Here is a 72,089-nt window from a genome sequence, read left to right on the forward strand (position 1 = left end):
AAAATGCAAAGGTAGAATGTGCAGTACAAGCTTGTCCTGAACTGTTACGAAAAGGTATATTTTCACTTTTATTGACAGCTAAGAAAATGTAACTTTTTAAAATACAACAATATGCAAGTAAATACAATGAGGTAATTGATGCCACAGAATGTGTAGTAGAAAAGGGTAATCCAGAGTTAGTATTTTTCTTTTTTAAAATACATACTCTGAAACGAAAACTGAAGCTTAGCTGTTGACAATACTTGGTATTTCATTTAAAATTCTGTGCCATTTAAATTCAAGATCAGCTGGGGTAGGGAGTAATTTTCAGCTGCTTGCTTAGTGTCACGTAGATTCTGGAGCTACTTCACTATCCAAAACCCAGGTTTTGACAAAATCAGATCTTTTGGCACGGTTTCTTAGTAGAATAGTGAATTCTGAAATTATGAAACTTCTGAAAGCATTGGGTTTGTATCTTTCTTTACTTTGTTCAAGAAGGAAATGATTGAAATTAAATTGGAGTTAAACCTTCTAATGTAAAAAGTGATGTACTGAAAGAGAAAAGAAGCTGAAATCTTGATCTAGATGCTGAAGAGGGCAGACTTTTCAGAAACTAAGAAAGAATGAACCTTTGGACTTCTAATTCTGGTGGCGAGTGCTTTCTTCCTTGCACACTGAAAACAAGGCTCTTTGAAGCCCAGTCATGACTTTGGTGCTTCACATGTATTCCTGTTTGTAGTACAACAGCTGATGTAGAGAGGGAAACATGATGTGCTTGGACCTTTTCTCCTCTAGAGGAAGAACTGTCACAACTCATGCCAGCAATATACTACTGGTATTGAGTCTGCTATCATGTCCTAGGAAGTAGGTCGGAGACATTTCTACTGAAAAAAATAATGTAAAAATTGGTGTACACTGTGATGTGACTTAGCCAGTGTGTGTGGAGAATCGTGGTGGTGTTCAGTTCAAAATACTTAAATATTATTATACTTGGTTTTACATCTTTTTAAAGACACTTGTTTGCACATTTTGATATGTGCAGATTAGTGGGGCTTCTATCTTACCATTAAATAGAAGGTCTTGAAATAGCAGACTCCCTAAATTGCTCTTAACAGGACCTTACCAAGGTATGTTAGTTCCCACAAAAGCAACGTCAGCATTGCAAACCAGTGTGCTGATTGCTGGATCTGACATGAAAAAACACATGCATATCTTGGATTTAAATGGAAGGAAGCCTTTCATGTAGGGTCAATAAAACTGAAAAAAATGTAACTAAAATGTAAGAGGAAGCCATAACGTGCTGGCTTCACTTTTTTAGACTTTGAGTCACTGTTTCCAGAAGTGAATGCCAACCGTTTAACGGTATTAACTGTCACCCAGAAGACTAAAAATGATATGACCGTATGGAGTCAAGAAGTGGAGGATGAGAGAGAAATGCTGTTAGAAAACGTAAGTAGCTGACACTACCATCAGCGTATTTTTGTTTGTAGATGTATCTTTTGTGCACTATGTGTGTATTTCAGTCCATTTCTGTCTTTGGTAGAACATTTGTGAACCAATCCTATGTTCTTTTACTGATAAAATGGAGGTAACTTTTTCCCAGTTTTGTAGCTTTTTGAGTACTCTACATAAAATGTCTCTTAGAACTATTACTTTGTTTATAGTTAGGTGAGTCAAAAGTATGCTTTAATGTTGTAAAACGCTACAGTAAATTAGTAAAGATAGCTGATTGTTGTCCTTTTTTCTTTTTCCATTCTGATAGTGGATACTGTTAATGCTTTCAGCCTGTGTATCGGTTATGTTTATTTAATCTTAACTATTCTCATGAAATTTGTGGTCTTGTTCTGTTGCCACTAGAGGTCTCCGAGTCGTTTTGTTCCACATTCTTCGTAAGGGTGTTTTTTGTGTGTACTCCAGCAGGTGTCGTCATTCACCACTGCTGGCAGTCTTTTCTTAGCATCTCAAAATACAAAGTTTCTCTATAGTATTTGTTACAATTTTTCTCAAACTGGTAAAAATTGTCCTGTAGGATTTTCATCTGAATGGTGAAGGTCATATTCATGTTTGAAAATAGTCTGGTAATGTCCTTTTCAATCCTGTAAATTGCAAATGTGGCTTCTATAAAGCAGTGTAAGGGTTACCACAGAAAAGGAAGAAGCAGTCTGAAGGATCAGCATAAAGATTACACACAAATTAGAATTCCCTTCATTTTAGTGTGTTCTTCTCTTTGAATTATTTATGGTCTGTTGGTCTTTGGCATTGTAATCTGGTCTAATTATATGTTAATTGGCATCTTTCTTCCTTGTGCACCTCCCTGTCAAGTCTAATATAGTCATTGCAGGGGTGTTAGGATGTTGGATGTAACCTCCCAGCCTAAAGGTTACTAACAGCAAATTCACAAGAAAATGGTCTGTTTGTTTGCTTCATAGATGGTTAGAAGTAACCTTAAAAATACTAATTTAATGTGAGAAGCTTGTGCTAAAGTAGTGAGGGTTTTGTACAACCAAATGTGTTTACAGTAGTAAATCTCAAGTGTTTGTTAACCTCACTCTGAGTGATACGGGGTTGTTACAACACTGGATCAAAATGTGTACTGTATCAGAAATCTAATGCCCAAAGTACTGTCTTCAGATGACTTCTATTGGTGACTTAATTTGATAGTTGAAACAGTTAATCGTAAGAGTTGTCAAACCTCAAAATACAGAACAGATTACTGTAAATGATAAATTTCCCTTATTTTGGACCATCAAGGGACTGAAGCTTAGTAACTATAATATTTCTATAAATTTAGAACCTTGAGCTGCTGACGGCACTAATTATAGAGAACAATCCCATTTGTATAACTGTCAGCGAATAAAGTATAATTATTCTGAGGTTAGAAATGTTTTTTTTTATGACATTAGGAAATTCCTTTCACATTTTGAGGAAGCTATGTGAATTCTACCTGTGCTTTACTCTAGCTCACTGTATTCATCTGTTTAGATTTTGCACGTAGATGTGTTTTTCTGAGTGCACAGAAGGTTTTTAGAACCATAACAAATCTCGACTTTTGTGGTTGCTTTTTCTTGCCCACCTTTGCAGGTTTCTTCAGAAGTTTTCTATGGGCCCCTGCTGGCCCTCATAACAGGCGTTGAAAACTGCTGGTCTAGGTGATTAAAAGCACATAACTTGAGGTCTGCTGTTGCTGATTTGTCTGGAAAAAATGTGCTGTGTAGCCTGTAGGTTGTGTAGTTATTTTGTGCCCTGTGTTTTGATGTCAGAATACAGAAGTACAGTTTTAAATCTGCCTGGTTGAATTCTGTTCTGTATCTGACAAAAGCATAACTGCAACACAACACCAAAGATCAAAAAAAAAAAAAAAAAAAGAAAAAGCTTAATTCATCAAATTAGCAGATGTGAAAAGTTTGCTACAAAAAAAAATATTATTTCAGCCGTCTCTTAAAAGAGCAGAGGTTTTTGATGACATGTTACAGAACAGGGAACTTCTTTGCCTGTTGCTTAATTGAAAATACTGTTCTCAGGAACATCAGCTTGTTGCCCTCAGTGTATCTGAAACATGACCCAAACTCTCAAATAGTGGGAGAGTTTGAAATCATTATTCATTCTGACCACCAGCAAATTACAACAAGAGAATTAGTTTAAAAGTACAAATGTTTATGGAACTATTTGCTATCATGACGCAAAACTAAATTGTTCTTTAAAATAATTTGCAGTTAAACATTTGTAGTGCAGGAAGAACTATGTAATACTGTAGTATTGGCTGAGGTAGGACCTTGCAGCAAAACTGTCTTTTGCATATACATTATAAATACATTTAATGCTACATTTAGTGTCAAAATTGTGGAGTTTAGGTGAGATCTGTAAACTGCTGGAAATAACACAGAATACCTGAAGTAATGGTTGACTTCTTAAAGAGGATAACAGGTATGATTGCAACCTGCATGAATAATCAAAGTAGTTAAGTTATTCCTTGTACAAGCTGTTAATCCATTACTGAGTGACACAAGGAACACTTTTAAATCTCATATGATCAGAGTAGTCTAATGTATGCCATTAATTCTAATCCATTTAATATTGTTAATATTTTCTATTTAAAGCATGCTGAATTTCTCATTAGTAGAGGGCAAAAGAAATCTGTGCTTGTTCATTTTCAGAATATCTTGTATGTGTTCTGATGTGTGTATATATATGTAACAAAAATCTCATTTGATATCCTTCTTTCCCTTTATTTTCTTTAAGTTCATTAATGGTGCCAAGGAAATTTGCTATGCAATTTGTTCTGAAGGCTATTGGGCTGACTTCATTGATCCATCCTCAGGACTGGCAGTAAGTTGCACTGTGTGGAATATGCAAGGGACACTGCTGTGTGCTAACTAGCAGTGGTATTTATATTCTGTATGGGTTAAATCCAGCTTTTTCACATGGTCAAAGAGCTGTTCTCATAGGATAATTTGTTTCACAAGTTAAGATAGGTTAGTAACCCTGAGCCAGTTCCCGTACTGTCAGCTGTCATTGCAGTCGGCACTTTGGAGAATGTTGTTCAGCAATGAAGTTGAACTTTAGATAACTGCAGAAGATTATGCCCAAAAGCTCTTAGTCACTGCAGAATAGGCTGGTTATGCCCTCCCAAGGTACGGTGGTAGTCCTGACTCCTGTTGGTGTAGATGGAGGGTTTTAAAAAGTCTTGTTACGCTATTGTCATCTTCATTACACAGAAACAATTAATAGCTTGTTCCTATTAAACAGCAGTGGCATTCACTGTCGGATTACACTAGATCTCTGGAGGAGCTGACAGTTTTTGCCCAAGACATCTATGAAACAAGAGAGGATTCAGAAAGTGGTCAGACAAAAATATTTAGGCACTCATGCTTTCATAGAAGCTAACTGTTAAAACCATATCATAGGTAAACATAATCACAGCAAAGCTTACTTTAGTGGGTTTTTACTTAAAAACATTATGAAAGGCAGTGATTTATTGTGTCAACAGAAGCAGATAGTTTTAACAGGGGATGTTTATTAGGTGAACAGGCAGTTGAAGGTGTGTATAGTGCTTAAAAGCTTCCCTGAAATTCCATGCATTTAAGGAATAGTTAAAGACTGATGAAAGTAGGGTTCTGCCTTTGGGCTCCAATTCAGTAGTAACATCCTTAGTGATAACCTGTTCATTTTTGTATGTGTGATTGATTAGATATTCAAACACACTGGTATGCTTTCAGTGCTCTGTCAGTGAAAGAAAATCTTTAAATATGGGGTACCAGTATAACCAGGGGTATTTTGCTTAGTTTCCTTTGTAGATCTCATTAATAAAACGGCACATAAAATTTCCTTCAACAGATGTAACTGGTACTTCTGGACTTGGGTTTTGTTTTAAAAAGGGGCAGTTCTGACATTTCAAATGCTCTTGGAAGTGCTCACGTGAAAAAATTATCTTTTTTTTTTTTTCCACCTAGTTTTTTGGACCTTACACAAACAACACTCTGTTTGAAACAGATGAACGCTACCGCCACTTGGGATTTTCCGTTGATGATCTTGGCTGCTGCAAAGTTATTCGTCATAACATCTGGGGTACTCATGTGGTTGTAGGAAGTATTTTCACTAATGCTGAACCTGACAGCCCTATCATGAGAAAACTAAGTGGAAAATAGCAGTCATCAGGGTTTCACAAGTTCTTATGACCTTTGCATTCTTTTACTTGATGATTCTCTCTAAGCATTGTCAGGAAATGCCACACTTTAAACTCTTCTTAGATAATAAAGTACCTCTTATTTATTTTAGTCTTTGAGTATGTGTTCACCACACGTGACTTGGAATATTAATTGACAGCATTCAGATACCTTTATGTGCCACATTAATTTTAAGCTGTGAGTTTCCTTCATCTTGAATGAGTTCAAACATACACGTACATAGCTATCTCTCTATTCTTTTTTAATATTATCTCACAAGCCGTGCTTCCTAACCATTTTATCTTTCAATGTCTGACAAATCTGTGCTCTTAGTATTAAAAATCCTGATGCCACTGCAGTTTCTAGTAATTTTGCCATTTGCTGAAATGAATAAGTGGCAAAAAAAGTGGAATAAGTAATAAAATTGTTCTCCCAGAATATAGAACTTAATAAAACCTTCAGAAGTTAATGTTGGACTAATTACTCATTTGCTGTTCTAAAAAGGGAATAATGAGATAAGCTTTCAGTGGTCTCTAACTACAAGTAATACTTCAGTAGGGAAGTGTGCACTTGACTGCTATGTCCAGGCACTCAGTAAAAAGTCTTAAATTGCTCTAGTATCAGTCATCTCAAAAGTTTGTCTTCACACTGCTTGGGACATTCTCTTCTCAGTGTTAGCTGAATATATTTGGTTGGTTTATATATGTAAATGTAATTCAAAGATGCTTTTGTAACTTTTCTAGGTCATTAAGTACATTGTGGGGGGAAAAAGCTAACAGGGCAGTGCTTGGATACCATCATTGTTTTCCTGTACTTGGATGCAATTTAGACTTGTCTCTGGAATTTTGAAATGCCTGCGCAAAGAGCAATTATGATCAATTATTGCAATTATTAGCAATTATAAAGATATTTCAACAGGAAGGCTTCAGTAAACTAGTCAGTCTGTTCAGGTATCATAAAAACAATCAGGTCAATTGAAGTTACTGGAGGAAGAATAGTGAAGAAAATGCAAAGCATGTGAAATACCAAAACAGCTGCCTCACTGCAGAGTCTGAGTAACAAACTAGATTTTAATCTCATCGCAGTCAGTTATTGAGGCCATTTCTTAATATACCACTGCAGTAGCTGTGCCGGTTCATGCAGCAATGGGAATCCTTCTGTCTTGACTCCATCAAAAGGTGGTGCAACTTTTGTCCGGATAATGGCTGCAAAAGTTGATGATCTGAGAGGTTTAGTGTCCTGTGAGATAGCTAGGGATTTTAATTGTTATGTCTTTTCAAACATTAACTAACAATTATGGATGTAAAGCTTGTTCTAGGTTTGTATACTACTTCTATTCCCTACTCGGGGTCTAAGCCAGTTATCACCAAAGGCTTTAATGGTTTAGAACCAGATCCTTTACCAAGTACCTGTATCTGTCCTTGTCAATGATTGCTGCAAACCCGTAACTTTGCTGGATCACAGAGGTGGAAGTGATGAAGTCTTTCCACTGGAAAAGTGAGTGCCATCTACTCTAAATTCACTCGTTAAGCCAGCAATTCAGAGGTTATCTTGCTCACCTACCATCGTTTTCATCGCTGTTGGCTCTAGCCTGTGCACATTCCCAGGTTGAAGCGTATGGTTGTTGAGACAGGATTTGTTTATCACTTTGTTGTGGAACTTGTGCTCTATTTCCAGAGCCCAAGTTCTTGACCCCCACTCTACTGTCCAAGAAAGCTGTATTACTTCAAAGTCTTTAATTCTTATTTTTTTTCTCATTCTCATCAAGAGAATTAAGGAAGCTTGAGAAGCTGCAACGTGTCCTGTCTGTTTGTAAAACGCAGTTATTTTGCAGAACACAGATTAGCTCATTTGATAAAAGAGGGTTAGAGTCTCACTGGACAGTAGACTACGCTTATGGAGAACTTTGGATGAATATTAGAAAAATTCTGTGGAATGGTTCACAGAATTTTAGCTGTCTTAAAGACTCTTGATGCCATCTTTCCTTCAGATGTCTTTGCTGTACGTGCCTTTCTATGTTTTAGAAAGGATGGGCTGCCAGGCAGCTAGTCAAATTAAGCTTGGGACTTTGGTTTTTGAGTTCATGCTTTAAAGTTTTGTCCTGTAAAGCGCTTGTACAGTGGCTTTTCAAATGGCTTCAAGCCGGAGTAGAAATCTCACTTAAAATACCGGGAGATTTGTCTTGGGTGCACTAATACTAATGTTTCATGTCAGAATTTGAGGGGAGGTATGATTTCCTAATTATTTCTCTAAATAAAATTTTCTTGTGTATATTGACTCTCAAAAGAGGCTAGAGCTGGTCTAGTTCTACGTCCCTCACATCAGAAGAGCTATATTGTGTGTTAATTAACTTGCTACTATGAAAGAAAAGTTCTTGAATACAGTGTAACTGTACTTCTGATAATAAAAAACAAAACAACTTTCAGTGTTATAAAATGAAGTCCTTTCTAAAGGAAAAGTAAAGAAACACATGAGAAGAACTATTATACTTGAGGTCACATCTGCCTCCTTAGCAAAGGTTATTGCTGTGGGAAATGCTGTTTTTCTTAATCCAGACAAACTTAATTTCTAGATGTTATTAATTAATTACCAAATATACCAGGATTTATTTTTTGCAGTAAATTCCATAAACACTTATTTAAGGTGATGATGCTGAGTGTCACAAGAGCAGTGCTATCTACAATTGCAAGCACGTTAGTATACATGGAGAATAAGCTTAAAATGATGCAAGTCTAGAGGTTATTTGTAGTAGTCAGAAGGCTAAACAAATGTTAGAGGTGAAATTTTTGTCACTGAGGTGTCCTAAGATATGAGGAAGAGTAGCCAAAACTGAGCTAAATGACTTGCCACAGAATTCCTAGTAAAGGTGAGGAGAAAAATGATGGGAGTTGTCTTAACTATAATCCTGCATGAGCTATTATCGTCGTAAAGCTCTATACCACCATAGTCTCCTAGATAGCTGGTGGTATCGCTGCTAACGACAGTAGTGACAGGATTTTAATTTGAAGTTACAAAACCAAATTTGAATCCAGGCTTAAAAGTTTAATAGGGGTAAATATCCAGAACAAGATACTGAGAGAAGCGGCCAGTTCACAGCTGGAAAGAGGTGTTTTCCCGTCCTGTGGAAGATGGAAGCCATCATTGCATGTTGGAACTCGGTGAAATAGGGGGGCATTGCTTTGCTGGCTGAATTCAGTACAGGGAAATAATTATCTTGAGGTCTTCAAGGTCGTGATTGGAATCTCCACCTGAAGACTGCTAAAGTTTAGACTTGGTGGTAGCTTTTACTTGGACCCCAGCAGAAATGTCATAAGTAGCAAATATCAAAAAAGTTTCTGTCTACAGTATGTGGAAAGCTTCCATGGTTTTCAGTGCCACAAATGTTCGTGTTTAAGCTGTGCTACAGCAAGAGTGCATTGTAAGAGTTGTGTTGTTCCCTACATAACACTAGATGACTGTGGTGGGTAGGACAGAAGTACAGTATTTCAACAGATTGAGGATTGTGTATGGAGGAGTCTACTCCAAATCTGGTACTCAGCCAGTTTGGTTCAGTTCAGTGAATTCATTGATTTATTTGTGACATCCTTGTGTAATAGTGCAGGCTTTAGAACTTGGCTTTATATTCAACTGTGCTTAGTTTGTGAGAGAGCAAATAAACTACTCTTTGATTCACTGAGTTAAAAATTAACACTATGCAGTCTGTCTTGTGGAGGGACTAAAAATAGTGATGTAGAGCTGAAATATAATAGCAAAATAATTGCATGACTCTCCTCATGTGCCCAGTCCTTTTAAAATCTCCTTATTATCAAGGGTTGCTTCTTTTCCTCCTTGGCATCCTCAAAATCGTTATTCAAACTAATGTTCCCTGGGCATATGTTTATACAGAACAAGAAAAATAAGCTAGGTAATTGAACAGTTGTCATTTATAAGAGCATAAACAGTGAAGAACTCTTACTCTCCTTCCACTAGCAGCCACCTGGCTGGAAAAAAGCTCTCAAAATAATCCAGAGGGTCAAAGGTATCTCCTGGGGGAGTGGGCCCCTTTTCTTTGACTGCATCTTGGCTGGAGGCTTGTTGCCCGCTCTTGCTAATTGAGGTGTCATTCAACAGGAGATACTCTGGTTCATAAACCCACAGGAAAGCGTGGCTGTAACTTTAGACAGCTCCAGGTAGCTGATCCAGAAAGGTGAAGGCACAGGACGTAATCTGCTTCGTCACAGTAACATATATAAAACTTGGTCTGTGAGCTTGTCTTACTCGAAAAGCTTCTGCCCAGTCAGGCTAAACTAATTGCAGAAATCCTGATATGTAGCGGAAAACCGCATGAATTTGGAAGAAGTGTAGAGAGCATGTGTTAGTGCTGCTGCTGAAATAGTTTGAAGTAAATATGGAGTAGTAATACAGTTTTTATACTCTGATGATTTGTATGATCCAAGGCATCAGAGCACACTTGCAGTGCTTTTTTTTTTTTTTTTTTTTTTCCCCCTCTGCTGCACCCTTAGGACAGCAGTAGAGCAGTTCTCCATGCGGTTTGTCTGCTGGACTGAAAGAATTGTGAAAGCTGCTGATTCAAAACACGCATGGAATTGATTTTCATGGATGCATGGCCTAAAATGTCTGGTAGATACTGACGAGGAGGTTATCATTGCATTGTGTTGCAAGGTGCACAGCATATATATTTCTGAAATCATGGACTTTAGAAACAAGGTGACTTACTAATCTACAGTGTTACTACTTAAAAGCTGCCCATGTAACCATGTATATTAAATTAATTCTCTTTTTCTTGAGCTAATACTTAGTGGACACCAATAACAACCTTTGCATTTGCTAGCAGATTAATGACAGCGATGCCTTGTTAGTGTCACAGTGGAGGTGTGGCAGGTAGGCTGATGAAGGAGAATAAACCGTTTCTATGTGAATTAACTGGTGAGGGCTGCAATGCCTCACTTAATCCAAAGTGAAACATCCCATGTGTGGATATTTGTACATGCTTATTCTTTTACTAAAATGGAGTGTTTTCACACAAAATTTTCAAATATTTCTGGGATTTTTTTCAGTTTTTCTTACACAAAGCCAAAACCTATACACAATTACTAGTGTTCTATCTGCATAGCTTTTTTTACCACATAACATGTTAATATTTGTTTTTTCACTCGAGCTATCCCTACGCACATAAAAGTCATGGTCAGCAAAACACTCTGGTTTAAGCTTTCCTTGTAAACAGCAGAATTTAATGCTGATATGTTAGAACCCACTAGGAAATCTATAGAGATAACCCAAAACTTGAAAAGTCACATTTTCATAGCATGTATCTCCATAGCACTCGTGGCTTCTGATGAAGTCTTGCTGAGTAGATCCAGAGTGCAAATTTTACCAGTATTGTTGAGTTTGCTAACTTCTGTTGAAACCAAGGCTGTTCTCCTGTTATCACAGAGCTTGGGTTAGTTAGTACCCCAGGCTAACACTAGGGCTGTAACTTGAAATAACATAGCAGTGAATTATTTCCTAAGGAAGACAAGGCAGAATGCATGAGTGCTGCTGCTTTGGGACTGGCCTGTGTGTGCTATCTAGGGGAGAAAAAACCCTCACTAGCATGTATTCACATGCTGGCTATATTGTTTTGCCTTTTAGTATCGATACTTCATTGTATGTCATTGTTCTAATTGGATCCAATTCAATGTATTTTTTTTAAGCTTGAAAAAGCATTGGGTGGGAAGGTGCTGCCTATAGCTAGGTGTGCTGTGAAAGGGGACATGATGCTTGGTCCAAAAAAAGTATCCTCTGTGCAATTGCTGTGTCAGGAGCGAGTGCTAAGGTTAGTCAGAATTTCCAGCAGAGGAAACTAATAACAGATAAGATACAAATCTAGAGTAAAATTCCTGTAGTTTATTTTAGAATCATTGAATGGTTTGGGTTGGAGGGGACCTTAAAGATCATCTAGTGCCATCTAGTTGTTTTAAGTGATTTACCTTTCCTCTTCAAGCATAACTTCAGCAGGTCTAACTAATTTTAGAGTGGTGAAGTACTGAAGGTCTGAGCCTACTGTAAAAACTGTTGGCTGAAGAGCTTCCATCAGCCATCAAGAGCTCAGCTACACCTGAGTGCTAATTGCTGTCACTGATATGACCTGGGCTTTTTTTTTTTTTTTTTCCCCTTAACTTTTTGGGCCAGTTGGCTTTAGCTGTTTTAAATTATTTCATTGAAGCCAGCAGACCACTCTAATTTCCACCAAATAAAGGTACAGCCTATGGTACTTTAATGCTTCAAGGAAGGTTAAACATTGCCATACGTGCGTGCTTCCTGCATGCTGTTCCAAGCAGGTCAGTTGGAGCCTTTTGTGCCCTGAAGTTTTCGTGCAGGCTGGCACTTGCGTAGGGGAACTTTTCCCTAAATCTGGAAGTTGCCCAGGACCTACATGCCCATATGCACACACGCACCCGAGGCTCGCAGCAGCTGCTCAATGACAACAGTAACAGCTTGTGTCAGCTGCAAGAATAAGTTACGTGTTGCCTTTTTCATAGGATCCTGCTCTATTATAATTCTCTTTGTTTCCAGGGAAATAACGGCATCTGACAGCCGCCTTTGTCAGGAGCAGATCTTTGCCAGGGGACGCATGCAGTGGTGGTGATACATACTGCTTAGGCCTGTTTTAGAGATGCAGAGTTTATTTTTGCTGTGTGAGGGCTTTCTGTGCCCTGTGAATAGGCAGGGTTTAACCCTCTAACCTGGTTAAGGCTAATGTGTCTTAACCAGATGACCGAGACGGAATCATTTGCTCATGATCACATCCTAAACATGACATTCAGACACATAAACTCTTAAACTAGCAAATTCTAGCAGCAGCTCAGCAAAGCTGGATTTGCTGCAAGACACCAGACAAACCCCCTCCCCTCACCCAGTTACCAGTGGAGGCAGGTTTTCAGCAGGTGGGTGATTGGGGCTCAGCACACCGCAGCTGGTTCCCCCCAGCCCTGCCCAGTTTGTCCTGCAGCAAACCCTGCAGTGGAGCCTCTTGCTGAGCTGCTGCACTACTTCTGCCTCTTCTGAGAGGATCTGATCGATGATGTATCACTTCGATGTGGGTGAGTTGTGTCTGTGAGATGCCCTTGGCCTTTCAACTCTGAATACTGTGAAAATAATTTAAATTGCTGTTATGAGTACTTGGGTCTCAAGGCAGTGAAGACCCTATAAATGTTCCACAGGTTTTGGAGGGGCTTTCTCTGGGCTTGTGCTGGGGGGACAGGGCTCAGGAGAGGGGCTGTCGGGTGGGTTTGCAGGTGGCTGCAAGCCTCCTGCTGTCCCTCTGAGCAGCAGTTTGAGGAGGGAGACCCAAATGTGACATCTGTTGCTGCAGTCTTTGCTGAGAAGCTGATGTGGTGACAGGAGAAGAAAACTCAAGATATTCAGTGAACTCAAGGGTTGCTAAAATCCTTGGGTGATTTATTACCAGGTGGGGTTTCCCTGAGGGCTGACTTTGCTGCAGAGGCCACACGGCTGCTGCTCAGCCCCAGAGCCTCCAGCTGATACACCACCGTGGTGTCTTGGCTCAAGAAGACCTGAAGCTGAAAAATCTTGTACTGAGTAATTTACTAATTTGAGTAAAACTTAAATGCTGGAGTGGAGCTGATGAGCTCGAGGTAATATTCAGTTAGTTTTGCAGGACTGCTTTATTTACTTGGAGGACTTAGATATATTTATCTTTTTATTTTGTCTGTTGATCTTTGCTCCCTCTAAGGAGTAGTGTTGTGTGGCAAGTGTATTTTAAATCCAGAAGTCCATAAAATTTCAACAATATTGAGGGTGATGAGTAGCAAGATGAGAAGACCCAGAGGTGCTGCAGCAAGGTATATCTGTGTATATGTGTATGTATATGTGTGGAAAAGGAAATTAGGGTGCTGAGGGAAGAGGATCACTGCTGACTTAGTACTTTGGAGTCTGAGAGAGAGACAGAAAAGTTCAGAATTTAGGAACAAATGCATAGACAATACCATTAGCAATTATCAGAGGCAGGAATCAGAGTAGGATTCAAAGGAAACCCAGGTATTTAACTCCATCCTGTTATTTATGAAAGTTGTCCAGAGCAACATGTGTCTTTCAGCTCAGGGTATTTCCCTACAAGCCAACATCCTCCTGGATGTGCCTGCAGAGTTTAGATGACTGGACCCCCCTGTTCCTGCCCCTTCTCCTGCTGCTGCTCCTCTAATCCCCACCATCAACACAAAACATGACCATGTCCTTCCTAAAACCACTTGCTGGAGTACTGCTTATGCAGGCGCGACACTTCCAGCATCTTGTCCCTTCCCAAGGGGATATGCCCTGTTTAATGACCTAAATATTCCACAGAAACGGAAACAAATGTGGGGCTGGCCCCCTGGTGCATGGGGTTTGATGTTTGCAGTCCTCTTAAGGCCACTGCTCTTTCAGCTGATCTCATTAAAGACACGAGAGCCACACGCTTTCTATTGGTTTTGCCAGTTTCCTTTTTTTCTTGTTTTTTTTTTTTTTTAATTTGTTATTATTACTTGTTTGCTTAACAATAACCCTCAATAACTAGTACCTATATAGTGAGTTGTTCTATTTGGAAAGCTATTAGGCACTTCAGTGCAGGGATCCTGGGCTGTGTGGACCATAGCCTTTCACTAAAGACTCTGCACGTTCAGCAAGGGTCTGTGACCAACTCCTTTTCCATACGCATGTGCTGTCCTCATTTTTCTGAAAAGATGTGTATATATATATAGATGTATGGCGTATACTTTATATAAATTTATACTGTACTTGTAGACAGATGGGTACTAGTGTGTATATCTGCCTGGCTCTTACACAAGTCAAGGTTTTATGTGTGCACAGAGTCAGAGGCTGAAAAATCTCTCTTTGAAGAGAAATATCTCTCTAGAAATCCTTTATAAAGTAGGATTTTCACAAACAAAGCTAATAGATTAGGGTCACTGGTATGCCACGTTGGCGATTCTATAATAATTCCTCTGTATGCTAGCTGTGTCTTACTGTTCAGGTTTTCTTCTGGGTCTGACGATAGAAAATTGCTGCAGACTTGCTGAATATTTGGTGTTGGAAGAGGCCTCGGGAGGCTGTCAGGTCCAACCTCTGCTCCTTGTGAGGCGAGCTAAAAAAACTGGGGGTTTGAAAAGACACTGAAATGTCAAGGAGCAAAATGTCAATAAAATTAACTTCTTCCATCTCTGCTCCTGCCTACCCACTGAAAAAAATCAGTTCTGAAAACCTGTTGAAAGAATCTCAATGAAAATTTAACTGAAAAAGCATCTATTATTCCAAAAATTCTAGTATAATGAATGAGAGTTTCTGCTACACACCAATGCCTACCGTCAGGATAAGAAATAGCTGGGTTTCTTTTCCTCTTGCCGAGCATATCGCCATCATCTATTAAGGAAAGAAACCATGGTCTCACCTGGAGGAAAGCCAAGGGCTGGTGGTGGAGCTTTGGGCCTGACACCCAAACCTGCAATCCACATAAAACCTAAGATTAAATAATAGTCGCAAACTGATTGTGGCTTTTATTTTCCATGGGCTGCTGCGGTGTCTTTAAAATAGTAGCCCTTCACCTTGGCAATGGCAATTCTTGCTTTTAACTTTTTTTTTTTTCAGTAAGGCTCAGGCTGCTATTTCAGGAGCTGCACAAACACAAAAGTCCCATCGGCATGGAGTCTGACAGGGGAACATAACAGGATTATCAGACTGAAATTTCATGCAGCTGGGTGTTATGCTTCACTGAGAAAGTAATCTCTGCCGCTGAAACTGCAGTGTCTGGCAGATTGGGAAGGCTTTAAGACAAGCAAATGTAGTCTGAGAGCTGGACTTCGGGGAAGGTTTTGTGGCTAAAAGAGACGCAGCAATATCTTGTAGAGACTGTGATGACTGGTAGAAGATGTTGGGAAATTGACTCCTTGTAATATATTTCCCCTGGAGGAAACTCAAATCTTTGGTTAGGGGGATGTTTTTAGGTGACAACCCATTATTTTGGTTGTGAAAAATCCATGGGTGCACGTGTTGCACCTTACCTGTGCTTAGGTTGGTAAGACATTAGTTGAGTGTGAACAGTAAGCGATACCCATTCCTGGTGGTCAGCTATGGGGTCAGTAAAATCAACCCTGAATTCTTCTGTTCCCTGTGCCACCTGTCATGGACCTCAGGTGCAGCTCTTTTTGGCTGTCCAGAAACAGCACTGCATGGCACACAACCTCACAGCAGGAGGATAATTTACATTTTTTACAGGAAAAACCTGAGCAACTTGTCCCTTTAAAATAGTTACCTGCTTAAAATATTCTCCTTCCAGCACTCGGCAGCAGAAAGGACTTGGCTGGTAGCCCCTTACCACAGTCCCAAATCAACACTTTTTGGGTAGGAGGTTGGGGTTAGCCATTTCTAACACATGTGGAGTGACAAGTTCAGGTTTAGCCTGTCTTCAGTAGAGCTTGATGGGAATGTCTGTAGCACAAGTAAAACGTATTTAAATTTTACACTGGTAATGAAATGTTTATAAAAGTCAGGAAAGCTGGCTTGCTCAGATTGCTGCTTGGCATAAAAACCTCTGGGAGGTGTTGGATATTTTTTTTAACAGTTTGATATCGCTTTATGTTTCCAGTATCGTTAGCCCTATGTTGCATTTGTTTGCCTTTATTGTGGATAGTGCCCATCATGTTGAAAATATCCTGCTGTTTGTTTAGCCTAAGACTTGTAGGATTGAGCAGTCAGGAGGTTGAGCATTGCTTGGGCTGCCTTGGTGCAGGGTGGGTTTTGCATTAACTGGGGTGTTGAAAGCTGGGCTGGGCTGCTTGACAGTTTCCCAAGCAAGCGGGTAAAGGCTGCTTCTAGCGGCGTTCATGGGGAGGGAAAGGGTGGTGCAGTCAAGATGAATTGTTTTTACTGACAATGAATTCAACTGCTTTGCAGAAATTGAAGCATTTGTTAACTTAACACCTGCCCTCAGCTCACCGTGCTGTAATACCAAAAATCGGTAATTCAACAACGAGCTGGGGAGGTGGTGTAAGGCGGCATGCCCCGGGGGTTATCCTGTTCCTGGCCCCGAGCACCGACTGGTGTTCCCAGAGGCACCTGTCAAAATGGGATAACAAAGTCTCTTACTTCAAGGCACATTTGTAAGCCAAAGGTGCACCAAATGCTGAACTGCCAGAGAGAAATTTATTTTAGGACTATGGGGAAGTTCAGGAGCTGTAAGTCAATATACTGTAGTTTCCTGTGCTACTGCTGTAAATTGCATTTATTCACTTTAAAGGACTGTGCAGAAACACTGTGCTCTGCCTCCAGCTTCTCGTTACTCACAAATAACTTTGTCTGAAACCTTTCATTAGCTACATGAAGTGGTTTACATCCAAATAATTGTTGGTTTCAGGAGCAGGAATTAGAAATAACTGCGCACGCCCACACCACCCCCACCACCCCCAACCCCCGGAACATGCTGGGACAAAATTAGTGTGACAGCACAATTACAGAAAACTTAGTTTTTCCAGAGTAGGTGAGGAAAAGGAAGATCCAAGAGTCACAAACTAAACAGGAACCTCCTCAGACTTACTTTATTAAATGCCCAGTATAAAACAATTTGTAACAAGTAACCATGGGAGCTGAACAGGAGGAAACCATGGGAAGATTCATTAGCTACAGGAGGAGTTAAAACAAAATGCTCTGAATACAGCTCAGCTCTGGGCTTTTTTTTTGCTTGTAGAACCTCGGAGAAAGGAAAAGGGGACAGCAGTGTCCCAGCACAGGGGTGGCACCACACTGAAAAGCAGGGCTGGTGATGGCAATTGTACATTGTTATCAGACACCTCACACATCATCTGAATATTTTAAACATTTATTTATACAAATATACAGCATTTACAAGAGTTAAAAAATTAGACATTTAAAAGCAGTATCACATCTATAGAGCCTAAAAATAAATACGGTGCAGCTCAGCATTTATGTGCTTTAAAAACCCCGACAGCTCTGCGGACAGACCGGGCACGCCGACCTGTTGGTCCAGAGAGGATCCTGGGCAGGGTCCCCACTTGGTCTCGGTCACCTTAATTTACTTTTTTAAGCTCTGTCCGTAATCCTCATACCACAGCCAGAGGTAGCAGCTCAGCTGGACAGGACTCGGATCCCTTTTGAAGGGCACAGCTGTGGCACACCGGTGGGGGAGAGGGACCAGCACAATAACTGGGACTTTCTCCAGCAGCAGGACCATCACGGTCAGGGCAAAGCTGGGGATGGGCATAGGAGTGATGCCTGCTCAGGGATGTGCAAACACTGGTCTTGGCATAACCATGTGGCTGGCAGCGGGGTACCCTAGGTGGCATGCAGTATACATCCAAGCTACTTTTCTGAGGCATGGCTTGAGACAGTTTAACCATCCACCTTCGCATACAATGAATCAGGCCCTGAAATACCACTTTTTCCTCTGCTAACTACAAAGGGAGTAGAATTAACTGGCTTGGTTTAATACCTCTGTGATGCCAATAACAAATCTGATCAGTGGCATCCCAGCCTTTGGGTGGAGCATGCTACTAGGTCCCTAAAAAGGTCTCTGGGTCTGAGGTCCCGCTAAACACAGTATGAAAGTCCTACCCGTTAGCACACACGACAAGCCAGCTAGCACTGGAGCCCATGTCATCTTGCTGCAGGCACCTCACCTTTCACATCATGGCAGTGCTCCTAGAAATCCAACATCTTATAAAGAAATCCAGCCATTCCTTCAGCTCATCCCATGTGGTTAAAGTAGCTCAGTTACCATACCACAGATTAGGCTTGTTAAATAACAGTGGAACTGCAAAATATATGGGAAATAGAGGAAATACAGAGAAGCCAGAAAACACAGCCAGAAACCTGACTGTGAGCCATGGACCAAGGCAGCCAGCTCAGGTCAGGAGGTGACATCTGCTTCTTGCTGCTGGTTAGGTGTCTTACGGAGTGACTCCTAAATGCATGTGTTCAACTGCAAGGCCCTAAGTAAAAAAATCTAAATCCTTATAACATCCCGTTGAGCTGCCACAACCAGTGTACGAGCCCTGTGACCGGCAGGGACCTCCCCACAAGCTGCTACTGCTGGCCACCAGCAACGTGGCCTGAGCCTCGAGCCTACCTCAGCAAGTCATTTGTCAGTAATCCTGGATTTCCCATGCTTTGACATCACGCTGGCTTTCCAACACGTCTTCTCAAAGCACATGCCCTGGGATCCAGCCCTGCTCTGACACAAGAATGCTGCCAAAATGCTCAGCCAACACAGAAAGCCTGTTTCACCCCTGCCCCAGCAGAGGTATCTCAACTGAACAAGGTTCTTCCACACTTCAAATCTTCCATTTTGCAGCACAATAATAAAAATAATAACAGTAATAAATATTTAAATTGCTGCTGGAGAAGTAAACCCCTCCAACCCCAACCCGTAAGTACCTTGCACAGCTTGCAGAGGAGGGCACAGGCTTTATAAAGACTGCAGGGTTGATTTTTTGGGGGGCTCCAGAGATGGGTCTAACTTGCATAGAATAAGAGATTGCAACCACCCTCTTAATACTAGCAATCTGTGAGCGAGTCACAGAAGAACTAAAAGGACAGCAAAATGCAAGGTTTGTGTGTGAGGTCAGCTAGCCTTTCCTCAAAAATGTTATTTAATGTAAAAGGTTAAAAATAGGAAAGAAACAGTCTTTGAAGTTCAGTTTTTGCTGAGATATATATATATATATATATATATATATACATACACATATATATACATTTTAAAAAAACATCACCCAGCAAAACACACCAAGGCTTCCAGCCTGCTTTGCTTCCCCAGAGAAATCTCCTGAAACTAAACTGGGAGCAAGTGCTGCTCTCAGTCCTCTTCTTTTGCCCCCAGTAAAACTCACCAGAGTACAAGTGGAGCTCACTCCAAGGCCACAAAACTCAGGACAGCACCTCGCACGCTCAGCGCTGCGGGTTTCTCACTGGTAACGGTACCCGACATGGATGCTGCTGGATGAGCCCTGTAGAAAGCATTTGGATTCCAGCAGTGGCTCCCCCAGAACAGCACTTCAGAGCATAAGCAAACTGTAACTTCATAACACACAGGTTACCTTGGAGCACAAGAAGCCAAAAATCAGCTCATAACGGAACAAGTTATGATTATAGCTGTTAAAAAAAAATCATAAAAAGGTTTGGTTTAACTATAAAGCAAGTCTGTAACACCCTGCTTTTATTACTGACCTTGCAAAACAAAGTTGATTCTTTTTTTAAAAGAGATGCAAAACAATATATATATATATATATATTTACGATAATTTATATATTACAGGCTTACCCACTTGCAAAACAACCATATTGCCTGGCAATATCAGTATTAAGAACTTTTTAAACGCTTTAGATCCTACTCAACATACAAAAATAAATATTGCATACTCAATTTCTGAGCAAAACAAGCAACACAGGTCACCAAAATACAGCTCTAGCTAGTAACAGTCCCTACTCCATAGCGGGAGTGCAGTAAATAACAGAAGCTATTCAGGATCAACTCTCTTGTGCTATAGAACTGGATGCCAAAACGTGGAAATACATAAAGCCCTCAAAGCGCAGGGAACCCGCTGGCTCGGCCGGCAGCAGCACTGCACCCAGGTACCCGCCAGCCCTCGGCAGCACGTCCTCCTGCACCGGCGGGTCAGGGACAGCCCACCCGCCTCCCCTCTAAGCACACGGCAGGAGCAGAGGGCTCGGAGTGTCTCTGGTTCACTTTAAGAACCGCAGTGATGTTCTGCACATCCCAGCGCGTGTTGTCACGGGGGTGGCTCTTCGTGCTGCTGGTGGACAACCTTGGAGGAAGCATCTGTGCGCAATGTCAGCCTGATCCAAGCTGCTGCTGCTCCCTTGACCTCATCCCTTCCAGCTGCTGCTGCTCCACTGCATGCTCCTGCCCTCTCCGAAATGAGCAGGAGATGTGGGGAGACTGCAAAAACACACCGACTATGTATTATTTACTGTATGTTCTCAAAAGAGGTTAACAGGACACCGGAGTTAGTGCTCTGACAAGTTATCACAAGAAAGTTTTGAACAAGTAAGTGATGATACTAGCAGCTAGCAGTGATAGAGTACTTTTAAATAACATTTCTCCATGGAGAAAAGACATTAAGAAAAGTGTATGCATCGATCTCAGCCATGGATTCTGGGAATATTTTGCATGAGTTTCTCCAGAAAACAGTAGAGAAACTGGGGTGGGGGGTTGGGGGGTAGTTGGTTTGTTTGGTTGTTTTCTTTTCTTTTTTTCTTAACACCCTTCAAATACACCCAGATCCCAGGCTCACTATTTCATCATTAACAAACCATCAGGAGGAAACCCAGTCTTTTTCAAAGCCGGCTCCGAAGCGCCAGCTCCACGGGGAGGGGTAGCATGCGGACACAGAGTCCTCGCCCAGCTCAGCTGTGCAGACCTGCCGCGCGTGGCAGGGTGACCCAGTGCTGGGACATCAGCCCCAGCCAGAGACACGCCGTTGTCAGCAGGAGGGGGTGGGAGAGTCTCTGTGTTCTGTTGGGGGGGGAGAGGGTGGTAAATACGGCGTCTGTGGCGTTCCTTGGGAGGGGCAAGTTGCAGATGCTTCCTTCGCAGCAGGAGGTGCAGATCTGAAACAAGCGAGGTGATAACTTGGTTATTCGAAAAATACCGATACCCCCGAATAAAGACATACGGAAAATAATACATTTGCAAAGGAGCACAGTGGCCAGTCCGGCTTCCTGCCCTCTCTCCTTTTTTCCTCCCTTTTTCCCCTCTCTTTTTGTTCTTTCCTCCCTTCCCCCCTTTTTTCTTTTTCCCCTTCTTCCTTTTTCTCCTCCCCTCCCCTTATTATTTTTTATCCCTAATTCCATCTACTTGCAGCACAATTCCACCTGCACAGGAACAGTATGTTGGCTGGTGCAAAGAGGATGCATCCATATTCTGAAGAGGTTTGTGGGTTTTTTCGTACCGCAAATAAGTCAACTGTTGAAAACCAGTGTTGTTGGGTTGAAATAGACCTTGAAAGCCAGAACTCCCCCCAAAATAAAAAAACAGTATGTATTAATATAGGGGTTTTTTTGTTGCCTATCACCTCATGTGCAGGCCCTGGAGTGATTGACGTGTGTCAGCCCACAAGGACACGCAGCTCTGCCTTGTCGGGGCAAGGAAGGGCCGGTTCCAGTAACCCTGCCAGAGCACATGGGTTTGGAGCAACAAGAGTAAAGGACCCAAGGCCAGGAGAGCATAAAATTACGTGCAAAACAAGAGCTAAGGCTGCAGCGTGCCTGGCAGCTCAGAATGCCCTTTGATCTTAACCTGCTGGAAAAGCTCAAGAAGGTCGACTATTGACCTTCAGAAAAATCTTTAATAAATAACCGTTTGATTCTGGTATAAAGCGTCTGCTCCGAAGGTTTCGGGGCTTTCCCCACCTGTTTCAGCAAGAAGACCACGAGAAGGTGGGTGGGCAGCAGCTGCAGAGGGCAAAGGGGATGAAGCAGACGCAGTTCTGCAGGCGAGGCGCTCCTCAGCCCAAGGGGAGCCCCATGCTCCCCTGAGCTGGGAGAGGGACTGAAAGGGATTGTTCTTTTGTTTGGGGGGAGGTTATTCCTTTGTTTCTCTAGTAACAAATGGAAATGAGCTGGAGCCCGTTAAGAAGAGAAACTTCATTTTTGCCGATGTCGATTTACCCACTGAACCAGTCAGACTTCTGGTGAAAGCCAGAAGGATTCTGCCCAGTTTTCATATTTTTTAAAAAAGTGATTTTTATCCTATACCTTGTATTCTTCATGCTTTACATATGTGCATCCTGTAGACAGACAGTCCTCTAATGGTACACAGCGTTTGGTGACAGATACACTCTCTCCAGTAACTTTCATCATGTGTTGGCTAAAGCAGTATCTTGTATCTAAAAAGACAGAAAAACGTGTTTATCTGTCAAATGTGAGTTTTATGATAGTCTACCAATAGGAAGAAATGGGAAAAAAGTCAGATTTTTTTTGCTTTCCAAATCTTGGGATTTAAAAAAACCCAAAAGATAATGTTGATGTATTTATTGCAATACATAAATGTTACTAAATACACACCCACACCCCAAGCTCTGGTGCAAACCTGAGGTTTCAAAGCACTGTGGAATACAGAGATTTATTCCCAATACAGTGCAGGCCTCAACGTGACAAAGAAATGCACCCACACTAGAGAACCAAGTTGTGGAGGGAGGTTCAGACAAAAAGCCCAAATCTCATGCCCTGTTAGTTTTATAGGCAAAAAAAGAAAACATTCACAATACCTGTTTATGTCTGAAGCTTTCATTTGTCTAGGTTTGATATTTTTTCTTAGCTTCATGCACAACGATTAATTCTGTAGGACTACCCAAAGCATTGCACATTGGAGGCGCCTTTCCCTATGTCTTAACAACCCGCGTCCTGGATGCTCATGCCCCGAATCCTGGCTCTCCCACGGCTCCTGCACAGCCCAGAGAAGATCCTTCACCTTTTCTCTGTCCCTCAGTTTTATCACCTATAGAATAAGGCCAAAATACCAGCAGAACAGCTGGGAGGATTTATGCCTTTCTCAGTTTCCCAGTCTTTGGAAAAAGCACCATGAAATGGAGTCTGTCCCTCCTATCCCCATTGCATCTTCTGCATGCTTCTCCTGTGGGCTCCCTCATCCCCAGGGGAGACCATCCTCCTCCTCCTCTTCCTCTTTTAAGCTACTTCTCTAGTAACACTTGTAAAGCACAGAGGAAAATTCAAAGCCAAATGACTGACAAATGCTGTGGTTATCCTCAGGCATGAAGGAATTTGGGCTTATTTCAGGCATTAATCGTTCGGGGGAAGATGAAGGTGCTGTTCCCCTTCCTAGCACTCCAAGATGAAAGAAAACACTGGGTTTTCCAAACAGGAAACATGCCATTATATATTTCCTCTCTAAATTATGCCTTGCTTCTTATTAATCAACCTTATTATTAATAAAATTGTTGCTTTCACAGGGAAAAAAGAATGTGCAATTAATTTAAAGCGAACATTCCCGTTCAGCCTTCGTCTCTGATGGGCAAAGCCCTGCATACTTGTCATGTTTGAGGCATGCGGCAAGAGCCGAGCGAGGTTGCCGACTGAACGCGTTATTCATTAGGCAATAAACCCCCCAGACATCTGTCGTATCTTTGACCTGCTCTTAACTCAAGTGCGATATCCGCAGCAAACAGACTGCGCTTATCCCCGGGGGCTGGCGGCGCATGGTGTGCTGGCTTCCCTCAACTGGCCACCTTCTCACGTGTGCCCAGACTCTCCTGCCACAAGGGCTGAAGCTCCTGCTTTTCCTCGAATGGGAGCACCCTCTGCACGACGGCTTTGAGCTTCTCCCAGTCCCTTGCCTGGAAGCAACATTCCCCGGACAACCTGCGCGCGTCACCGGAGCTTGATGTCTCCTGCAGTGGCTCTGTGCAGTGGAGCTCGCCCTTGATGGGTCCCAGATGGAAAAAATAAAGCTCCCAGCACCCCATAACTCTTTTTAGGCTGTTTCTGTCTTCCAAGTGTGGTTTTTTACATCTTGCAGATAGGTACTTTGCCCACACGCGGGACCAAGCCTGCCTCTCCTTGCACAGCCGTCACTGACAGCTAACATCTCCTGCAAGGCAGGGCCGCAGCCACAAACTAACTCCACAACAAGCAACAAAATCCACTCACTCCAATCAATATTAACGCTTGCACTGCATTCTGGCTCGCCTCTCTCCTCAGAGCAGGCTAAGCATGAGGAGGACGGGCGCTATGAAAAGGAGTGGTCCAGAGAGCGCCGGGGGAGCCCAGAGCAAAGCAGAGGTGGGGAGCATCCCATCTCACCCGCAACACCTGCCCGGCAGGTAGGGAGGCTGCCTAGAGGAGGGACAGGGGCGACGGGGAGGAACTCCAAGCTGAGCGGGCCCAACACTATCAACATTTTACTGAAAAGAACAGAGACATTTAGAGCAATTAAAATAAAATATTGTAGTATGAAAGCTGATGTTTCTAAGTAACGTGCTCCCCAGGCGGCAGCACGGCCACAAGGAAGGATGGTTCTCAGTGGGATGCATGGATTTCTATTTCCTAAATGTTGTGGTTCCAGAGTGTCTTTAAAGGCACTTGAGAGTCAGACTGATTGTGGTGTGATATTCAGGCTCTCCAGCAACACATTGCATTATAAAATAATTTGAAAATGAGATCGTTGCTCTGTGATTATTTGGGGGATTTTCACGGCAGTTGATTTACGCTGATGGCATGACAGGTGACACCGTCCCCTCTGCTTTTGCATTTTCCCCTTCCTCTGGCAGAACTGTCTTGCTAAGATTCAGCTACAAGGTATCTCCAAAGGTCTATATACAACAAAGTGCCCCAGTCTCGACCTACCAGGAGCAATGCTGACCTACGGCAGCATCACCCAAGGGCTAAAACACACGCTCCGTATGGGGTCCCCCTCATGGGCACCCTTCAGTACCCTCAAAGAAAGCATGAGTGAAGGAACCAGCTACTGAAACCAAAAGCCACGGTGCAGACCAACATCCAGGCTAAACATAAGCAAACCAGCCCCACATGTTGAGACCCTGCAAGGCTTGTACGGGTCTCCAGTAGGAGAAACTGGACCTCCCTGCTTTAAACTGGGCAGGAAAACACTGAATCTGGTGTTTCAAAGGGCTCAGAATCACACACTGACTTGTGAGAGCCTGCTCCCAAACCGCAGCCTCTGAGAATGCTGGAACATCACCTCGATGGTCGTGGCCATCATCCCCTTCCCGAGTTACCAGCCCACCCACAGACCACCTGAAAATAGAGTACTGGGAGTATTCTGACTGCAGTATTTCCATACAAATTAGATCACTAACACAATTTCTGCTTGAGCTGAAGCTAATAAATAACAGAAAACAAGGTTAACGCATAGCAGGAGGCCTGCCTTCTAGGAAATGCTTTTTCTAATCTCTGTTCAATACAGGTATTAATCTATTTACTCTCCATTATAATGAATTTTATTATTCAAAATGTGGTTCCCTTTAAGTCCTACATTATAGTTAATAATAAGATTTTGGTTTACTTGGTAGCATTCTGTCTTAAAATAAAACAGTTAGTAATAGGAGGATGGAGTTTCCTTATTTTCTCCCACCACTTAACCCAAGCCAAACAAGCAAGGGTTGGGATCACTGTGGCGAGGGAGGCCACGCCATAAGCATAACCCTCTGACTCCCAGAGATAAGGTAATTACCCAAGCAGATAACCCCAGCCTCCCCCCTCCCCGAGCACGCCTGCAGTCATGCCTCAAACCTGAGCTTGCATTTCTGCTGCTTCCTTACACAAACTCAGAATTCCATTTGAAAATTAACGCAACCAAGAAGGAAAAAAAAAAAAAAAAAAAGGCTGCCTTAAAGGAAAGCTTTGTGATGTGGAAGCAGGAAGCGCATCGCACGTAAGCTAAGAGACGCCGACAAAAGCTGTTGGTGCTGGGGCATCCTGAAGCAAGGCTGTTCTCGCCAAGGGGAGCAAGGTGGAGAGCAAGGACATGATCAGCTTTGCTTCCACTGCAACAGAACAGAGACAGAGCCATGAGGACCCAGCGCCCGTCCCCTTTCCAGGTTTCCCTGATCCTCTGAAACACAGTGACTGCTGACTCAGAGGTTTCTCCTTCGAAGCCATCACCACACCGGGGGGTCCCTGGCCTCACCCGCCAGCCAGCAGCAAGGGGCTGGGGTCCATGCTGCAGGAGAGCCGTGCTCCAACCCCACAGGGCATGCAGCGGCAGGCTGGGCACAACGCACTGTGCCTGGAGTAAAACGTTATCGGATCCCTCCGGTTTAAGGAGAAAATAAGTCCTCTGTGCTGAAGATTAAAGACAGACCCAGATTTCCAGCTAGCCCCTTCTCACGGCTAAAACCCCATCCTTACTTCATGTTTGGTGGGTATTTGCACCAGCAGGTGGGAGGGCTGGTGACCGAAACGAGCAGATCTGGTCTGGATGAACACAGCTGACTAGTTACAGATGCACCAAAGCACGGTTTTCCCCTCCCCTAAACAGCCGTTATGTACTAACTTTGCTTCCTAGATGAGCATTTTTTTTTTGGTGAAGGCATTTCTGCTGGTTGTTACTCGAGGCAGACCTTGGAGTCACACCTCTCTGCTGGCACAGGATCCCCAGGCAGCAACTAAAATACCACCCGCTCCTGTCAAAACAGGGAGTGTCCGTGAATATTGGTCTCATCTGGTGCCAACCAGCCTGATCTCTTTTATTGTTGTTGATGTGCTGATTTCAGCTCAAAGCAAATAAATTGTTGGACAGATAGCAGTGCTCTGACACAGGCTGCAAACACAGCTGGTTTGTCCTCGCAGAGCAGGTCACTGTCTTTCTCCTTCCAAAATAAATATTTTTTTTTCTGGGAGCCCTGCCCCACAACAGACCACAGACATCCTGGATGGATGCTGAACAGGGCTGCCGAGCCCAGAGAAAGCACTAGGGTAGCAGGCAGCCCCGGCAGCACCCTCCGATTGTCACAGCCCCAGCAGCATCCGTCTGACTGTCACAGTTCCGGCATCCTCCTGCCTGCATGTGGTTCCCATGCTGGTGAGGACCCAGCCCATGCCCAACCCAACTAAACAGGCTTCGTCAGGGACTGTGGACAATCTTAATGACTTGTGAGTGTCTGAAAAAGAGAGTTGGTAAGGGAGGAGGAGATCTGGGGATCTCACTGATACCTGGATCCGATATTTGGGTGCCTGTATTCCAAAGCTCTTTCTGAGCTGTTCCTGACATCAGACTCCAATAGGAGTTATGAACCAAAAATACCAGAAATACCTTAATGCCAGCTGAAAAGAGGTGTGAAGAAGAAAAAAGCTGAAGTGTGGGCTTGTGCCACAGGGGAAGGAAGCAAAGAAAGCAAGAATCAGTCCCATACTCACCAGTAAGAGAAATATAACCCTTAAATAAACCTGAGCCTGATTTAATTTCCAGCTGAGCTAGAGGAGGATGGGGAGTAGATGAAAGTCCTAAACTTCATCCACCTCAAAGAGACAGAAAAGCTTAAAGGATTACTCATATCACTTACACATCTTTCTTGTTGAGAGGGCTTACAAGCGGGAGCAGCAATCACCAGCATCCGAGTCTGCTCAATGAATAATGGGGGCTCAGTGCTGTCCTGCGTCAGGGACAGCGAGCAGTTGTTTTAAGGTGGGTTTAAATTAAATGCTACCATGCGGCTGGTTACCTCTTGGACAATAGATATCCGGGGCCCATCGGTTGCATTCGTAATTATCTGCTGCCTTTTCACAGGTGAAACACTTAAATCCATGAGGATACGGTGTGGCTGAAAAGAATAGAAAATATGCGGTAAAAATGAGCCAGTTCTTCTGGTTCTACCATGCTTTCCAGAGGCACACAGCAACATTTGTTCTCTTTAGACATATCTTTCTACAAATATACCCGTCAACTTCATCAAGTTAGTCCCAATTTGTGAAAATCCTGTTACCAAAAGCAGTGCAGGAAAGGCACATACAGGTACAACAAGAACTCGGTTCAGCCGTGTTTACCTGGCAAAAGCGCCCACTGCTCACTTCAAAGGGAGCTGATGTGAGCAAGGAGTACTTATTCTCTTGATATCAGAGCTCACATCCAATACTGCTACTTTATCAGTGCTGATAACAAAATATCAGATGGATTTAAATACTTCTGGAAACTGTTCCACTGAGGAAATGAGCTACCCCTTTGGAAGGCAAGTTGATGTCCCCAAAGGAAAGAAAAATCAGTGTGCTGGTGCTGAACCTCTGCTTTTATCAGCAGACTCTATCCTAATGTATCTCGCCAAATGAAGAGCGTGACTCCTTAAGTGGTCTCCTGGCAGGGCTTCTGTAGCACATTCAATACATCCTCAAGATGCTGCCACCTTCTCAGAAGCCAAACATTGAACAGGTTACATTTATCTCCACAGGGCCAAGTAAGCTGAACCTCTACAGGCCACATCTCACCTCTCCCTCCTCTTCTCCTCCCCTTGCCCACCAGCTCCGGGCCAGACCCTGCTCAGGTATGAGAAGTGAAGCAAGAGGCATTTGCTGCCCGTTTCCCCCAGGTTGCTCTGGGTAAGGGCCAGCAAGTCACTTGGGAGCATCTCTGGTGGGGCTGGCACTGCCCTAAAGGAACAGCTTTGGGCGGGACAACACAACAGCACTAACTAAACCCACCCCCTCACCCTCGGCCTCTAGCAGGTCACGGCTACGGCATAAAACAGGAATTTCATCTTGCTTGTACAAAATACAATTTTTTTAGCCAAATTCAGAAAGGCACTGAGTTTTCTTTGGGAACAGATGGCTGGTACAGTTGTCCTCTTGTAGAATTAAAATAAGTTTGTATCTGATAAAGCCAACAGGCTAATGAAAGGAGAATCTGTGGATGATCTATTATGAATATAATAATAAGATGCATAAAACTTTGCTATAGCATTGCTTCAGGGACTCACTGAAATAAAGGCAGGAGCGGCTGCTGCCGGTCACATTTGGCCCTTGCTCACAGCTGTTGATGTACTCGGGCAAACGGCGTGGCCACAGAGCTTGGTCTCATTGCCAGAGAGGTTCTTGAGGAACAGAAAATAGTGAACAAGAAGCCGACATGCTCAGCAGCTGCCTGTAACCCTAGCTGTCCATCATACGCTTTGGGAAGCAATGCTCTGGTTTTACATCCACTCGGTTTTATGAGAGCTGGGGATGTTTGTTTAACCTTTGCTCAGCTCAGCTCAGCCCTGATGTTTCTGCTGCCCTAACACACATTTGCCCTTGTCCTTATCCCCACGCCGTGGCCGCCCGTGGCTTTGCAGCCTGCGCAAAGTGGGCTTACTGGAAGGGTGGAGGTAGACGATGTCCTTCACGGTGAAGTCCCTGGGCTGCACGGCGGGCAGGCAGGCGGCCAACAGGCTGAGCAGCAGCACCCATGCCGCCGTGGGCTGCGAGGCCATCACCGGGTGAGGATGTACTCATGCGGCGGCCGAAAAAAGCTCACCTGGGCAACAGTAGAGAACAAGGGTGAGCAGAGCAAACCCGCGAGGAGCCTGGCCACCACCTCGGTCCCCAGCCACCCAACCTCACCGAAACCATGATTCTCACATGAACCTTCAGCTGTCCTCCCCTGCGGTCAGGTCTGTCACCATTTAGAATTTAACCAGTCAGTGACTGTCCTTTGTAAGACAGCAATAAAGTCATCAGAGACTGCACTGCAACAAGATTTAACAGCTTCTTTTAGAGGGTAGTGGAAAAGTGCAAAATTAGACCAGGAAGAAATGAAACAGGGTAGCTGGAGACCCACTGGGATGTCTGGGGAAGCAGCGATGGGTCTCCCACACTCACACTCCAACACAAGCTCGCACCCTTCAAAACTGCACCTTTTTGGCAAACCAGAGGCTCCACGTTACTTTCACATATCTCAGGAAAGGCTCCAGCTGATGCGGGCTGTCTCTACCTTCAGCTGGCTGCTGTTAATAACATCAAGTGACTATTGCATTTTCCTTGTCCATGCTCCAAAGGGTCTTATTCCCTCTGTGACGCTGCTGACAAACGATGCAGCGTATTTTCCCCACGTCCCTGTATGAAGGGAACTAATTTCAGCAGAAACAAACACGTGCTACGGTACCACTCGTGAAGCCATCCCAAAACCAGCAGCTTTCAGGAGCATCCCCATCCATCCACCCAGGTGTGGGGAGCCATCCAGGAACAGGCAATGCTACTGCACCTTAAATACACAGCTCATATTATTACAATTCCTTAAAAATGATGAAAACGTGCCTGAAAATGAGCGGGACAGGAAAGCCCCAAGAGGACGCAGCTGCCGAGCCAGGCAGGAGCCGTCGGTTTCCCCTGGCTGCTGGCATCCATCCAGAACACACCGGCTGGGGGTTATTTTTCCACCTAGACTGACCAAGAGCTCTGCAATACCCAAGATATTTCCTAAGCAACTTTGAAAGCAGAGTAGCTAGTATTTAATTTTTTTTTTTTTTTTTTTTTTTTTTTAAATGGAAAGATGTTCCAGGGTGGAGAGGCTTCCACCTCTGCCTCCAAATGTTTGTCTGGCAGTGGAGACCCGCACAAGGTGAGCAGAGCAATGGCCGTTGGGGGGGCTGTCATCACCCTTGGCTCTTATCTGAAAGCAACTCTTAATAAAACACCATGAAATCCATAAAAATAGCCAGGGAAACAGATAACACACAACATGGTGCATTAAACTTCATTGTTTTAACCTTCCGAAGGGGGGAAATGCCAATTTCCATTGGGTTTACTCCACAGATGCGTATCAGCCAGGGGAAAATGAAGTCCTGCTTAGAAGCAGAAAGGAAACAAACCCAACCTCTCCCAGCCACATGAAAGAAACGGGACCAGCAGCTCCCTGTGGGGTCTCAAGGAAAAAGTCCCAGCAAAGCCAGCTGGAGCCCACCTCGGCGAGGGAGCCAGGTAGGCGTGTGGATTCAGGACTATTCACATTTTTTTAGTTTCTCATGCCTAAATAGACACAGACCTGGAGCTGAAGTGGCCAAATACTGACACTGTCCTGATGGTCCTGAGCTGAGGACAACAGGAGCCATCATCAGCTGCACAGGCATCAGCACCAAGTAGACACACTGCACTTTGGAACAGTTTGCTGTCAGGGCACATATCTACATGTAACATGGGTCACAAGTGATGCTCAGGATGAGGAAAGAAGATGTGTTTGGACTCCTGAGCCTCTCCCTCTCCTTTCCTACGCAAGAGGAGAGCCGTCCATGGTGGCACACGCATCACCCTCGCTGCTTGCCCAGAGCCACCCCACAGCAACTGAGTTTTCACATGGGGAAACTGCTGAACATTCGTACTGCTAAGATAATGAAGATTTGGAGGAGAGAGGAATTCTTGGATTTTTATTTTTTTTTAATCCCCAACAACACAAGGCAGACTTTACAAGCCCTGTTACTCATTTCAGGAAATCAGCAGTTTGCGGTAAAACTGTCAGCTCACATGGTCTCAGAAGCAATCCTGCGTTACAGCGCAAAAAAATTAGGACCCTCATCCCAAGGAGAGCCGCTCTTCATAGCTCAATGCCAACTCTCAGTGGCAACCTAGGATTAACATAGGTTAACAACATGAAGGACAAGTAACAGTGTTTTCAGTTAAAACACAGCAAGATTAAAATAGTGGGAGGAACTCTGCCCAAGAATTTGTTGGTTTTTCTCATCACAGTCACAAAAAGGTTTTGCATTTGCAGCGCCGATCAAAGCCGTCCACTTGAGGACACCGGTTTTCCCTCTCTTGTACATGCTCCTTTTTATGGGACCAGTTGCTGACTCAGCCCATCTCCAGATGTCTGTGCGTAGCTGTTGGGACTTGCCCAGTTGTCAGATTCAGAAGACACGTGGCTGTTAGTCCTGCCTGAAAGGGTGGCAGAAATCCTCCGGCTGCACGCTAAAAACCCTCACTCCGTGCCTCTTGTAATTACAACTAGCTTAACTGCCAACACCACTTCTAATGAGTTGCAAGAACCACAAATGAACATATCGATTTCACTTCCCCACCTCCATTTTATATGCTTGAAACAAATTTAATTATAGGCAAGGAATTAAAATTGTAAAACCTTCTGTGTTACAAAACAACCCTGTCTCGGAGCAAGGCCAGCCTGGCCACTGTTTTAAACTAGAAAGTACTCATCAAGCTAAACACCTGCCACTGCTGCAGTCACTGCTCCTCACAGCAACATGCTCTACCTGTTGTTTCATACACACAGAGGTAGCACACAAATAGATACTTCCATGTACATGGAAGTGCCTACCGTCAGAAACCTCAATATTCCATATTTCACAAATATTTTGAGTAGATACACATGGGTACACAGTTCTGTCTTTCACAGGGGGCAAAATACACATACAAACATACTACATCTGATTGAGAAAGTACTTAATATTTAAGGTAATACTGATCTTTCACAGACAGTGGAATATCCAAAACTATTTTGGATTAAATCAATCATATTCAAAAATGACTGTTTGGCACACTCACACTCTCTGTTTTTACACCCACACACAAAAATCAAATGTAGTTACTTTTTATTCTTAAAGGAAGGGGATCTATATATGGATGCACTGCCCTAAAACCTGCAGTTGTTTGACCCAACAAAACTGTTTTCAATTCACTTTTCTTCCAAAAAAAAATAAATTGAAATGGTAATTTTCTACAGATGCTTCTCTCCATGAAGCCCGAAGAAGCTTCATCGAAGGCACGAGGCTTTTCCCCTTTGCTCACAAGCCCCATTTAGTTCATGGCTTTCAGCCAAAACCGCCAAGCATCATACAAAAATATCTCCTCACGCAGTTATTGCCGACATCTTGGCTACTACGGTGCTAAACCTCTGCTGGCAGAACAGACTTGTTCTCCAGCTTACGGGCACGCTTTTCCTTCTGAAACAACTCGGCCCCTTTCCAGACGCAGTAGCCTCCCGTGCACAGCACAGTGCAGGCACCAATCTAATAGAAAATGGCATGGCCCACTCTGAATTTGATACTGGATTGCAGTTAGGGGAAATAGTCACATGGTATTTAGATCATACAGTCTGTTTATAAAAGGTCTTGGGCGCTGACACAGAAATCCTAGTTAACTCAATCTTTCCAGCTTCACCAGCACCTTTCAGGCGGAAAGGCAGCCCCATCCCCGCTCTGCAGCAGGATTACTTCTTCCTGCCCTTTGCCCTGACACAGCGCTATGGAAATTAACCATTAAATTCTCTAAGCAGCAGCCCAATTGCCCATTTGTCAGGTCTCATTAGGGTGGTGACATCTCATCCTTGCTGTCACCAGCACTGGGGACAATGGAAGATCCCCATCCTCCAGGGAAGGACTGGGGAGTCCTCGAGCAGAGCTGCTCCCAAACGTCAGGCCTCTGGTTCTGGGGCAGACACGTTGTTGGAGTGGACAGTTATTTGTGAGGATGGATTTGTCCCTCCTGTCCCTCTCACAAGCTCAGTAGATATCTGCTAGCTGGCCTTGACTGAAGGCCGCGAGCTGGGCTGCTGCCAACTGCAGGGTTGCAGCAGAAGTTGCAGATGTTCAGGGGGCAAGGGGGGGTGGAGAAAAAAAGTCTCAGACACCAAATTTTCCCATAGAAACACTTGGCCAAAGCCAGGCATGAAGGAACTCCCAGTTTGTGGGCATTTCTGTGGTTCTCCTCCTTGTGAGAGTAGGACATATGCGGTGTTCGGTGCCCTTCCACCTCCCTCCTGCAGGAGATGAAGTATTGCCCTGCTCTCCCTGGACATCTGATACAGATGGAGGTTGCCCAGTCTCACAGAGGTTGATGTTTCTGCTGACATCTCAGCTCCACCTGCCTCCTCCATCTCCTCCTCGGTCTCTGGGCCACACCTCCAGGTTCACAGGTTACTACCTCATTTCATCTTGAAGACATTTTCTCTTATCTTTTCACTTGGAAGAGCTTCCATCTCAGGGCGCCCTCAAGCAACACTTCCTTCAGATAAATAAAATAGCAGAAACAAACAAAAGCTCCCTCTCAGCAGGCAGCAGACGTATCAGCCCTACGGTATCAAGTGCAGCATGCCAAAGCAGCAACACCTGTGAGAAACTGCAGAAACCACAGCATGAGTAATTCGCTCCTGCGAACTTTGCTGCACAAGGTCAGCTGGACCATCCTTCAACTATGTTATGACAATAATTCATCAGTGATAAATGAAGTCAAAGGATCTACAACCAGTGTGGCCATGTTGGAAGGTACAAGGTCTACCCAAACTGCAATTTCTCCTTATGCACATCACCAACATGACTTTCCCAAATAAAGCAGGAATTAATTGCTCTTTAGATTTCCCTTCTGCTTTTCTTCCAGTTCACACAAAGCTAACAGGTTGGAGTTTCCACTACTGGATCTGCAATAGATGTGTTCGTTTCCATACCTCGACAGCTTCAAAAACTAAACCTCAACTCTGCCTAAGGAGCTCTTGCAAAGGGGTTCACTACCGCTCCTCAATTACAGTAAGCAAGAGAAATTAAACAATCAAACACAATTAGTGCACAAATTGGTCCCAGAAACGCGGACGATCTAATTGCCTTGCTGCTAATTACAAAGCCTGTAGTTCATTGAGCTAAAAGCCCACGTCCTGGGGAAGTGAAGGGGGGTACAATATGTTCCCTCTCATGCCACCTTCCCTCAGATGCAATTTAATCTTTACCAAGATGTGATTTCAAGATTATTTTATAAGTAGCATATTGCTTCTATTTTCAACTTGTATTAATTACATTTTTAGTCTGACTAGCAAATGCTTAACTTTTCTTAGGTCCTGTGCAAACCCCTCATCGTTTAATGAGTTGTAGGAAAACGTCACTTATATTCATGCATCCCCAGAGGATAGTTTGGCGTCAGTTAAACGCAGAGGAGAGATGAAACGGATATATTTCCCCGGAGTATTTCAGATATTTAGTGTTGGGCATAAATGACAGCAAAAAGTTAGCTTGAAAATCAGGCAAGGCCATGATGTTCGTATGAGAAAATACAATTAACGCAAATTAATTCTCAAACTGGGAAGGTGAGATATTGAAAGTTCGACAGGATTCATTCCCATTTCACTCCACATAATGCACAGTGGTGCAGGGTCACCACTAGTTTCTTTTAAATCACACATTATATTCGAGCCTGTGATTATGAACACTTCTGAATTAGCAGAAAGAGGGGCATGGATGATCTAATAAATCATTGCAAGACCTATCCCCCAGGTTTCTGCATGGCATACAATAGAGGCAGCAGGGGCAGTGAGCCCTGAACTCAATGGGATGCATGAGATCAGCATTTGGCTCGGACTGGGAATTCTGGAAGCCAGTGGTCGCCCCTCCTGTGTCCCAAGGCACATGGGCTGACCTCAATGCATGGGGAGCCCCCAGACAGCCCGGCTCCATGCAGAGGATAAGGAAACCATGCGTGAGCACAGAAATCCTGGGATTTTCCTGCTAATAAGCAAAAAACCCAGCCATTGAGTTCCAGCGGCCAGACCCCTCTGCAAAGGGGAGAAGGGTGGTTAAATTATTTCCTAAAAAAACACATAAAGTTCACGAGGGCAACAGAAAGGGCTCCTCTGTCCAAGGCAGGGATACTATTCCTGTGGACCACGCGTTGCATACGGCTCCTTTCTGCTCCTCGTGCATATCTTGCAGAAAAAGGAGGTGCAAGGCTCCGTGCAGCCAGCCCCAGGGAAGGGTGTTCTGGGGCAGGGGGGCTACGACTGCCAGCCCAGGGTCAGTGGCCACGCCACGAAACGGCGCTGGGAGCAGGCAGGGTGCCGGTGCTCTCCTAGGGAAAAGTAAAACAAGGTCCTGAGCCTATGCACTGAGTTAAATTTTGGTGAGGCTGGGTGTGACAACAGTAGTTGGGATCACCCTGGGCCATCTTTCCTACTTACATTTAAACCCAATAAGCAAGAACATTGCAGTTAAAATACGGGGGAGCACTGACAACACAACTGTGCGATGCATCTGCTAGGAAAACAGGAATAACATTGCAGCATGTTACTAAATAAAACGTAGCCAAAGAGTAAGAGATGCCAGAGACACATGGAATCAAACAAAACAGGAGGACACACCCCATGCTTACAAAGATGTAGCTGGCAAATGATCTAATCTGCAGCCAAGACATGAAAATCTTCCAGAAAATAGTTTTCTAGTAGTCTACATACCAGGCTAGCGGACACATATCCACAGCTGTTTTAAAAGAATGAGATGGTCCCACTGAGCTTTTAAGGTTGCATTTTTATTAAGTCTCGAAAATTGGGACAATCTGGAGACCAAGAGGATCGTCAGCACAAACCCAGTATTTTTGAAGGATCAAAGGAATGACTGCTTAGCCTAAGGTCAGTCCCGGGTAAACTCATGGAGCAGTTTATTTGTGCTACTGCAACTAACATTTCAAGTTGTAAAAGATGGCAAGAGAGGGTTGGTCGCGTTTTGTGGAAAATGGGTCTCCAAACAAACCCGTCATTTTCAAATGGGCAGGATTACGGCTCTGGCTGTGAAAGGAGACTGTTACACAGAATAATTGGGGAGAGACCAAAGCAGAGAGCCAAAGCACCAAACCCTTCTGATTACAAAAATGAGTTCTACCCAATTAACCAGGCATGCTCGGGCCAAATTAAAAAAAACCAACAGCTTAGTGACATCTCAAAAATCTAACTGGTGAAAAAGACATCTTCAAAATAAAAATACTTATCTTTTCCCCACTTTCCTGCAAGGCTACATTCACCATTTTTGCCCCAGAAGTATTGACAACAAGAAACTTCTTGTATTAAACCCTGATGAAGATGTTAAAGGGTGAGCTGAAACACTTGTCCATCATGCAACAAACTGTGCTTTAATAAAACCATACATCAATCTGCACCATTGTGTCCTTGGTCTCCTGATGCCTTCCCCCTCCGCTCTCCAGAGTGATTTGTGACAGTTCTTCTCGGACATCACCCCACACATTTGACATGCTAGATTAAGCACCGAGTCACAGACTGCTCGGCGTTGACCCAGAGCGAGCTTTGCAGAAGTTCAGAGATCAGCCCTGAAAACACGATATTGTGGGAATGAGATTTTTATTATTATGAACGAATTCAAAACTTGAGCTTTTGCCCCACCAAGGAGAGCTCTGTCACCAAAATCAATGTAAACTGCATCAGGCCATTACTATTCCTCGTGATGGGCGAGATACTAATGAACTCCCTGGCTTTGCCTATTCACGCTGTAGTGCCACGTTTTTCCCCCAAACAATTTAACATATTTATGTAGTAGTTAATGAACACCAGGTGGTATTGTTCGAGACCCGGCCACGCATAGACGAGGCTGCAGAAGGGCTCTGTTCCCTTGGCAGTTCACCCCAAGTTCATGCTATTTTTTTATTTCCCAACCCACACGTGAATTCCCGCTGGTGCAAGGCATCAAAAATACAGGCAAGCCACAGAGGGAAGGGACACGTATGAGAACAACATGTCCGCTTTTGCTTATTTCCAAAGAGCACATCTAACACCCGGCTGCAGAAGACACCGCACAAATGTCGGCAGCCAACCCTCAGGGAAATAATCGGCAACGGGCTGACCATTCCCAGCTATATGCTCGCAGCACCTACATAAAGTTTAATGAACAACGACCAGAGGCTCGTGCAACGATCCTTCAGATAAGTATCTCATTCTCATTTCTCTCCTGATAGAAAAAAACAAACAGTAGCTTATGTTTGCTTGCGCCCACATCTAGCCAAGTCAAAGGTGGCATGCAAAACCAATTTTGCACACCAAAATAAATAAGAACTTTCTCTTCCGCTATTTTATTATTTGTACTGCCACCCTTTGCTCCATAAGATCTATAACAGACATTGTAGCAAACCTCTCTTTGCAGAGATCTCCATAATTTGTTACACTGAGAGCAAATTTAATCTGATTTCATATTTTCTATCATGCGATACTGAAATTAAAATACTTTTCTCATAAAGCTTTACTCAAAGTTATTCCACTGCCATCCCTCCAATTTTAATGCATATTTTATTCAGCAGGAACATTAGAAAAGCTACATATCATTAAAGTAATGCAAAAGAAACCCAAATTGGAACTGACCAGTGTTCTTTCAGCTGTCTAGTTAATCCATGAGTAAACAAACACTAGCATCATTAATTCATTCACATTTTCAATAGCTTTTCCAGAAAAACAAAACCCAGCATAACCCAAAACAAACAATACTCCCTCTGCTTCATAAGACTTTCAAGTGTTATTTCAATTCAATGGCCAATTAATAATTCAGCACTTGTCCTCCCAGAAAAAGCCATTTAATTCCTTTATTTTTTGTAACTTGTCTGTGGGGAAAAAAAAAAAAAAGCACCTATTAAAATAAAAATTATCATCTCCACCACGATGGGAAGCTATAAAATGCCATCCTCATTTTAGTCACCACTCCCGTGAGCTTTTCAAGCTTCCAGCACCGCACCAATGGGTATCAGTAGGTTTATGGGATGGAGACCTTGGGGTGCTCCCTGGTACTTATACACGCATACATGGCCTGCGAAGCCGAGCAGCAGCATATACGCGCCTTCCTACGGGAAGTTCTTTACCTGTTGCTTGTACAGAAAGCTTCCCTGCAATAGCCACCCCATCTTGTTAACGCAATGTAATGATAATTACAACTTACAGATGGACAAAATGCTCGCCCTGCAACCCGACTCAAGCCAAGCCTGCCAGAGCAATGCAGTCTGTACACGCTGTTCACTGAATAGCTGATTAACATGAGTTTTAATTCATCTTTCTGAAGCTGAAGTGTTCCAAACCACTTCGCTGTTTGGGGGCAACTGATTAGAAAGTGAATTATGTGTAAAATGAAAACTCCAAGAGTAAAGCAAAGACATATTCACTCCCCCTTGTACCAGTGCATTTAATTTTTCATTTGATTTTCGTACAAGATCTGCACCCTCCCCACATTTCACTTATAGTTAATTACTGTCAATCATTCCTCCATTTTACTGCGTACAAATCACATAAAAGCAAGGGTATGGGCATAACACAATATTCTCATTAAAAATACTGATGTTCTATAACAGATCTAAACAGGAAACCATTCCCATGACCATTAATTGTCTGCTAACACGTCATCAAACTAATGCAAATATTTGTTCTTTTTTTAATAACAGTAAATCAAGATACTGCACAGAGAGGTAAACGCTGTCGCACTAGAATCACTGGAAGCACAAAACCAGGTGCGCATCCTCTGGGATTTTTTGCTAAACCAGCCCTATTCATTTGTAAGCAGAAAATATTTTTTTTGGTTTTGCTGCTGGTTTGGGGTTTTTTGTTGTGTTTTGCAGTTGTCGTCTTTTTTTTTTTTCTTGCAATCGTTACTTTAACCCACCAGAAAGAATTACCTGGAGCTCATTGGTTATTTACCATGTCGATTCACGGTTAACTTCAAACAACAACAGCGCACAAGGACAGAAAAAGTGAACCTCCCAGAAATGATGAAGCCCAGCTACCTGATATTTTCCCGAAATAAAAAACTTATATTCATACATTTGTTTCGTCTCATGGCAGAAATAATGCCTACATGAATACTGCCACCTAAAAAAGGGCTAAGGAGGAAGGGGGGCAGGGAGACCACTGGGGACCTTACAGGAAGGCTCTGTGGGCTAGATCCTGGGAGCCATGGGAGCACCGGGCAAACTCTGGTTCTGGTAATAAAAACAAAACAAACAAGAACAGGAGAGTGAAGCACACGAAGGCAAGAGCCTGTAAGCCAGGACAAAGGGCTAGACTTTGCCTGAGATCAGCAGAGAAAAGGGAACAGGAGCTGAGTCATGAAGAGATTGCATTGCCCAAGATGGAAAGAAAACCAAATTCCTTGAACAATTTTACCACATCTCTTTACACTTCACCCCGTAAGAAAACGAGGAAAACATTGAAGCTAACGGGTCTGCTCTCCTGCCCATCTGCATGGAGTCACACCTGTACGAACCAGTACAGGTCTCCTTGACTTGCTTCACTGGCGTGCACCTGAGCGCGCATCTCCACCAACCACCTTACAGCTGGTCACACCAGGTCAGTATGTACTGCTTGGCAACTTTACCAATCTCTGGCATGCTAATTGAAACATAACCCCTACTTGGCATTGGTTAAGCTTTGAACTTCAAAAAATAATTTCCCCCTCCATCTTGGAACATCTCTGCATCACAGTTGTCACCCTTCGGTCTTGTGCCTCTGATAAACCTAGCTGGGGCAGGCTCCTATGTGGGGCAGCCAGGCAACCTCTGCAGGGTTTTTTGGCATCCTCATCCCTCTTTGCCTTCAGCTGTAACCAGCCCCCCACTCTGATGTCTCGTGCATCTGCCCTAACACCTTTGTTAACACCTTCTACCCACCACCCTTCTATGCACTGTCATCTCCACCGCTGTCCATTTCGTCCCGTTGAGATGCTTTCATATCATTAGCTCACCAGATGGCAAATATTATATACAATATTAAATAATGCATTCCATATCAGTAATTGGGAGCTAAGGTGGACCTCCTCCTGCTCCATCTTCCGTCTGCTCCATCAAACCTCTCACCTCCTGGAGATCAAGCTTCACTGCAGACTCCTCTGCTCCTTTGTTTATCTCTTAATCTGCTGTGCCTGTTGCTAGATCCAAATGCCTCATCATCTTGGCATTAGAAAGTCCACTTTCCCAAGGTACAGAGTGTTTATGGAGTATCATCAGTAATTCAAGTGTCTGCCAGCTAAGAGATGTTATCTCCAGAATAGCTGAAGAATACCTCAAAATCATGCTCCAACTCATCTGCCTGAAACGCTCACCTACAGAACATGCTAAAAGCAGATGTAGTTTTCAAAATGTGCCCCCCCCCCCCCCCCCGATTTAACCAGTTGCTTAATTTTCACACATGAATCATCTGGCATTCCACAGGCCACGATATATAGCTTTCATTATGTCACTGCTGACATTTTCAATGCTGGAAGACCATGATTTACTGGTTTTCATTAGACCTGATCTCCACTCTCGGTCCTACCCCCAACTTGTTGAGGAATCCATATCTGATCAGTGAAATGTTGATCTGACTTGAAAATATATTGCTCTTCATCTGCTAATTTCTCTAAAATTGAACTTTTCTGACAATTACTTCCAGTGCTGACAGTGAGCATCTACCCCCATAAATAATGAGCCTGAGAGGACATCTCTTCCTCTGGCCTTGGGAGAAAATGGGCTGCTAGCAAAGACACTCCCCAGCCAAAGCCACAACATTGCTAGATTTTTATCACAACAAATACAAAGGAATATTTAAGCCAAAATAAAACCATTTTCTTTCAAACATTTGAACTGAAACTTTGTACAGTTTTGCTTTCCAACTGAAGCATTAGGCCAACACCATTTTACATCTTTGCTAGCAAAGACCTCCCTAAGCACTGAGAAACCACGTCCAACAAGCTGAAGGCTCCTTTGCATTAGCAAAGCATCGCCCATGGCTCAGCACCGCCAGTACTGCTGTGCAAGACATACAGCTGATAGCACAGCCAGGCCAGCAAACCCAGCCCACACCGTGATTTGAAAAGACAGAGGAAAACAACCAACTCCATAAACTGAACACTATGGCAAGCACTAGAAAGAACTGCTTATCTGAAAGTTTTTACAGATCACAGAAAACCTGAAAAAAAAAAAATTAAATCAGCCTAGACTCATGTATGATAGAAGTTTACTCCGTAAAGCCAACAGGGAGGCTAATCAACAAATGGGCTGAAAAATCAAAAATCTTAGTGGTCTGAAGAATACATGAGAACATGTCTGATAAGAAGCGTTCCAAATTGCTTTCTATGGCACTATTTTAGTTATTTTATCTTTTATGTGTAATTAAAACCTCACAAAAAATTAAATCAGGCCACGTTTTTTTTTATAGGGAATGATGGCCCTTCTAAGAATATTATAGATAAAACATAGTTTACTCAACAACATCTATGATCGTCCCCACCACACTCACCAAAAGATACACATTTTGACACTGAAGGACTGATTTAACTTCCATAATGTCTAATTATGTCACAAGTCACTGGCTACAAAACCATCTACGTGCTTAAAGCCATGTTGGGTTCTATCTAAAGATAAATAGCATTTCTGTTCCCTTTTTAAGTCAAACGTGCACTAGCTGTAAATATCCTGAAGTATCAATGCAAGAAAGACATTAAAAACAGAACCTTAAACAATGGGACATTATTACGGAGCAAACCAGTACTATAAATAGGCAGCAAGATTATCTGATAGAATTCCACACTGGGAAGTGTGGAATGGAAATCAATTATGTCCAGGGAAGAGCCCCCAGCTTCTGCAGCACTGCAGGGAAATTACAGAACTGGGAACCTTTCTGCAAGCTCCAGGCACTGACCATGTTCACCCAGCTCATGACTGAAGTCAACTCTGGTCATACTCAGAAATATAGGCATGGTGCTAGTACGTGCTCACGTGTCGTTTCTGGTTGCAATGATTATTTGTTAGAATCTTGGGCAGGGGGCACAGGAGCTAGAAAAAGCAGTGCCAAGCCAGTGAGGCTCACCATCAGCTGCACATTCGGCCCAACATCTGCCACCTCCCAACCAGAGAACCTTCCCCTTTAGTAATTTCAACCCTTTCATATAATTTTTGAAGAATCATTCAGCCCCTGCTTCCCTTTCATATTTGTTTCCATCCCTGGCAGTGCTCCAGGCCAGGCTGGATGGGGCTGGGAGCAGCCTGGGCTGGGGGGGGGGGTCCCTACCCGGGGCAGGGGTGGGAACTGGGGGGGCTTTAAGGTCCCTTCCAACCCAAACCCTTTTCTGATTCTTTTTTTGTTTTTGCTATGAGAAGCAGTTCATTATCCATGACTCCTTGACTGGTAGATCCTATTTCCAGTAATTATTCTCCCTAAAGTCCCACCAGCGGGGTTAAGAGCTCTGGGCTAAATGAAACATGCTGCTTATCTAGAGATGTAAATACAGCAGCCTCTCTCACATGTTTCTAAACTTTCAATAAATGGTCAGTACCTATGCAGTAAGTAAACTCCCTTTAAGCTTATATGACACATATTGGTCAAGGTATATACATATCCATGTGCTGTTATGTCAACAGACAGCTCTGCCCGTGGATTCTGCACTCCCTAATACACGGGAGCTACACCTGCCCCTGCAGATGAAGTGGGCCAAGAGAAGGCTGAGAAGGGGTGGCCCCACACAAAGCACCCACAGTTGGTGGTGCATGGCCCTCCTTCACCCCAGCATCATGCTCGGCCATCATCTGGCAGAGCCATGCGAGCGGATGGCAGACAAGACTGCACCATGCAAGGATGCTCACGGCATGGGCAGCCATGTGCCTGCACAGCTCCTGCTCCAGCCCTGCACTTGCACACAGCCATCACTTGCAGCAGTACACAAGCTCAAAACCATGCAGTTATCTCAGTGGTTACACCCTCAACACTCATCTCAGTGGAAATCTTCAGGGTTTGCTTCCATATTTAGGTGTAAAGCCTTGCTAACTCCAAAAACGTGTTGGAAACCAGAAATTCCCAGGAGAAGACACTTTACCTGCTCTATTTCCTCTGGCATTCTGGGGCTCAGCACATTGGCATTTGGGTCAGCAGAAAACCTTCCATTGACTTCAAATACTGGCTCCATAGGGCTGCTGGGACACTGCCTGGCAAGGGCAAGCATCGTCCTGCAGAGGCTGAGCAAAGACCAGCGGCAGCATGGCCATGCTCTGGAGGAAAGCTGCAGCACCCACCCGGACCCGGCACCTCCTACACCCACGGCAGCGTTACACATAAGCTCCCAGTTGCAGCCACAGCTCCGAGCACCACAGTTACAAGCGCACAATGAAAATATGTTGCTTGCACCCCAACTCACCCAAGCGCTGGGGCTGAAGAAGGGTTGCCGTGGCACCTCCTGCTATTGCGCTTGCCACTGGGAAACCATCCCGCTCTCGCCCACCATTAGCCACGTCCCTCATCTGCAGCATAAAGAAACCCCTCACAATACAACAAGTGCTTTTAAAAAACATACCTTTCTGCAGAGAAGGGACGGTAACCGAAGAAATCTAGGCCTGCTGAGATGTGGCAGGATAAGGCGTGCAGTAACCCAGCCTCCCAAACCAGGGGAACAGTATCTCTCTGAACTCCTTATAAAGTTATACAGCAGCGTGAGAAGCACCAGGAATTAATTAGAAAACAGGTTTCCATGTCTGATCAGGTGTCTGCTCTTTCTGCTACAGCTTTGTTTCCAAGGAAGGCACAGGCACCAGCCCTGGCTCCTGCAGAACAAGCTGACACCTATTGCTCCATGTACACTCCTGCTGGGGGGGAAGCGTTGCTCAAATACAAATGTTAGAGAAATAAAGAAAAAAATACTGGATAGCAGTTTGCAGAGTTTGCTTTTACGTTTACTCTCTGTGCACATCCATGCCTTCTCCCCTGTGCAATAAAACTAACAGGAAAGCAGGAAAGGTCTCACCCCTCCACAAGTGATTCGTTTCTCCCAGACTTGCCTACTAGAAACCCTAAGACTTTGCACACTCTAGCCACGAAAATTATTCAGCTGAGAAAACAAAATAATCAGTGGTTTAAGTCTTTGTTTTATATCCTTTCGGCTGAAAAAATCAACTTTACAGCAGAAACCAAGTAGCTACAACTCTTGCAAGCTAAACCACCATATGGTCTTAACTGCCAGCACACGTTTGTGATGTTTTTTAGAGTCACTGGGAACACGTGCAATCCTCACAATGCCGGTTCTGCTGTAAATCGGCAGCCCCAGCTGAGCATGGCCTGCGCTGGGACATCAGGTGAATTTTCATCCCCAACAGCACAGAGAGGGGCAGGGCAGGCACCCACTCCCAGAACACAGAACCCACAACTTCACCCGTAACCCTGCCCCTGCCTATACACCTGTATCCGGATCGCTGTAGGAGCTGGGACATTTTTTCTTTCTTCTTGAAGCGGAAGAGAAGAAATAAAAAATGTGCCATACAGCCTCCTGTTGTTATGACAGGCTTGCACAGCTATTTCAGGTTTTGATTTATGATCAGGGGGGGCTGGTTTCTGAGAAGCTCCAAGCCATGCTGCTGTGCCAGAGACACGATGTCATGTAACTGAATTTCTGATTCCCCACCAGTTTGAGCAGCGATATTAAACGCAGCCAAAATGAGCTTCCTGTGCTCAACTGGAAACAAAAGAACACTTTTACAACACTGCCCTCAGGGTTAATAGAAATATATACATCCAACTCAAGGCACAGTTACCATCTTATCGCACTATCAGCTCCTGCGTGCACAGAACAGAAATTCAGCGTGGGCTCTTGTGTGAGGTGGCTGCATTGAAGTCGGTGCGGACAGATGCAGAGGGAGTTCCCACAGCAGCAGGCGGCAAAGCAGCGGCTCAGCCCTGCCCGCCGCGGGACCTTCCTCCCCAGCCGCTCCTTTCCCAAATGCGGAGCACAGCGCAGGGTGGAACACACAACCTCAAACCCCGGCTGGAGACAGAAGAGTTACTCTTTGGAATTCTGAGAAAACACTTGGATCTTAATTTAACACCACTGCCAACTGGTCCTGACAGCTGTAGACAGTGGGGAGTTTTGACCACAATGAAGTCAGGAGTATGATTATGGGTCAGATTTGGAGAGAATCTGCAAAGCAGATGCTACCACTCACACCAAGGCAAATGGCTGCTTAGCTTGAACAGCACGTTACCTGCACAAACACACTCTGCCATCCCCCAGCTGTCCCCCAGCATCAGCCACGGAGGATGCCACCCATGAAGGACTGGGCTGCGCAGGTTTATCTCACACAGCATGCACTAGTCTCACCACCAGCAGCAAATGACAGCCGAAGATCTGGTGATGGTGATGCTTTCTTTAAGCAATCTCGGTGCTTAATTTTAAGCATCAGAGGACCAAAACATTTCAGATGACACAGAAAGTGTGGTATTGTACACTCAAGTCTTGTGTCTTGCAAGTTCTGTCCATGAGCCATGACTTTTCCAATACTTCATAGAATCATTTAGGTTGGAAAAGACCTTTAAGACCATGAAGTCCAACCATTAACCCAGCACTGCCCAGCCCACCACTAAGCCATGCCTCGCTCCAGTGGCACCGAGCTGCTATTCCAGCCACCCGACAGTGCGAGGCAGATGCTGCGTGCACAGACCGCAAATATGTCCCATGTTCAACAAGTCCAACAAGATGGACCTGAACCCCAGGAGCTGGGCAACCAAGGACCAACAAAATAAAGATCCTTGCACCTCCTGGAGCTACAAGGAGACTTAGTGCCCCACCAGAGACCACAGTTACCACCTCACTCCTGAATAATGAACCAGTTATAGTGGAACTGCTGTGAGACATGGTGCCCTGAGGAATACCAAGTTAACGGACACAGATCTGCAGGTATTTTGGATTTGAAAAGAACAAGCAGATACTGAAGTCCTACTTGAAATTCTGGAGAATAATGCAAAAAATCCAACAAATGAATGGTGCTCAGACAGATCTAAGGCTGCTAACTGGTGGTCCAGCCCTGCCAGATGCTGTTGACAGCTACTGAAAGCATACGCAATCATTTCAAGACAAATCACCTTGAAAATAATCCTCCTTCAAGAAAGCTTATGATATCCAACAAATTTAAACCGTTTTCAGACATCCATGAAAAAAGAGGATTGGAAAAACACAGTTATACAGTATGAATGCTGATCAGAGAGAAAAACAGAGTGAAGACAAAGGCTGGCATCAATGAACACAGCTATCAAGTATTCTAAACTAAACGGGACAAAACTCAACCAAATGGCTTGAAGGTGCACTCTGTTCCTGAAGATGCTGGATGTGAGCTAGCAGGTACGGGATCAGCCTTGGAAAAGTGATTCTCCATTGATAACCCATCAAACTGTTATTGGACCACAAATACCAGAGTGAATTTGGAGAGCCAGTGCACATTGTTTTTCCAACATCTGAAGCCGTCTGACAGCTTATGAAATACAAGGGCCTTTCCTGCCTACTAAGGAAGCTACATTTTACTGAAAGTTGCTATATTTTTAAAAAATTCTACAGATAATGTGTGTGCTAAAGACATCACCAGAACACACCCTGTTGGGAAACGGCAACAGGTCAGCTCCTCTCCGTGACTCACTAGCAGTGAACAGCTCATCAGCAAGATGCTCTGGTGTCCACAGAAGCTCTGTGTAGCTTCCACAGCTCTATGCGATAGGTGCACCCACACATCTGTACGGAGACATTTTTCCATTCACAAAAGCAACACAGAAGTGTTGCTGCAAGACTTTAAAAGTTCTTCCCATAACAGGTCCTGTGAATGGATACCAGGTAGAAGCCTTCTGAACACTTGACGGCCTTGAGTCAAGACTGGAGTCAGAACTACCGCAGCAATAAGCATCTCTAATAAAGCAGTGGTTATAATGTTGTTCCTACTTTTTGGAACCTCAATATAATTTTCATTCACTAGCATCAGACAGAGCCCTCCGTGTTTACTTTGACTGCCAAGCCAGGCAAACACCCTCACAGCGTAAGAATTAAAAGGGAAAAAAAGTGACAGACGTACTGTGGTACACACCTTGCGCGGCAACAGTTTGGTGCATGGTCCAAAGCACCAAGACCTGTACTAATCACCTTGAGCTCATTAATTTATGAAGCTTTGGCCCAACTCTAGCGGCTGGCAGATTATCAAGCTCTTAGTTGATGTGATTCAAACTAATCCACTAAAAGGCATTTAAGAGCCAGCTAGGAAATAAGTATTTTTCTATTATTAGAGGCACTAAAAAGTTTTAATGGCACCAGACTCTCAAGGTGAGGGAAACAATGCTCAGGTCCATATGCAAGAATTTCCCACCTCAAATTGCACCACCAGTCAGTGCACCAGGTCATGCAATGGTCATCCCAGCGTTTCTAAACCCTTTCACTAGAGAAGGCAAAAAAGCAACCTGTTATTACTTCTTTCTCCCTTTTTCATCCTTCTTCTGATCCCATCTTCCGCATGATTTACTAGGGAAAGGAGGATTTTGCTGTCGTATCAGAGTGTGTGTCATTATGCACCTTTCTGCTCCTACTCCCATATGTAGCAATGCTCAGAGCCATCAGTGGTATCTGGACGGGCTGGGCATGAAGGTAAGGGCTGCGACATTATCAAACGCACACTGAGGACATCCTCCGAGTGCCTCAGTTAAGGAAACACTGCAGCTTGCATTAGTAGCTGATTAGGCACAAAAACCCCAACCCAAAACACCACCACCACCCCCAAAACAAGAAAGAAAACAACCGAACCAAACAGAGAAAGAAAGAGAGAAAACTTTCAGGTGCCCTGATAATGGAAAAAGAATTTAATTACAAGCCACAAACCAGCATAAGGCACAGAGATGTAAGGAAGCAGGCTTCCTGAGCCGTGGGGCTCACGGGGTCCCTGGTGCAAGGCACGTTGCTGCCCGGTTTGCTGTCAGACTGGGTCATGTTCAAAGATTTTTATTTCATCAGTTCCAGAAAGCCAGAAGCTTGTTGTCTGGACACCAAACCAAACGAAACCACATGTTATTCCCAGATAAAATATTTCAGTATATAAAAAAATTCTACCTTTCTTAAGCAGGTAAACACTCACTTGTTTAACAGTGCTCTTGGCTGCCTCAGCTGAAGTTTGCTTAATAAATCAGTGCCACAGAAAAAGACCCAGGAGAACAAAACCCAATGAGAAAGTCTTTTTCCCTTTTGCCATTTGAGTATCAGATCTAGAACCAAGGTATACTGAGGGAGAAGCTGCTTAAAACCTCTTTTATCTGGGGAAAGACTAACTATGATATGAATTTTTAAAACCTTTTAAAAGCACACAAAAAGCTCTGTAGTCTATTGTATGTTGAAGCAGCATACAGTTTGGTAGATGCAAGCTAAACTCCTGCTGAAAACAACTTCATAGCAATGAAATTCATACTTAGCAGCTTGCCTGATGCTGATAAAACAACTGCAAAATCTTTTCAATCCTTGAAGACCATCTAAGAAATATATATATATATATTTTTTAAGATAGACAGATGTACACACACACATATATATGCATGCACACACACACAGCAGCAGCAGAGATGGGAGGTAAAACAAGGAGGGCAAGGACACTTAGTCTTTTCTTGTCCTGGGGGGTATCCATGAAGTTTTCACTCCCCCCAAACTACTTGTTATCGCTGATTCCCTTGGATGCTCTGAAGCACCACAGTTCCTACCCACAAAATGAGCTCGTTTGGAAGCTGTATAAACCTACCCAAAGTCACAGCCGTTACCACAGCGACACCGGGTTCAAGTTCAATATTTACAGTTGGCTTTGAAAGACGTATCCCTACCCTATGCTGACCCGCTCCTCCAGCGCCGCTCGACACGGTGACCCAAGACGCCGGCCAGCACCCTCGCCAGCCCCTCTGATCTCACCGGCAAGAAGCCTCGCTGGGGACTGGAAGCTCCTTAAGAGAATAAACACATCTCAAGAGATATTAACCGGTGGTATCTGCAGACTGGCATCTGCTTCCTCGGCAGTTTAGCCCCAAATGTTTGTCTGGAAAGAGCACTCTGAAACCAGTAGGGATTTCTAGGAAATCCAGCCCTATACTGGTTAAGCTTTAGACTCTCACTAAGACAAAAATATGAAAACAAAATATGGGAAAATAATATAAAATCCAGTAACTATTTAAACATACAGAATACCACATTAACAGAATTGGTCATGAAAACCCACTAATGCTCATGTCAAAACTACCTTTATCTGAAAGTTTGCCTTGTTTCAGAAAATTCAAATGGTCTGTTTTATTTCACATCATTTAGACCTACAGAAATGCCATAAACCTTATGCGGCAACACTCAAGCAAATATCATGAGACGAGTATTTATCCAACATATACGAATCAAGTCTAAATAACCGCACGTGCACATCAAAACTATCAAACGCATTATCTCGCCTAAACGCACTTCACCGATCGACTCGAAGTGAGCATCGCTGTAATTTCAGGAAGCCTTTCCAAAACAAACATGAGCATCACATGCATCGTCCCTGACAACACGCATGAGAAACAGAGTTAAACTTATCACAACATCTCAGTGGCCACCCGATCGGATATTTTCTGCTTACTGCATTCACATAAAGCGCATGCACTCACCAGAAATGAGCGCGCCGGCTTGAAAAGGTTCAGGTTTGTTTGGGATACTGAAATTACACTGCTGCCCCTTGGGATTTTGGTTGGTGGAAGCCCACGAGAACATATGACTTTAGCAACAGATGCACAGAGCGTTATCTTAAGATGCTAAAATTTTATCAAGGACTTCCATTATTCTGGAGACAAGAGCTATTGTTTCCAACTCACGTCAGCGCTATTTTGGGAAACTGGTTATACACACAGTCACCCAAATTAGTTTTCATTCGATTGTTTAAAAATAACATCTGAAAAAGTAACCTAACTTAATGTACTTCATTTACTTCAAAAAAAAAAAAAAAGAATTACACATGTTAATATGAAACAGGAAACAAATGAAACTGCACAAGAAAGCTTGGAGCTGGCAAACAGAAATCCAGTGGTTTAAGTGAAAGAATATTTCAGCTTGATTTTCCTTCTCCTTCCTACCAACCTTATTTTCAGGTGGCCAAAACCCTTATGGCATACCTTTACCTCCTCCTCCAAAGCACAACTGTAGACACACGTTATTTACTTAAAAAAAAAAACAAACATCCTGCAGCTGACTAAGCTCCAGAAACCAGCCTGTCAGACCCCCCCTGCACCACCCAGCCAAACCCCCTGATTTCTGTAACAGCAATGTGAATATCAGGGCATGAAAGGACAACAGGCTGCGACCGCCCCGCCTGCGCTCCAGCACGAGTGCTGGAAAACAGCACGGACCAGCATTGCGAAATGATTCCATTTGAAAATCTTGTCATGAATAAAGGAATGAGAACAGCAAAAGGGAACGGGGACTGGAGTTAGCTATTTCCAATTATTAAGGGAGAGGGGGGAATTTAAAATTATTAATAATAATCAAACAGTAACACAGTGCCAGTTCATATAAGTTCCCGTGAAAAGTTTTTTTGTTGGTTTTGGGGTTTTTTTTTGGGGGGGGGGGGGTGTTTTTTGGTTTGGTTTGGTTTTAGGATTTTTTAAATTGCCCTTGGGCACTTCACAGCCATATCTAATAAGCTCAAAATTAGGCAAGGTTATGAGTGCTCAAGCCTTCAGCTTGCATGACTTCCAGTTTTCCAGAACCATTTTATTCACTGCACTATAAACCAGTTTCTGAATCCCAATGATTTGGTCTGTAAATCTGTTTACATGCTTTTCTTCTTTTACACAACACATCCCTTAGTACAGAAACACCCTTATGGATACAAACCCCAGCAATTTTGTAAGCTGCCTAGTGCTGAAATACTCACAACATTAACGTTTTGCCGGCCAAATACCACCAGTATACAAAGGAATCACCCGACAGCTAGTCAGCCAGCTACCTACAAGTCATAATTCGTCTGTACAACAGCTAATGAGATAAAAGCAGATACATACAAAAGCAGTAGGTTGACTGATACAAAGTAATTGCAGGTAGAATTCGATGACAGTAATTTATGTATTTCTATTAAAGGAAAGGTGGTTGTATAGGAAGCGAATGAAAGGTCATATACACCCCTCCACCCCCCCTCCAAATTTAAAAAGAATGCACAAGGGATTTTATATACTATATGGACATGTAAAAGGAAAAAGGACACAGTAAAACTTTTAGCTATAATTGACTCCATTCCTCCCACCCCTTCCTATCATATTTAGCAGTTTATACATCATATTTAGCTGTTTATGTAAAGCCAGGCAAGGCAGCAAGGCGAGCCCCCGCAACAGCTTACTTGGAAATACATGCCAACGGAGCCACACGCAGGATATTTTATGTCCTCATCCCGAATACATCCCAATATTTAACTTCAAGGTTTCCACAAAGGATTTTCTGAGTATTACAGCAAAGCGAAGTCCTGGCACGAAGGGCCGCTCCTCCCGTGTGCATCTGTAGCATCCCTTCTGAGAGAGACCCAGTCCTACCACCCTGCCTTGGCACTGCTGCGAGCCAAATAAATGGCAATATTGTGGACTGGGACGGGATCGCGCCCTGCGGCGCTGGCGAAGGGTCTGAGCTGAGGAGCACGTAGACGCAAAGCCCTGCAGCGTACAAATGGCAGCAACATTTAGAGAAAACTTTTCCCTTTTTATCACCTGCCAAGTGATAAACTGTTATTTTATTCGGTATACAAATGTCAAAAATATTTAACAACTATATAAGGTCCGTGACCAAGCAGTACCACCTACATACATAAATTTCCACTGTAAAACCCTCTCAATTTCCACAGCAGCTTTATACAAACTATATCAGAGACAATGAAGCACAGCGTACGCACACCAGACCAAATACTGGCGCTTACAGAAAACAACGATTATTGCTGCGAACATATGGCAACTGAGGGATAAGAACTATGCTCCTCTCTGAGTAGGTCACACCGCACAACAAAGAACACAGTAAATTCACCGGGGTAAAATGGGCATCTAAGGTCTCCTACAGCTATTGTAATACTTGGCAACAAGGAAAACTATGAGGAATTAGTCGCTTTTTTGTAAGAGAAAGGCGGCTTTCCAACAAGCAGGTAGTCTTGCCAGTCAAACTAACCATCCTCCCCCAAGAAGTCACAGAATCCAAAATAAGTCAAGAAAAAGATGAAATAAACGTGGGATATGTTTGTACTCATGCCCTTCCTCACCAGTTATATCACAAGGAGGTATTGTCTAACATAAAAATCTATGCAGAGTGCCAAAGAAGTACCAGCATTCCTACCTCACCGCCCACTTCGTGCTATTCTCACTCAGTAAATATCTTGTTACAAAAGGAAGATACCTATCAGCAGTCGGGATATGCCATATTTTACCCAGGAACCACGTCACCCACCGTGGGATTAAAATAACAGTTCGTTTTCAAGGCAAATTAATTTTAACTAAATATGTCTTACTGAGCTTTATCAAACCAAACCATCAGCCGCACCAATACGTGCTTCGACCTCTTCTGCAGCATTCACCATTGCCCAAGCTCAGCTGTGGCATCATTTGACCCCTGTGAGTTCTTCTTCCTATTCCATCGCATCGATTTGAGAGACACTACATGCAATGTGGGGGCCAGGAAATACGAGGAGGGCTATAGCTTACTGTGGCCAGGCTCATACATGGCTAAAAACCGTCTTGAAGGATATACAGCAATCATTTCAGTCCTCCTTAAACCCCTACACTTGCCGATCGATCCAGTTTCTAACAGTAGCGGGAAGCTTGGACAAGCCAAGGGGGTCAGAGTTTGGCTTCCACTGGGAAACCCCGATCCTCCTCATGAGCAAAAACTGAAACAATAATTTATTCTATTTCCAAACTACATTGTAACTTATACTTTACCTTTTACACCAGAGAATTAGGGGAAATCAGACTCAAGATCAGACACACGAACGCCAGATAATTAAACAAGCGGATCGCTGACGCATAAATCAAGTTTTAGATTTACAGTGAACAAGTCTTCTACTGTAATACAACCAGGGTGACTTTTCAAACATTTTTATGTCAGCACCAGCGTAAAAAAGAAATCCAGTGGAAACTCAAAGGGTCGAATTCCCTCCCCGCTGGCATCTCCCAGGGCCGTACAGGAGGCAGCAGGGTCAGACCCCGGGACCAGCCTGATTGAAAGCCAGCCCTTGGTGTCTGCATAACTAGCTGGTTGTGTGTTGGGAATCATTTTATCTGAGCAGTACTAATGAGCTAAATCACTATTATTATTATTATTGCAGCGATCACCCACCCATGAGCGCCTGACCCATGATTTATTTTTACCTTGTTCCACTGCAAAGCGAGTGTGGATCTAGTGAAGAAATCTCATCCTGGCACCTCCTCTCTAGCAGCTCGTGAAGCCTGCAAGCCCACCGCTTAATAAAGCAAAACCACCTACATTTTCATTTCAGCTATCCTTCTTCAAGCGCTGGTTACACAGCGGAGGGCACTGTTACATTTCCATGCCAGAAAACCAAACAGGCAGGTCTGAAACCCCTGGGGCTCCGCAGCCGGGGCTGGAGGGGATGCAGGAGCCTGCCCGACCCCCTGACAGCCCCGTCCAGCAGCAGCCCTGAGCTCTGATGCAGCGAGATAGCCATATCTCTGTGCAAAGCAGGGCTCCCACAGCAATAAAAGCAAAAAAAAAAAGCAACAAAGATAGCTCTAAAGGTATGTTAATGACCACACTGGGGATCTCCACCCAGCTCACACTGAGATCTTTGGTATTTATTAATTTCCACAGAACAAGCTCTCTAAGGCAACATAATTTTTCGATTTTTTTTGGTGGGGGAGAGAGAATCGATATGGTGTGCCAGCTCTGCCCATTGGAAGCTCACAATCCACAACAGCCATCAGCCCTGTACTCTGGCGTGGCCTTAAAATGAACCTCATGTAGACAAAAAAGACAAACCACAGCCCCTCTGCACAGCCTGGACTTGTGCTGCTATAAAAATCAATAAACACACACCTAAGAACATACCGTGTTGAACACAGCGGATACTCCTGCAGGTAGCCCCATGGTTTGGGCAGGTTTTTATAGCTGTCGATATCTACTACCAAGTCAAAGTTTCCAAAATATAAAAGAAATTATGCTGATTTATGAAAGAAAACAATTTGTAAAAAACCTATGTTTTCATAAGCAGGCTCTCCAAAAAAAAAAAATTGTAAGAAGAAAAATCACACCCACGGTCTCCTGTCACATCCAAATAACCCACTGGGGAGCAGGGCAGGACCAACAGCCACCGAACTGCGCCTTGCCCGCTCCATCACCCCACCTTCCCCCAATGAGCACCCAGACGTGCCTTTTCCCCCTGGAAACACCCGCTTTGGAGTTCCAGCATCTCAGAGCTGAGCCCCATGGGCTGAACCCCAGTCCCCCGTCCTGGCCACCGAACACCCACGCAGCCACGGTCCCCCCCAGGTAGCTGACTGCGGTAAGAGGGTGACCTGGGGGGTAAGGGGTTGGGTAGGTGGGGGGATCGCCAGGACTGGCCCCCCACCCCAGTCCTCTCACAAATACGGGGTGCAGTTCTGCTCTTTTAACGGATTGCCTAATCTATACCTTGAATTTAAATAATCCATACCTTGAGTTTCAATAATCCACACCCTTGAGTTTCAATAATCCTTATATTGATTTTTAAATAATCCGACTGATCGTTGAATGAACTGAAGTTTGTTGAGTGACGCCACTCCCCGCGCACCACGGGTGGTACGCTTGCCCAAGCACTCGCCAACCCAAGCGACTCTTAAGACCAAGATCACTTTTTCCCCCTGTAACAGAGAAAAAGACGAGACAGCAGAGATTCTGCGGAACAGAGATGCGTACCTGTGGAGCACGTGCGTGCCAGCCCGTGGCTCAGGGGGTTTCCATTTGGCAGGCGGCAGCCCCGGCCCCCCCCGGGCACTGCCCGCTACAGCCCCCCGGTCCCCATGGCCGGGTGGCGGGCTGCCGGCTCCCCCCTCCCACAGCCAGCAGCAGCCACGCCGCTGGCTCATGGGATGCGTGTGCCCGCTGCAGCTCTCCTCGGCTGGAAAAGGAAGATTAGGATCTTTGCTGGGCACAGCTTGTGCTGAGCTCCAGCTTCTTGCAGTGCTTCATTAAAAAATTAGATGCTGGATTCTTCCAAGTGTAGCTATACATATCAAACAACTATGCTGTTATTCTAGTCTCTTACGCAAGTCGGCTTTGTTTCAGGGGAAAAAAAAAAAAATCTACAGACAATCAAACATAAATTCAAAAGCCTGGGGAATTAGCAGGCAGCCGGGGAGAGGAATCACATCCCGTCGCAGCGTGGCACGGCTGCTGCCCTCCGCAGCGGCGAGCGGACAGAGCGCCTTGCCAGCGCGACTCAGCTATGAAATACAAACACTCCTGCCTGCCGGGTTACCTTGTTCCCAGCAGCTTTTCCGCTCCGAGGGGCTGATCCGCTCTTCACAAGGGTCAATAGTGAGTGATTTCTATCTGCTCCAGCTGGGAGTGTCTTTCCAGCGATGAATCATGCTGGTTTATCCCAGCATAATGTTACAGAACGCTTTACTCAAGCAAAACTCCACATATGAAGCTGCAGGTTTTCATCTCTTGCCAATTTCAAGTGGGTTTTGTTATCGTTAAAGGAACGAAATTACGTATATCTCACTGTATTCAAGTCTGTTTCTCAACAGACTGAACATAAATACCTACACATACTTAGAGAAGCATGACATCACATTTTAGCTCAGTTAAGTGGCTTTTAGATAACAAGCAATGCCCCGTCCCTGAGAATGTAAAGATTAGATAAAATATTGAAGAAGAGCGGTGACTTCCAGCCGTTTGTTTGCACATACTCTAGTGTAAAGTTTAACAACACAATTTAATTCATTTTGGTACATTAATTAGTCATGCAGAAAGTATTCAAAACAGACGAAGCAACAATTCATCAAAAAAGCATTAGTATTAAATCAGCATTGGCTGCCAGTTGAAAGCTGCTAATAAAGGCAGGAATGCTTTCGCTGATGGGAGAAGCTACACAACCTGTCTCCTGCTCCCAGCACACAAATCAGGGGCAGGGGCTCCAGCAGCAGCCCAGCACGGCATCACCGGTCTTTCCTGTCCATGCTGCTCCCATTTCCTCTTGCAATATTTATGGGAATATCATCTACAAAATATATAGCTCACTCAAACAGCTCTCCACCGCGGCCAAAGATAGCTTTGTCCTCTGGGTTTTGAGCAGTGCCATGGTGTATGCTCCTATGTGTAATTTCATTTTTTAAGAGTTTCTCTGTCGATATAACCACTGTTCGCTCACAGGAAAGGCTGCAAAGTCAGCCCCATTTCTTTAATTAATTGCTTATTATTTACTTAGCCTGCACCTTGGAGAGGTTCATGTTGTCCTCTTAGGGTTACTGTAGCACAAATATTCATTTTAGAAGATTCCTTAGAGTTTTGCAGGGCAGGTGATTTGAAAGGCAGATGCCAGCTCTGGGTGTAAGACCTTAGTCAGGGCTGGGCGTGGAGATGCAAAGCTTGGTGCTGAGCAGGCAGTGCTTGGATGGAGAGGACAGGAGCCAGAAAGCCCATGCAAGGAGGATGCTATGGCAGCCCCAGTGGGACACAGGGCACGGCTGCGGCCAAGGAAGGGCGTCTGACTGGGTACCCTCACCCGGTCACAGACTGCATCAGGAGGCGGCTGTGAAACTGGCTGTGGCACAGCAAGCCTTCCACAATCCTCTAGGGACTGAGGTGGTAGCCAGCCTTCCCCGCCACCCCCCCACCCCCCCAAAAAAAGGAAAAAACGGGTGGAGAAAGAAATCTCCTTTTCAGGGGAGCTAATGGGCAAACAAGGTTAGAAGAGTGGAACAGACCCTGAGCGTTGCTAACAGACAGCAGACACCCTGGGACAGAGTTCCTGACTCAGCTCTAAGATCATCCTTCAGACTGAAAAACCCTAGCCTGATACACAGGATTTAGTAATACATAAGTAATTATTTTCATATTTATTCCCACGAATGCTATTAATAGGAATAGAGTCATCTGGCTGGAGCTTTCAGTGCTTGTGAATCATCCCAACGAATCAATCACGGCAATACAGACAAGGAGCTTACTGAAGAGAAGACAAAAGGAACAGCAAGGCTATGGGAAGGCATTGCCAAGATGAAAAGTTTAAAAGGACAGGCAAGAAATCCCACAACAGTGTCAGGATGATGAAGGCTATATGTCCCGTGAAGGTTGCAAAAGCCTTGTGTTTCTGTAAGGGAGATTATGAGGTCAAAATGTCTAATTGAGAATTTATTCCAGCTCACTTCACCAGTATCTGTAGAAGGTACACCTATACATTCACATACAGTCAGGCAGTTACTTAAAACAGCCTGGAAACTTGGTATATAAAACCACTCATAAAATTATGGAAGTTATGAAATAAATTGCAAAGCATTTTAAGAGTCCCGTACAGACTCGAGAATTAAAGAAATAATTGATGAGAACCATAAAAAAAGCTAGGCAATTTATTGTGAAAGACATTTTTATCTTCTCCTAAGGAGGATTGCCGACTACAGCCAAGCATCATATGCATCCCTGTGCTGAGCCTGAGCACTGACATGCAATATTTCAGGCAGGTTCACGAGCAGCAATTAACCGCAATGCTCCAAGTGAGTGCTACAGTGCCTCACGCCAATTTGAACCAGGGAATCCCGGAGCATCGAAGGCCAGCTATTAATAGCTGTTATTAATTCATTAATTTGAAAGATTACAGGAAAGAATTACCAATCGTAGACAAAACCGGCTGGCTACATCAGTTCTGTTGATAGGGAATCCTAGATTTGTCCTTATGGTGAACGAGGGAGTGACGTCTGTTCCCTCGGGAATGGCTGGTGGGTTTGGGGGGCCTTAAGTGCTGTGACTCTGCCTTTGTGTGCTATGCAAAAATAGATTTAAATTTTCACATCTCTTCAGACACTTCCTAATTGTCCAGGCATGCAAACACATTGCTATTTAACAGTATCTGCAGCACAGCCCGTGGTTGCTGTGCCAACATTCAATGCACTTTATTCATCCTTTTGCTTGTGAAGGTTTATGAATGATCGCTTCATAGCCAGGGAACATCAAAGCCATTTCTTTAGCCTCATATAGCCTGTACAAGCAGCAGTGTGCATCTGTGGCTCTTAGCACTGCTAGATGGGATTCCTCAAATTCCCCATAAACACTGGGAAAATAGCTAAACTGGGATTATTATTGTTTCATTCTGTGTCCGTCGTGACCTTGTCTAGTTTAGGCACAAGGCTGAACTTCTTTGCATCTGTGTCTCAGAACAGTAACTCCCCTAGGAAGTGCACCTTATTATTGCTATTTATGGCTCTCCACTACCAGCATCATCTATAACACGTCTGTCTCAAATTTGGCTATACCCTTTTTTAAAAGCTTTCTACCACCTTCATAAGTTCACTGCAGCTTTGCCAAGAGCACCCAGCATTGGGCGTTTCTGGAAGAACAGCTCGGTGAGCGCAGTAGCAGGTAGCCCCCAGAAGGCACACTGCCTATTTTCTACAACCTCCTGGAATTAGCCCAAGAGTTTGGTAGACAAAGCCCGAGTAAATCATTAAACTTGGGGCTTGGTGGAATTAGGGCCGGACACCCACGATCGGGCTGTACAGAAGCCAGGGCATGACAGAGATGGTCGCACACTTCACACCACTGAGCAGCCCTCCCAGCCTTCTCCTGGCTCTGTGCCACCTGGGGCAAAAAGACCACAAAGAGACGGGGAAACACGACGGTACTTCCAGGTGTCTGAACTCTGAGCATGCTCTAGTGATCCTTTTGCTCGTTGCTGGGGACTGGATCTCCACATTTTCAGAGATATAGGAGAAGGTATTGACACAAAGAGAGTGTCCAAATTATACCCCTCCAGCTACCTTCTGCTTTCTACAAACCTCAGGGAACCCCAGAATGCACCACCCAAAACCCAGCAGCCTCAGGAAGAAAAAGTTCAAAATCAGCGACAAGGATATTAAACTCCACATCGAAAGGAACACAATTGAAAGTATTGAGGTTTGAAACATCAAGTTCAGTTGCCACCAAAATTCCACCAAATTGTCTTGTTTGGTAGAAGATGGAAGGACAACAGCTTGGACACATATTGAAAGCTATCAGTGGTTTATAGCCATATTACCAATGTAAGGCTGAGGCTCCTGCGTGCCCAAACAGTCCTTGATTTCATAGGGAATTAGTGACACAATTAAAAACGTTTAATAATGTTCAACAGATACTCAGAGCCAGCAGACTGAATGACCAGTCCAAATGGGTGCCTTTCTATGGTATCATCAAGACTGAATTTTCCAGTCCTACAAGAGGAATTAAGGTAGGTGTCTGTGGTGTTACTGGTCTCTAGCATTTGGAAATTACTTTCCCAGTAGTAAAACTGGGAACACACTATTGAATCACAGCATTTTATGACGAACAGGACATACTGGGCATTCTTGTAGCCTTCATTTGACTTCCTGGTTTAAATATCACTTGGAAAGAGTGAAAGATCTGATCAATTATTTGTTCTAATTCCACCCAGTCTAGCACCCCAACCACCAAAGCAATCTCAAAAAGAAAAGGATTTCTTACCAGGTCAACATCCCTTCATTTTCAATGGTAACTCTCAAATACAATTCTTTTTGGACACCTCTTTGAGAGAGCATGGCTTGATAGATCAAAGACATACTACTTATGTAATAAAAACCCCAAACCCTTTAATATCTCAAAGAAACAAGAACATGTTATATGAAAGAAAGAATCAAAAAGTGGGCAGGTAAAGAAAAGTTGGAGGGGAAAAAATAGGAGTGCTTCAAGGTCAAGGTGGTAACATAATATGGAGAAATAAGGGTGAGGGGAAGGGGACCAGAAAATTTAACGACAATCATGGTTAGGTGACAGGGGAAATCCTTATGTCCTCAAGGATCCACTATCTTCTGCCTGACAAGAAATTAGATTAATTAGCTAGTGCATGGTTCTGTGCCACAGCAGAAGCACGGACATGCCCCAAACCTTCTTCTAAGGTTTTAGGTCACGGACAACATAGAATCGTTTAGGTTGGACAAGAGCTGTAAGATCATCAGGTCCAACCATCCCTAAGTGCCACATCTACAGGAGCTGGGTTAAAAAAATAAAGACACAAAAAAGAGGCCAAGTCAAGTTAGGAACACAGGACAGAAGTTCTACCACCAAAATACCCCACCCGCAGCTACATAATTCTGTATTTCCTAACAGGAGGTATTGAAGGTGGGTGGCATGTTTGAACAACACGCTCCACCGTTTATAAACTGTGGTTTCAGAGTGCCTATTGTACCCATCAAGAACAATATTTCAGCAAACAACTTACAGTGCGTTTTTCTTTCACTGCCAGGCTTTGGCAGGAGACACCTCTGCACCAGGAAGGGGATTCCAGAGGTGGGTATCAACCATAGAACTATAGTTGGGAGCCTTTCTGCCAGATGAAGGATGCTTCACAGAAAGTGTGCTTTTGTGGCAGCCATAAAAAGCACAGAATCATGAAATAAAGGATTAAAAAAAAAAAGTTAGTGGAATTAAAAGGGGGTTGATTTATTTTATTTTTTTTCTTCCACACACTGGTTGGTGGGTGTTTTTTTGTTGGTTTTTTTTTTTTCTTTTTTTTTTTTTTTCCAAAGAGCAGGGAGAAAAGTTACAGGCATGAAAGAGACCCTGATTGCCTATTATTAACTGCTAGTAGCACCATTAGTTTATTTACTAGAGTGAAAACTAATAAGGAGACTAATGAGAGGTTTGGTTTGAGGCACTATGGCGTTTCATTACAGTCTGGGGGGAAATTGGAAATGAACCTGATAGCCCTGTACTCCATTAACTCCTCCTCTTGGATCTGTGTGAAAATGCAAACACACATGCCTACATTCAGCTGTACTTGCCAGAAGAGCTCCTAATGATTTTTTGAAAACTTTAACCCCTCCCAGTAAAAGATTTCTTGCTATTTTTCCTCTTTATGCCTGGCATTATAGTATTGCAACACTAAAATTCATTTACCACCAACATAATAATAGTTTATATATGCCTGTCGTGTCTTTGATCAGGGACTGTCAAAGCACGGCACAAAATGGAATTAATTGAAGCCTCCCAACACTCCTGGGGTCGGTGGTGGGATATAGCAGTGCCCTTTTGCCTCCCCACTGTGGCACAAGCAAACATTAATTCCTCCAGTAACCTGCTCGGTAAAGATAAACACTATCTCCAGCACCAGAGATAGGAGGAGATAGAAAGCAAAGCGCAGTATCTGCTGGGACCAGGCGAGGAAATCAAATTCATCACCTTTGCTCAATCAGTATCTTAGAAAGTCCTGCACAAGTGAATACAGAAATAGCACCGCACAAAGAAATGTAAAGGTTTTGAGAACTTTCCAGGGACACGTCAGAGCATCAGGAAGCAAACAGGTAAGATTTCCTATAGTTCAGGTTGACGCAAACAATAAAACTGGTTTAACCCATTAGATAATAATAAGGCCACTTTTTTTGCAAGGAGCTGCGCATTCACAGAAGACTGACACGTCACCCACCCCTGTCCCCATGGGCAGTGTTCCTGCACATGCATCATCTGACAGTGCTACCAGATCTTCTGACTGCTTGATGTTTTCGTTTCTGGTGGGGTTCAGTAAATAACCCTCCCCTCCAACTCTTTTTGGGGAATTAATACCTACTGAAATCATTAAAACAGCAGCCTCTATCCCCCAAGCCCACGCATTTCCATTCCTTCCCTGAACTAAAAAAAAAAAAAAAAAAGAAAAAAAAAAAAAAAAGAGTGTATGGGCTGGGGGAACTCATTGCAGATCCCATCACATAGATTATGTGATAAATAACCTGGCATTTGCACAAAACTACCAAATTGTATCTTTTTGTTTGGGTGGATTTTCACCATTCCTTCTAGAGAAGCAAGCAAACCCACTGCTATCAGGTACAACCTCTCTGGTTAAGTTACATGAGGAGCACCCCTTCACTTGCAAATGCATTAAAACATTGAGATGCAAAACATTGCGCTTTCTGGAGATGATCCTTTTGGTTCCATAAAGGGAGGGAAAAAATACCCATCTGAAGAAGATTCCAAATAATTTCCAATATTCATTACTGCCCATTTATAAAAAGCTGGGTCCTCGATTAAGCACAAGGGAAATAACCTGTATTTAAGTCCTTGGCTCTCCAGTGTAACTAGGTAGAGAGCACAATCAAGACAAAATTTAATTAAAATTAAAAAAATAAATAAATATGGATTTAAGAGAACATACCAAAGGGGGCTAACCTGACAAGTTTTGTATTCTCCCCCCTTGGAAAAAGTCTTGAAACAGGTGCAAAGGTAAGCAGCAGAAGGCACAACAGAGTGGCGCAAACATGACACGGACGAAATCGTAAAACCCACATCAAATACAATCCCATCTCCTTCCAGTGGAACTGGTGTCAGACTGCATAAATGACCCGGGCCAAGAGAGCAGTTCCACAGCTGCGAAATCACACATCAGCTGAACTCCAGCCTCCTGCTTCCACCATGTCCGTGTCACTGACATAGATCATTATTTCACTGATCCCCAGTCAGAGAGCTGATGAAGGAGTATGTGTGTGCATGCTTGCTTCAACCTTTCCTTCAGCCTCCAAAATAGACTAAGGTGGAATTTTTCCCCTAAAGGATGTTGCAAGACTCTGGGAACGGGAGAAATCTCCTGAAACCTTGCTCCTTCATCACACGCACGACCTCTTAGTTCAGAGACAGTTCCAGCCTTCATTAGGACCATTTGATCTGCGCAGCGCCCCAAAGCAAAGAGCCCTTGTTCAGATTGAAGCTAGACACCTAACTTTTATTAATCACCTGATCCAGTGTCCACTGAAGCTGAACTAACACAAGTCTCCCACCAACCTCACTCTTGATTAGGCTGTAAAAGAAAAAAGAAGAAACAATAAACTACAAACCTCTCTATTGATCGGGGGTTTTTTCCCCTCAGCTAAATTTAATCAATGGATTAATAGTTTTTTAATCATCAAGAATGTCTTGGGTTTTGTTTCTCGCTTTTATGTCAAATTTACAGGATATCTAATGTGAGCATCCCAACCGTAATGCCTGTTGCCCTTGTTGTACAGATGGAGCTGCTTTTCAGCTAGATGTCTTCTTTGGGCTTATACGTTACGGAGATAAAATATGAAATGCTGAAATGACAAGCAGATTAAAAAAACACAACAACAAACAAACCTAAAAAACTTCAGCAGTAATTGTCTAAGCTACCATACTGGCAATGTGGCAGAACTATGATGTTGCCATGTTTAATACACCGGGGAGGGGGGGAAGCTTTGAGTTTAATAACATAAGAAAATAAACAAGACAAGGGGGAAAAGCCATTGGGAAATACTTTGCATGTCTTTATAGTCAAGATGTTAATGGTCAAAAATAACATCTGTGTTCTTTCTACATTCTTAAAAAAAAATAAAAAAATCACTTGCTGATTATTGTAGCTTGCTTTGAAAGCCCACAGCAGATTTATTATTTCCTTTGGAAAAATTGTACTTTGTTCTTCCTACAATATCATTCCCATCAACTGTAGCATGCCAAAAGAAGCTGCTTTGGGAATAAGCCAAGAAGACTGAGACAGTGTGGTATACTCTAAGCACAGACTATTTGTGGGCTATGAGAGAAAATCCTTTTGTAATTTTTGAAGTCTGCATTTGGTGCAAGTTAATGAGAAGGTTTGAGAGACTGAAAAGTCTCATTATGATATGTCACTCCAAGATTGCATCTTTGTTTTCTTAATTTTCTTTTTCTTAAGCTGCTCCCAAGCTGGCTAAAAAGAATCTTTATAAGAGAGGATGAGATACACTTTGAGGATTTGAATGCAAAGATGGCCAGTCCAGATTTGATCCAGTTATTTTGCTCTTGCAGTGAGCTGGAGTGAATGAACCTACGAGTCACTGGGAGACTGTTGATGGAGCTATACAACCCCAGCTAGATTTTCCTCCCACTCTGCCAGCATCTTTCTGGGGTGAGAAGAGAGTTTCTAGTTATTTACAATACCACAAACATGGATACAAATTTAGTCCTCTCTTCAGTTTGGAGTTTCTCTTTTTTTTTTTTTCCCCGCCCCTAGGATCCCGATTAAATTCAATAAAATAATAAAGTAAATAATTGGGAAAAATATATTTATTATATTTAATGTATATAAATAAATCTAATAAAAAATATTTTAAAAATATCTAATCATTTACAGCAACAGCTGTGACAGTGTGGGCTCCCTGCAAGGCTGTGCCCTGCAGCGCCAGCCACCTCCTCCCTAATGGAGGGCCAAGGTGAGCTGACATAGTGTGAAAAATTGCTTCATCACTAGTAACAGATTATTCCTTCTCATTAATCTTCCCGTGTGACTAAGTAAAAGCCTTTGAAGAAGAGAAGCCATGTCCTAAGCAGGCACAGAAAGACCTGTCACATGAAAATCAAGAAGGTGGTCAAAAAGAAGAGCGGGGCAGGGTGGGAAGAACTGCTCCAGTCACTGAGGCATTAACACCTTTGTGTTAAACGTCTCTTTATGAACACGCATGGCTTCAGGTACTAATGGAATGGTTTGTCTGGTGGCTTCGTGGGAGTGCTGGCCCCACTTGTGCAACCCCTGCCCTCTCAGTGGCGCTACAGCAGCCTGCACCAGACCCCTAGTTTGTTTGTTTCACCTCTAGCATGGCAATTCCTTTGGTGTGATGATTTTGTGACCATACCCAGCCCCTACAGTAGTCCTAGATTTTGGCATGACACGATGTTTTCATAAAACATTTTTTCTCTTGAACAGTGTCCTGGGAAAAAAAAATACCCAATAAGCAGAACTTTGGGACTAGAGAGAACCTCCTTCACCAACCAACCTCATCCTCAGCCATTGTGAAGAGTTTGGTCATAAAGTCTGTTTCACAAAGGGATTGACTTTCACGTGCAGCTCCTCCAACTGGATGGCTATTCCACGGTCTCACCGATCTGATCCCCACCAGAAACACTCCCCTCCACCCAGGGTATTCAGGGCTGCATCACACTCTACTGCATGAGGTTAGATTGCTCCCAGCAGCGAGAGTGGTCAGTAACAGGCTTTTCAACTCAGGCCTGCTCCTTTTGGTACAGCTTATGTGCAGAGGAAGTCTTCAAGAAGAATCCCCTTGAGGTTATTTCTTGCACCTCTTCTAAAGGACTAAGGCAGCTCGTCCTCACCTACGCATGGCTCCAGTAGGTACCATTTGTTCTTGGGCCAACTCCTCCTTTCAACAGCGTGGCTCAGTCCTGCTTCCCTGAGTGCTCCCAACTCGTAGCACTTGCTCTGCACCCTTCCCTTCCCCCCAGTCCCCAAACTACTTACAGAGCAGGAGAACATGTCCCCGGAGAGGAGCCCCCTTTCTGGAGGTGATGTAGTCAAGGCTGGGGAGGAGCCGAGTTACCTGCAATGAACCTCACCAGCACGGTTATACCCCAGACCCCTTGTTCATCCCTTTTTCTTCACTCGGCACCCAACAAGCCCTACGTGCACCTTACTTTTCAAGGACTTCAACACCAGGCAGACCTGCTGAGAGCCGTGGTGGTTCTCTGTGAGTTTCTTTCACTTCTGGAGCTAACGTTAAACTGAGCTGCGTGGGGAAATTCGGATATTAATTTACGTGTAGAAGCAAAAACGGTAGAGTTCAACCTACTCCTTGTTGAAAGACTAAGTCTGAAAGTTTTTCTCAATAGTTGCTGCAGAACTCAGTTCCTAATTTGTAGGATTACAAATGGATTTGTATTTGTGGATTTGAATTTGGACACTTGGATTTAGGGATTATCACACGGAATGAAGGACCCGGCATCAGCTACTTCAACATGCTCACATGTTCTGGCTCTTGGCACACACGTGAGTCCATGGAGGAGGGCCAGAAGCAGTCCGGGGTGGTTTATTTTTCCCTTTCAACAGGAAAAAACCAATACACACGATCGATATGTTAACTTCTAAATATAGGATAAGAAAAACTAAAATCATCCAAAAATGCTACCAGATGCCACCCGTCAGTCATTACATAACTTTGCTCTTTTTTTTGTACTAAATTAATAACAGCAGTTTCTAGGGAATCTTGAAATTAGGCTGTGGGATTAGAGCTGTAGCTAGGAATGTTCTTATCTAGTGGGTGAGCAGGCAATATTCTGAAGGATTTATAATGAACCTGAAAAATAAACACAGCTTCTCCTATCTGTTTACTTCCCAGTAACCAGTTTATGCTAACAGCCATGGAGCCAAGCAGCCTGCTTCTCCACAGAAATCAGAGGAGCTGTAAAATTGCATCAGTGTAAAAATAAATGCCCTCACCTGGGAGAGACAGAGATCCACAGCCAGCAGAAAAGAACGTGAGATGAGACCTACCACAAATGGCATAATAACAGTAGCTGAGCAACATGCAAATGCTCCCCAAACTGCAAAACTCGGGACACGCACCTGAAATCTAGCCTTTTCCCCACCGCTGTCCAAAATGTTTGCGATCAGGCTACTAAAATGCTGCTTTCTAAATGTTTGATTCATTGGAATACAGGGTTATGTTTTAAAATATTAAACGTCCCTCTGTGTTTCCTCCTGAAGTATAGAAAAATTCAGAATTTTTTTCCCCTTCAAATCTTAGTTATGAATATCAAATATTGACTATGATATATTGCTTCAGTGGAAGAGAATCCAGTGGCAGTTAAATCCTTTTTGCACTTTTTTTCTAGGTGGGGTTTTGTTTTGGTTTTTTTGCATATTCTTCAGGTTCATTAGCTGTCACTTGAATAATTCTGTTTTTAAAATAGCCTAATGACAACTGATCACCTCCAGCCTATTTTCACCACAGAAATTTTCATCACGGAGATTACCCAGTTTCACGCAACAACGTAACCGCTCCAGAGTCACCTCCTCAAGGACAATGGATGCTCTGACAACAGCAGCAACTGTGGCTTGGCACCGGGGAAGCCACGGATGGTAATGGGGAAAGGATCTCTGAACAGTGACGGGAATGCCTCATTCATGACCACAGCCCTCCCCAGCTCTTGTGCCATGGCCCAGCCCAAACATGTGAATTGAATTCAGCTGGGCTACTCGCATGCTTAAATTTACATGTGCTTAAAATAGTTTTCGATTGGGATCCGGTCCAGCTGGCAACTTGGCGCAGACTCATTAGAGGACTATCTGGACCTGCAGCTAGAGAGGAAGAAAGGCTCTCATTGTGGTCTGGTAGCTTGTGCCAGAAACGGAGGACTGGCTTAGGCACCCTGGCAGGTCAGAAGGTGCTGAGGAACTGCAGCTGTAACAGGGCTGGTGAGCATTGCGCCCCAGGCAGCGACAAAAAAAGCAACATGCACAGTTAACCTCCTGATGCGAAAGCATTAACTTCAAATAAAGCCCTCCATTGCTAACAAAAGACAAGAACCAAGCTGAAGATAAAACACTAGAAATGCTGCAAAGCCACGTCGGAGAATCACCGCACAAGGGTGGCGGTGGCACACGCGGGAGGTGGCTGAGCAGGACAGCTGTACCAGGTCTGCGGGAACCGCCACAGCAGCACCTCGAGCAAAAGCAAAGGTAATGAGGCAAGAAAAACGACACCAGCATTTTGAAAGGCAAGAGGGTTAACTCTTCTGGTTCTCCCAAAGGTGAGGCACTGCAGAACCCGGTGTGCTCTCACAGCTTGGCCCTGTTGGCCTGCTCATAACACGTGTGCCCCCCCACCCCCCCAGATGCCCTCATCTCTCTTTAGCCAAGCCAGGTATCATTGCTAAACCAACCATGGTGCCTTCTTGAAGGAAACCTGCTGAAGTGGAGTTGTTCTCCAGAGAGGCACACATTGCTGCGAAGCAAAGGAATTCACAAAAGAGAAGCAGGGCGCAGCCTGAACAGGGCTCTCTGGTGCTTTCCCTGTAGCCTTCACCCTCACACACAAACACTCTTCCTCCTACTTGCCCCATCTTCTGCTGCTTTCTCACCTCTGCCCACCCCTGTTCTGCTCCCCAGAGCCCCCTGCCCCAAAAACACTCACACCCTCCCAAGTCATTGCTTTAGGACTGGGCAGGACAGGAATAGGAGAGGAAAAGAGAGAGGCTTAACCAGCAGAGAAAGAAAAGCGTCAAAAAGAGAGCAACAGGAACGAACAGAGCCCTGAACCTTGTGACTTACAGAGGAAGGTCTCATGGGTGGGAGCTCTTCAACCTACGGACCATTTCTGACCGAATGAAAGGGCAAGCTCATTAAATGTCACCAAGGGACAATCCCTTCAGCCTGCTGACGCTAGAAGCAAACACTTCCAACACAGCAAAACCTACTCAAGGTAGACAGGAACAAAAACCTAATGGCAAGGGCAGCGAAACATAGGAAGAGCTTTCCTTGCCCAGCAGTAGAGGTCTCCCAGTCCAGGTTAGACAAGGACCACTAAGGAGTACAGGGAGCCTTCATACCTATCTCACCAAGACTTCTTGAGGTCCCCAACGTCAGCTGCACCTACCAGCAAGCCGACTGTTCCCTACCACACAGCCACCAGAACACCATTGGAACATCCTCTGCAAAGAGCACATCTCTGCACCCCCTGAGGAACACCCACTCCACCTCTCGCTGCTCAGCCAGCACGAAACTTTCAGATGATCAGCTGTCCCAGCCCCTTTCCAGGGGCACCCAACACTCCAAGTAGCGCTTGAGAGTTCCAAGTTGGTTTTTTTCCAATTCTTTAACACTTTATCTTGTTAATCTGAAAAGATAGAAAGGGGTAACTGTCTTTAAATAGCAGAAACTGGGGAGCAGAGTGGGATATGAAACAGAACTCCTTCAAGTCAAGAGCACATTTTGCTAATGCCACATGATTAATAGCAGGGACGATATATTAATGGACAAATTTATTAACATACACTTTCAAGATTTCACAATTAATCCCGTTCTCCTGGATTACAAGTTAATGGACATTTTCCCAGAGTTCAACAAGAGCAAAGTATAAATCCCATGAGAGGGATAGGCTGTCCTATAGTGAGACACCACCGTTAACATCACGTTGGCCTCACACTTACAGGCCAGCTGCACGTGTTTGTATTCGCAAATCAAAAGTCTTTATATCCGTCTGCTGGTGTCTAACCTGGTTTATAGCTGAAGATTTTGATGAGTGGTGAAAAAATGAAGTTCCACAAATCTGATGATAAAGATTATTGCAAATGAACTGTCAAAGAGTTTTTTTCTTCCCTTTGTATTCCAAACTAGGCTACGATCATACCACAGCTCTGTAAAACTGCACAAACCTGGCCTTAGCAAGACACGAACATGGGCTGCCGTGGCAGGGTCTCGTGTGGGGGAAGCTGCTCAGGCCCTTCCCTCCCTCCAGCTGACCTTCCTTTCTCCAGATGTTTGAGCCTCAAACCTGCATATGGAAGGGAAATTGTTGTCCCCAGGCAAGATTAGTTAATCTCATCCCACCAGTAGATTCTTTTCCCTCCCTCGCCCCTTGTTTTGGATTGTCGTCTCTGTGCAAAAGCTCTTGTTCCCACCGCTGACGGTGCGGGGCTGACCCCCAGCCCCTATGATGCACACCGGCGGCCAGCCCAGCCCTCACAGAGAAGCTGACACAAGAGCAAGCAGAGGTAAGAAGCCCCTGAGAAAGGGGCTTGGGGCAAAGAATGAGACCTCTCTTGGTGCTTAGCATCCTGGGGAGAGGCTGCCCAGGCAAACGCCTCCTGCTCGGGGCACATATGTCCCCTCTGCTTTCCTGATGGACCCAGACACCCACTCCCCTGTCCCTGCGAAAGCCACCTTACACACGCACAGCTGCACCTCCACCGGCACGGCTGGCTTCTCCACAGACAATTCACTCGGCCTCTTCTCCTGGACAGCAAGTGAAAGGACAAGAGAAAACGGCCCCAACTGCGCCAAGGCAGATTTAAATTGGATGTTAGGAAAAATTTCTTCACTGAAAGAGTGGGTAAGCACTGGCACAGGCTGCCCAGGGAGGCGGTGGAGTCACCAACCCTAGACATGTTTAAAACCCACGTAGATGCGGCGCTTAGGGCCACGGTTTAGTGGTGGGCTTGGCAGCGCTGGGTTAATGGTTGGACTTGACGATCTCAAAGGTCTTTTCCGACCTAAATGATTCTATGAACAAACACCCTTGCATGGGGGTGATTTAGGATTATGCATTTCCAGCATCTGAAGGACATCTTCAGTCATCCCCAACCACATCCCTCTTGCTGGTACCCTTTGATCCCTTCCTGTTACCCTCACGTCATTCTCCTCAGCACCTCAGACCCCTGCAGAGATGCTTTTGGTCAGATATAGACATTCCCCAGTTCTGACCTGTCCTGCAGGCAGGTTCAAATCATCCTTGACTGTTTTGAACTACCCAAAGACTGGCCAGTCTGTGCAAGTACAAAATAGCCGAGGTGGTCTGATGGCTCAGAATAGCGTCCTCTCCAATGGGTGGTATGTATAGATTTTTTTTATTTTTTTTTTTTGCAAGTAGTGTAGTGAAAAAGAGAGACTTCACCGTGTTTTCTCAGCTACAGCAAGACAGACATCAATGCTTCACCCTATGGTTAAACCAGAGCATTCATTAAAGATACCAGATCCTTTCGGGGGGGGGAAGGGGATTTTGCCCCTCTATCCCAGATCACCAGATATTTCCCCTTCCACGACCAACTCATGCAAAAGCTGCAGGTTCCAGTGGTGCTGGCGCTGATTTGGGGAGCCTTGTGACAGCCCTGTGCTCTTCAGCAGTGTTTTGACATGGTTTCTGTGGACACTAACTCTGTACTTTGGTTCCTCTTAAGCACAGATTTTTCTCTTTGGTTACTCTTTTCCAAAAGTTCGTTTGCTGCTACAAAGTCACTGGATCTGGTTTATTCAAAATCTTCAGGGTATGATTCTGCCCACAGCGGTTCACTATGCTCTCCATTCAATACTCTCCCAAAAACCCAAGCCTGTATTTCTCTTGCTTGCTCTTTTTCTGCAGAGCATTTTTTTACCACTGCTAATGTTTAGCTCACACATACCATATGTACTCACATAAGTTCAGTGCCTTTGCTCTTCTACATCTCTGTAAATAGGCTTTCTGATGTTTCTGAATGCACCTGCACCCTTTTACCTTCCCAAGTCAACAAATTTCTCTCACATGGGCTACATTGTTGGCTGACAGGTCTACCCGGGCTGATGCCCAAAGCCCTTCTTCACAGCTTTTACATGGCAAATACCGCAACTCACAACAGTTTTCTTAAAAACAAAACCCTATTTTTAAATGGGGGGGGGAAGGTTTAACACGAGAGACAGGTGCCCGCTTTTTGTTCCAAACCTTACATAGCTTGTTGCAGGTATGTCCTATGTTATCCTGTCCGCAGAACAGGCCACCATTCTTACCCAGATAGG

The 72,089-nt window shown here is 44.0% G+C and overlaps 2 protein-coding genes across 5 annotated transcripts in view; one reads left to right on the forward strand and one right to left on the reverse strand.

The window, feature by feature from the left end:
• The window catches only part of MMADHC (metabolism of cobalamin associated D), an 11,773-nt gene extending 6,020 nt beyond the window's left edge, over window positions 1-5,753 (forward strand). For both annotated transcript variants that reach the window (XM_037396834.1, XM_037396835.1), the window contains exons 5-8: window positions 1-54; window positions 1,298-1,428; window positions 4,219-4,305; window positions 5,430-5,753. The exon at window positions 1-54 is cut by the window's left edge and continues 52 nt beyond it. In XM_037396834.1, coding sequence (XP_037252731.1) covers window positions 1-54; window positions 1,298-1,428; window positions 4,219-4,305; window positions 5,430-5,624 — 467 coding nt within the window. In that variant the 3' untranslated portion in view covers window positions 5,625-5,753. The remainder of the gene's footprint in view (window positions 55-1,297; window positions 1,429-4,218; window positions 4,306-5,429) is intronic.
• An 8,396-nt stretch (window positions 5,754-14,149) lies between these two features.
• On the reverse strand, window positions 14,150-55,627 carry LYPD6 (LY6/PLAUR domain containing 6). Of its 3 annotated transcripts, none has more exons than XM_037396838.1 (5): window positions 55,544-55,627; window positions 29,470-29,631; window positions 27,851-27,949; window positions 22,407-22,537; window positions 14,150-21,260 (listed from the first exon to the last, which is right to left on the reverse strand). In XM_037396838.1, exons 2-5 carry the CDS (start codon window positions 29,585-29,587, stop codon window positions 21,057-21,059), a joined length of 552 nt encoding a protein of 183 aa, XP_037252735.1. In that variant the 5' UTR covers window positions 29,588-29,631; window positions 55,544-55,627; the 3' UTR covers window positions 14,150-21,056. The 3 variants fall into 3 exon arrangements, with proteins under 3 accessions (XP_037252735.1, XP_037252734.1, XP_037252733.1); XM_037396837.1 differs by lacking the exon at window positions 55,544-55,627 and adding an exon at window positions 51,996-52,167; XM_037396836.1 differs by lacking the exon at window positions 55,544-55,627 and adding an exon at window positions 50,275-50,375.
• Between the last annotated feature and the right edge of the window lie 16,462 nt (window positions 55,628-72,089).

This window comes from Falco rusticolus, chromosome 8 (assembly GCF_015220075.1).
Source record: "Falco rusticolus isolate bFalRus1 chromosome 8, bFalRus1.pri, whole genome shotgun sequence".
Lineage (NCBI taxonomy): Eukaryota > Metazoa > Chordata > Aves > Falconiformes > Falconidae > Falco > Falco rusticolus.

Excerpts from the sequence above, each read along its gene's own strand:
- LYPD6 (XM_037396838.1), bottom strand. The coding sequence starts at position 29,587 with ATGGCCTCGCAGCCCACGGCGGCATGGGTGCTGCTGCTCAGCCTGTTG. Across the intron at positions 22,538-27,850 it reads GGATATCTATTGTCCAAGAG|ATACAAGATACTGCTTTAGC; the intron begins GTAACCAGCCGC and ends CTGTCTTTTTAG. Across the intron at positions 21,261-22,406 it reads TAAAGCATGAAGAATACAAG|ATCTGCACCTCCTGCTGCGA; the intron begins GTATAGGATAAA and ends CGCTTGTTTCAG.